Source organism: Chroicocephalus ridibundus, unplaced genomic scaffold (assembly GCF_963924245.1).
Source record: "Chroicocephalus ridibundus unplaced genomic scaffold, bChrRid1.1 SCAFFOLD_54, whole genome shotgun sequence".
NCBI classification, from domain to species: Eukaryota; Metazoa; Chordata; class Aves; order Charadriiformes; family Laridae; genus Chroicocephalus; species Chroicocephalus ridibundus.
The window spans coordinates 1,234,786-1,303,041 of record NW_026961376.1 but is presented as its reverse complement, the minus strand read 5'-3'; positions in this window follow the sequence as shown (position 1 = coordinate 1,303,041).

Here is a 68,256-nt window from a genome sequence, read left to right as displayed (position 1 = left end):
TTCCGGTAGGGCCTCGGCTCTGGCCACAGCTCCCACGCCCGAAGAGCCAGGAGGGAAAGCCGTGCCTCGTTGGAAAGCTCTTTGGCAGCCGCTCGTGTGGCCCCACAGCCCGTGGGGCTGCGGGCTTTGCGGCGGCCGTCAGCCTCGGCGCCACCGGCGCCCACCTGGCGCCGCCGCGCCAGCCTGCGAAGCATTTTCCGGTAGGGCCGCGGCTGTGGCCACAGCTCCCACGCCCGAAGAGCCAGGAGGGAAAGCCGTGCGTCGTTGGAAAGCTCTTTGGCAGCCGCTCGCGTGGCCCCACAGCCCGTGGGGCTGCGGGCTTTGCGGCGGCCGTCAGCCTCGGCGCCACCGGCGCCCTTGTGGCGCCGCCGCGCCAGCCTGCGAAGCATTTTCGGGTAAGGCCGCGGCTCTGGCCACAGCTCCCACGCCCGAAGAGCCAGGAGGGAAAGCCGTGCCTCGTTGGAAAGCTCTTTGGCAGCCGTTCGCGTGGCCCCACAGCCCGTGGGGCTGCGGGCTTTGCGGCGGCCGTCAGCCTCGGCGCCACCGGCACCCACCTGGCGCCGTCGCGTCAGCCCGCGAAGCATTTTCCAGTATGTCCGTGGCTCTGGCCACAGCTCCCATGCCCGAAGAGCCAGGAGGGAAAGCCGTGCCTCGTTGGAAAGCTCTTCGGCAGCCGCTCGCGTGGCCCCACAGCCCGTGGGGCTGCGGGCTTTCCAGCGGCCGTCAGCCCTGGCCCCACCGGCGCCCACGTGGCCCCGCCGCAATAGCCTGCGAAGCATTTTCCGGTAGGGCCGCGGCTCTGGCCACAGCTCCCACGCCCGAAGAGCCAGGAGGGAAAGCCGTGCCCTGTTGGAAAGCTCTTTGGCAGCCGCTCGCGTGGCCCCACAGCCCGTGGGGCTGCGGGCTTTGCGGCGGCCGTCAGCCTCGGCGCCACCGGCGCCCACCTGGCGCCGCCGCGCCAGCCCGCGAAGCATTTTCCGGTAGGGCCGTGCCTCTGGCCACAGCTCCCACGCCCGAAGAGCCAGGAGGGAAAGCCGTGCCTCGTTGGAAGGCTCTTTGGCAGCCGCTCGCGTGGCCCCACAGCCCGTGGGGCTGTAGGCTTTGCGGTGGCCGTCAGCCTCGGCGCCACCGGCGCCCACGTGGCCCCGCCGCAATAGCCTGCGAAGCATTTTCCGGTACGGCCGCGGCTGTGGCCACAGCTCCCACGCCCGAAGAGCCAGGAGGGAAAGCCGTGCCTCGTTGGAAAGCTCTTTGGCAGCCGCTCGCGTGGCCCCACAGCCGGTGGGGCTGCGGGCTTTGCGGCGGCCGTCAGCCTCGGCGCCACCGGCGCCCACGTGGCGCCGCCGCGCCAGCCTGCGAAGCATTTTCCGGTAGGGCCGCGGCTCTGGCCACAGCTCCCACGCCCGAAGAGCCAGTAGGGAAAGCCGTGCCTCGTTGGAAAGCTCTTTGGCAGCCGCTCGCGTGGCCCCACAGCCCGTGGGGCTGCGGGCTTTGCGGCGGCCGTCAGCCTCGGCGCCACCGGCGCCCACGTGGCGCCGCCGCGCCAGCCTGCGAAGCATTTTCTGGTAGGGCCGCGGCTGTGGCCACAGCTCCCACGCCCGAAGAGCCAGGAGGGAAAGCCGTGCCTCGTTGGAAAGCTCTTTGGCAGCCGCTCGCGTGGCCCCACAGCCCGTGGGGCTGCGGGCTTTGCGGCGGCCGTCAGCCTCGGCGCCACCGGCGCCCACCTGGCGCCGCCGCGCCAGACTGTGAAGCATTTTCTGGTAGGGCCGCGTCTCTGGCGACAGCTCCCACGCCCGAAGAGCCAGGAGGGAAAGCCGTGCCTCGTTGGAAAGCTCTTTGGCAGCCGCTCGCGTGGCCCCACAGCCCGTGGGGCTGCGGGCTTTGCGGCGGCCATCAGCCTCGGCGCCACCGGCGCCCACCTGGCGCCGCCGCGCCAGCCTGCGAAGCATTTTCGGGTAGGGCCTCGGCTCTGGCCACAGCTCCCACGCCCGAAGAGCCAGGAGGGAAAGCCGTGCCTCGTTGGAAAGCTCTTTGGCAGCCGCTCGCGTGGCCCCACAGCCCGTGGGGCTGCGGGCTCTGCGGCGGCCGTCAGCCTCGGCGCCACCGGCGCCCATGTGGCGCCGCCGCGCCAGACTGCGAAGCATTTTCGGGTAGGGCCGTGGCTCTGGCCACAGCTCCCACGCTCGAAGAGCTAGGAGGGAAAGCTGTGCCTCATTGTAAAGCTCTTTGGCAGCCGCTCGTGTGGCCCCACAGCCCGTGGGGCTGCGGGCTTTGCGGCGGCTGTCAGCCTTGGCGCCACCAGCGCCCACGTGGCGCCGCCGCGCCAACCTGCGAAGCATTTTCGGGTAGGGCCGCGGCTCTGGCCACAGCTCCCACGCCCGAAGAGCCAGGAGGGAAAGCCGTGCCTCGTTGGAAAGCTCTTTGGCAGCCGCTCGCGTGGCCCCACAGCCCGTGGGGCTGCGGGCTTTGCGGCGGCCGCCAGCCTCGGTGCCACCGGCGCCCACGTGGCGCCGCCACGTGAGCCTGCGATGCATTTTCCGGTAGGGCCGCGTCTCTGGCGACAGCTCCCACACCCGAAGAGCCAGGAGGGAAAGCCGTGCCTCGTTGGAAAGCTCTTTGGCATCCGCTCGCGTGGCCCCACTGGCCGTGGGGCTGCGGGCTTTGCGGCGGCCGTCAGCCTCGGCGCCACCGGCGCCCACGTGGCGCCGCCCTGCCAGCCTGCGAAGCATTTTCCGGTAGGGCCGCGGATCTGGCCACAGCTCCCACTCCCGAAGAGCCAGGAGGGAAAGCCGTGCCTCGTTGGAAAGCTCTTTGGCAGCCGCTCGCGTGGCCCCACAGCCCGTGGGGCTGCGGGCTTTGCGGCGGCCGTCAGCCTCGCCGCCACCGGCGCCCACCTGGCGCCGCCGCGCCCGCCTGCGAAGCATTTTCCGGTAGGGCCGCGGCTCTGGCCACAGCTTCCACGCCCGAAGAGCCAGGAGGGAAAGCCGTGCCTCGTTTGATATCTCTTTGGCAGCTGTTCGCATGGCCCCACAGCCCGTGGGGCTGCGGGCTTTGCGGCGGCCGTCAGCCTCGGCGCCACCGGCGCCCACGTGGCGCCGCCGCGCCAGCCTGCGAAGCATTTTCCGGTAGGGCCGCGGCTCTGGCCACAGCTCCCACGCCCGAAGAGCCAGGAGGGAAAGCCGTGCCTCATTGGAAAGCTCTTTGGCAGCCGCTCGCGTGGCCCAACAGCCCGTGGGGCTGCGGGCTTTGCGGCGGCCGTCAGCCTCGGCGCCACCGGCGCCCACGTGGCGCCGCCGCGCCAGCCTGCGAAGCATTTTCCGGTAGGGCTGCGGCTCTGGCCACAGCTCCCATGCCCGAAGAGCCAGGAGGGAAAGCCGTGCCTCGTTGGAAAGCTCTTTGGCAGCCGCTCGCGTGGCCCCACTGCCTGTGGGGCTGCGGGCTTTGCGGCGGCCGTCAGCCTCGGCGCCACCGGCGCACACGTTGCGCCGCCGCGCCAGCCTGCGAAGCATTTTCCAGTAGGGCCGCGGCTGTGGCCATAGCTTCCACGCCCAAAGAGCCAGGAGGGAAAGCCGTGCCTCGTTGGAAAGCTCTTTGGCAGCCGCTCGCGTGGCCCCACAGCCCGTGGGTCTGCGGGCTTTGCGGCGGCCGTCAGCCTCATCGCCGTCGGCGCCCACATGGCGACGTCGCGCCAGCCCCTGAATCATTTTCCGGTAGGGCCGCGGCTCTGGCCACAGCTCCCACGCCCGAAGAGCCAGGAGGGAAAGCCGTGCCTCATTGGAAAGCTCTTTGTCATCCGCTCGCGTGGCCCCACTGGCCGTGGGGCTGCGGGCTTTGCGGCGGCCGTCAGCCTCGGCGCCACCGGCGCCCACGTGGCGCCGCCGCGCCAGCCTGCGAAGCATTTTCCGGTAGGGCCGCGGCTCTGGCCACAGCTCCCATGCCCGAAGAGCCAGGAGGGAAAGCCGTGCCTCATTGGAAAGCTCTTTGGCAGCCGCTCGCGTGGCCCCACAGCCCGTGGGGCTGCGGGCTTTGCGGCGGCCGTCAGCCTCGGCGCCACCGGCGCCCACGTGGCGCCGCCGCGCCAGCCCGCGAAGCATTTTCGGTAGGGCCGTGCCCCTGGCCACAGCTCCCACGCCCGAAGAGCCAGGAGGGAAAGCCGTGCCTCGTTGGAAGGCTCTTTGGCAGCCGCTCGCGTGGCCCCACAGCCCGTGGGGCTGTAGGCTGTGCGGCGGCCGTCAGCCTCGGCGCCACCGGCGCCCACGTGGCCCCGCCGCAATAGCCTGCGAAGCATTTTCCGGTAGGGCCGCGGCTGTGGCCACAGCTCCCACGCCCGAAGAGCCAGGAGGGAAAGCCGTGCCTCGTTGGAAAGCTCTTTGGCAGCCGCTCGCGTGGCCCCACAGCCCGTGGGGCTGCGGGCTTTGCGGCGGCCGTCAGCCTCGGCGCCACCGGCGCCCACGTGGCGCCACCGCGCCAGCCTGCGAAGCATTTTCCGGTAGGGCCGCGGCTGTGGCCACAGCTCCCACGCCCGAAGAGCCAGGAGGGAAAGCCGTGCGTCGTTGGAAAGCTCTTTGGCAGCCGCTCGCGTGGCCCCACAGCCCGTGGGGCTGCGGGCTTTGCAGCGGCCGTCAGCCTCGGCGCCACCGGCGCCCACGTCGCGCTGCCGCGCCAGCCTGCGAAGCATTTTCCGGTAGGGCCGCGGCTCTGGCCACAGCTCCCACGCCCGAAGAGCCAGGAGGGAAAGCCGTGCCTCGTTGGAAAGCTCTTTGGCAGCCGCTCGCGTGGCCCCACAGCCCGTGGGGCTGCGGGCTTTGCGGCGGCCGTCAGCCTCGGCGCCACCGGCGCCCACGTGGCGCCGCCGCGCCAGCCTGCGAAGCATTTTCTGGTAGGGCCGCGGCTGTGGCCACAGCTCCCACGCCTGAAGAGCCAGGAGGGAAAGCCGTGCCTCGTTGGAAAGCTCTTTGGCAGCCGCTCGCGTGGCCCCACAGCCCGTGGGGCTGCGGGCTTTGCGGCGGCCGTCAGCCTCGGCGCCACCGGCGCCCATGTGGCGCCGCCGCGCCAGACTGCGAAGCATTTTCTGGTAGGGCCGCGTCTCTGGCGACAGCTCCCACGCCCGAAGAGCCACAAGGGAAAGCCGTGCCTCGTTGGAAAGCTCTTTGGCAGCCGCTCGCGTGGCCCCACAGCCCGTGGGGCTGCGGGCTTTGCGGCGGCCATCAGCCTCGGCGCCACCGGCGCCCACCTGGCGCCGCCGCGCCAGCGCGCGAAGCATTTTCCGGTAGGGCCGCGGCTCTGGCCACAGCTCCCACGCCCGAAGAGCCAGGAGGGAAAGCCGTGCCTCGTTGGAAAGCTCTTTGGCAGCCGCTCGCATGGCCCCACAGCCCGTGGGGCTGCGGGCTTTGCGGCGGCCGTGAGCCTCGGCGCCACCGGCGCCCACGTGGCCCCGCCGCAATAGCCTGCGAAGCATTTTCTGGTAGGGCCGCGGCTGTGGCCACAGCTCCCACGCCCGAAGAGCCAGGAGGGAAAGCCGTGCCTCGTTGGAAAGCTCTTTGGCAGCCGCTCGCGTGGCCCCACAGCCCGTGGGGCTGCGGGCTTTGCGGCGGCCGTCAGCCTCGGCGCCACCGGCGCCCACGTCGCGCCGTCGCTCCAGCCTGCGAAGCATTTTCCGGTAGGGCCTCGGCTCTGGCCACAGCTCCCACGCCCGAAGAGCCAGGAGGGAAAGCCGTGCCTCGTTGGAAAGCTCTTTGGCAGCCGCTCGTGTGGCCCCACAGCCCGTGGGGCTGCGGGCTTTGCGGCGGCCGTCAGCCTCGGCGCCACCGGCGCCCTTGTGGCGCCGCCGCGCCAGCCTGCGAAGCATTTTCGGGTAAGGCCGCGGCTCTGGCCACAGCTCCCACGCCCGAAGAGCCAGGAGGGAAAGCCGTGCCTCGTTGGAAAGCTCTTTGGCAGCCGTTCGCGTGGCCCCACAGCCCGTGGGGCTGCGGGCTTTGCGGCGGCCGTCAGCCTCGGCGCCACCGGCACCCACCTGGCGCCGTCGCGTCAGCCCGCGAAGCATTTTCCAGTATGTCCGTGGCTCTGGCCACAGCTCCCATGCCCGAAGAGCCAGGAGGGAAAGCCGTGCCTCGTTGGAAAGCTCTTCGGCAGCCGCTCGCGTGGCCCCACAGCCCGTGGGGCTGCGGGCTTTCCAGCGGCCGTCAGCCTCGGCCCCACCGGCGCCCACGTGGCCCCGCCGCAATAGCCTGCGAAGCATTTTCCGGTAGGGCCGCGGCTCTGGCCACAGCTCCCACGCCCGAAGAGCCAGGAGGGAAAGCCGTGCCCTGTTGGAAAGCTCTTTGGCAGCCGCTCGCGTGGCCCCACAGCCCGTGGGGCTGCGGGCTTTGCGGCGGCCGTCAGCCTCGGCGCCACCGGCGCCCACCTGGCGCCGCCGCGCCAGCCCGCGAAGCATTTTCGGTAGGGCCGTGCCTCTGGCCACAGCTCCCACGCCCGAAGAGCCAGGAGGGAAAGCCGTGCCTCGTTGGAAGGCTCTTTGGCAGCCGCTCGCGTGGCCCCACAGCCCGTGGGGCTGTAGGCTTTGCGGTGGCCGTCAGCCTCGGCGCCACCGGCGCCCACGTGGCCCCGCCGCAATAGCCTGCGAAGCATTTTCCGGTAGGGCCGCGGCTGTGGCCACAGCTCCCACGCCCGAAGAGTCAGGAGGGAAAGCCGTGCCTCGTTGGAAAGCTCTTTGGCAGCCGCTCGCGTGGCCCCACAGCCGGTGGGGCTGCGGGCTTTGCGGCGGCCGTCAGCCTCGGCGCCACCGGCGCCCACGTGGCGCCGCCGCGCCAGCCTGCGAAGCATTTTCCGGTAGGGCCGCGGCTCTGGCCACAGCTCCCACGCCCGAAGAGCCAGTAGGGAAAGCCGTGCCTCGTTGGAAAGCTCTTTGGCAGCCGCTCGCGTGGCCCCACAGCCCGTGGGGCTGCGGGCTTTGCGGCGGCCGTCAGCCTCGGCGCCACCGGCGCCCACGTGGCGCCGCCGCGCCAGCCTGCGAAGCATTTTCTAGTAGGGCCGCGGCTGTGGCCACAGCTCCCACGCCCGAAGAGCCAGGAGGGAAAGCCGTGCCTCGTTGGAAAGCTCTTTGGCAGCCGCTCGCGTGGCCCCACAGCCCGTGGGGCTGCGGGCTTTGCGGCGGCCGTCAGCCTCGGCGCCACCGGCGCCCATGTGGCGCCGCCGCGCCAGACTGTGAAGCATTTTCTGGTAGGGCCGCGTCTCTGGCGACAGCTCCCACGCCCGAAGAGCCAGGAGGGAAAGCCGTGCCTCGTTGGAAAGCTCTTTGGCAGCCGCTCGCGTGGCCCCACAGCCCGTGGGGCTGCGGGCTTTGCGGCGGCCATCAGCCTCGGCGCCACCGGCGCCCACCTGGCGCCGCCGCGCCAGCCTGCGAAGCATTTTCGGGTAGGGCCTCGGCTCTGGCCACAGCTCCCACGCCCGAAGAGCCAGGAGGGAAAGCCGTGCGTCGTTGGAAAGCTCTTTGGCAGCCGCTCGCGTGGCCCCACAGCCCGTGGGGCTGCGGGCTTTGCGGCGGCCGTCAGCCTCGGCGCCACCAGCGCCCACCTGGCGCCGCCGCGCCAGCCTGCGAAGCATTTTCCGGTAGGGCCGCGGCTGTGGCCACAGCTCCCACGCCCGAAGAGCCAGGAGGGAAAGCCGTGCGTCGTTGGAAAGCTCTTTGGCAGCCGCTCGTGTGGCCCCACAGCCCGTGGGGCTGCGGGCTTTGCGGCGGCTGTCAGCCTTGGCGCCACCAGCGCCCACGTGGCGCCGCCGCGCCAACCTGCGAAGCATTTTCGGGTAGGGCCGCGGCTCTGGCCACAGCTCCCACGCCCGAAGAGCCAGGAGGGAAAGCCGTGCCTCGTTGGAAAGCTCTTTGGCAGCCGCTCGCGTGGCCCCACAGCCCGTGGGGCTGCGGGCTTTGCGGCGGCCGCCAGCCTCGGTGCCACCGGCGCCCACGTGGCGCCGCCACGTGAGCCTGCGAAGCATTTTCCGGTAGGGCCGCGTCTCTGGCGACAGCTCCCACACCCGAAGAGCCAGGAGGGAAAGCCGTGCCTCGTTGGAAAGCTCTTTGGCATCCGCTCGCGTGGCCCCACTGGCCGTGGGGTTGCGGGCTTTGCGGCGGCCGTCAGCCTCGGCGCCACCGGTGCCCACGTGGCGCCGCCCTGCCAGCCTGCGAAGCATTTTCCGGTAGGGCCGCGGATCTGGCCACAGCTCCCACGCCCGAAGAGCCAGGAGGGAAAGCCGTGCCTCGTTGGAAAGCTCTTTGGCAGCCGCTCGCGTGGCCCCACAGCCCGTGGGGCTGCGGGCTTTGCGGCGGCCGTCAGCCTCGCCGCCACCGGCGCCCACCTGGCGCCGCCGCGCCCGCCTGCGAAGCATTTTCAGGTAGGGCCGCGGCTCTGGCCACAGCTTCCACGCCTGAAGAGCCAGGAGGGAAAGCCGTGCCTCGTTGGAAAGCTCTTTGGCAGCCGATCGCGTGGCCCTACAGGCCGTGGGGCTGCGGGCTTTGCGGCGGCCGTCAGCATCGGCGCCACCGGCGCCCACGTGGCGCCGCCGCGCCAGCCTGTGAAGCATTTTCTGGTAGGGCCGCGGCTCTGGCGACAGCTCCCACGCCCGAAGAGCCAGGAGGGAAAGCCGTGCCTCGTTGGAAAGCTCTTTGGCAGCCGCTCGCGTGGCCCCACAGCCCGTGGGGCTGCGGGCTTTGCGGCGGCCGTCAGCCTCGGCGCCACCGGCGCCCACCTGGCGCCGCCGCGCCCGCCTGCGAAGCATTTTCCGGTAGGGCCGCGGCTCTGGCCACAGCTCCCACGCCCGAAGAGCCAGGAGGGAAAGCCGTGCCTCGTTGGAAAGCTCTTTGGCAGCCGATCGCGTGGCCCTACAGGCCGTGGGGCTGCGCGCTTTGCGGCGGCCGTCAGCCTCGGCGCCACCGGCGCCCACGTGGCGCCGCCGCGCCAGCCTGCGAAGCATTTTCTGGTAGGGCCGCGGCTCTGGCGACAGCTCCCACGCCCGAAGAGCCAGGAGGGAAAGCCGTGCCTCGTTTGATATCTCTTTGGCAGCTGTTCGCATGGCCCCACAGCCCGTGGGGCTGCGGGCTTTGCGGCGGCCGTCAGCCTCGGCGCCACCGGCGCCCACGTGGCGCCGCCGCGCCAGCCTGCGAAGCATTTTCCGGTAGGGCCGCGGCTCTGGCCACAGCTCCCACGCCCGAAGAGCCAGGAGGGAAAGCCGTGCCTCATTGGAAAGCTCTTTGGCAGCCGCTCGCGTGGCCCAACAGCCCGTGGGGCTGCGGGCTTTGCGGCGGCCGTCAGCCTCGGCGCCACCGGCGCCCACGTGGCGCCGCCGCGCCAGCCCCCGAAGCATTTTCCGGTAGGGCTGCGGCTCTGGCCACAGCTCCCATGCCCGAAGAGCCAGGAGGGAAAGCCGTGCCTCGTTGGAAAGCTCTTTGGCAGCCGCTCGCGTGGCCCCACTGCCTGTGGGGCTGCGGGCTTTGCGGCGGCCGTCAGCCTCGGCGCCACCGGCGCACACGTTGCGCCGCCGCGCCAGCCTGCGAAGCATTTTCCAGTAGGGCCGCGGCTGTGGCCATAGCTTCCACGCCCAAAGAGCCAGGAGGGAAAGCCGTGCCTCGTTGGAAAGCTCTTTGGCAGCCGCTCGCGTGGCCCCACAGCCCGTGGGTCTGCGGGCTTTGCGGCGGCCGTCAGCCTCATCGCCGTCGGCGCCCACATGGCGACGTCGCGCCAGCCCCTGAATCATTTTCCGGTAGGGCCGCGGCTCTGGCCACAGCTCCCACGCCCGAAGAGCCAGGAGGGAAAGCCGTGCCTCATTGGAAAGCTCTTTGTCATCCGCTCGCGTGGCCCCACTGGCCGTGGGGCTGCGGGCTTTGCGGCGGCCGTCAGCCTCGGCGCCACCGGCGCCCACGTGGCGCCGCCGCGCCAGCCTGCGAAGCATTTTCCGGTAGGGCCGCGGCTCTGGCCACAGCTCCCATGCCCGAAGAGCCAGGAGGGAAAGCCGTGCCTCATTGGAAAGCTCTTTGGCAGCCGCTTGCGTGGCCCAACAGCCCGTGGGGCTGCGGGCTTTGCGGCGGCCATCAGCCTCGGCGCCACCGGCGCCCACGTGGCGCCGCCGCGCCAGCCTGCGAAGCATTTTCCGGTACGTTACTTCTGGGTGGTCACGTGGGGAGCGGCGTCTGCCGGCCGCGTTTCCGTCGGGCGGGAGGATGGTAGGCGGCCCCCGCTCCCGGGACGGTTCCCCCCCCCCCCCGTGTCCCCCCCCCCGCGTCCCCGGGCTCCCAGGCCGGCCCCGGCCCCGCCCCCCCCGTCCTCTGGCTCGGACCCCCCCGCTCTAGGGACGGTTCGCCCCCCGTGTCCCGTCCCCGGGCTCCCAGGCCGGCCCCGGCCCCGGCCCCCCCCCCCGCGTCCTCCGCCTCGGACCCCCCCTCCCTTCCCCCCTCGCGTCCCCCCCCATCGGGACAGTTCTCCCCCTGTGTCCCCGGGTTCCCGGGCCGGACCCCCCCTGCTCCCGGGCCGGCATCCCCCCGCTCCCGGGCCTGCAGCCCCCCCGCTCCCTGTTCCTTTGCGAGGAGACGGGCCCCGGCCCTCCTCCCCAGCCGAGGCACTGCCGGCAGATGTCCTCCCCCCGTCTTGTTCCCGAAAGCGGCGGCCGCCCCTGGCTGCACTTGGTCGCCTCTCGATGCAGGTGCCAGGAGCATCCGGGTGGGCAAAGCAGCGTCTCCAGGAGCTCCTGCTGCAGGGGGGGCTCCCGCTGGGGCGAGTGGTCGGGGAACTGCTGCCCCTTCTCTTTCTCTCCCGGAGGCCGCGGTTGTCCGCTCCTCCCCGGGGTTGTCGTGGGCTGCCTTTGCCACAGACTTGCCTGGGCTGTCTCCGTTCAGCCCCGTTCTCCCTCCTGGTGTGGGCGACCTGGGACTGGTGGACGTTTACTGGCTTTGAACAGGAGCTGCTGTGGGTGAAGCTTAAGATGCTTGAAAAACGTGAAACAGCCAGAGAACGACATCAAGGTGATTGAGCCAGAAGGTGCTTCCTGCGGCAGGGAAGAGACAGCCAAGCATTTCTGGGTGAGGAAGGGTCCCCTCTGAGTTGTCCTCAGCAGACCAGATTGCTGATATGTACCGCAGGGTCCGTACGCGTATCCAAAATCATGGTATGGCCATGGGGAAGGGTTGTGTGCGTGCAAGGCTGCACATCTGGGAAGCTTCGTATCGCAAGAGCTGTAAGAAAGACACCGCTGTGTTCTCTTAGGTGGAGGATGGTCAAGTGACCAGCGCTGCAGAAGAGGAAGGGACAGAGAAAGAGAGAGGCACCTGAACTGGAAAATTCTGTGGGCAGCGCTGAAAGCAGGAGCTGCGGTGAGTCCCAGGCTTTGAGGCCGTGTCCCACTCGTCAGGAGCCTCCGTTGGCTGCAGTCTTCACAGACCTTCACGAAAGAAGGACGCTTTAGATTGCCACCTAGCTTTACGCCAGAAGTTTTTTTCCTGTCTTGGCAGAATGCCAGCTGCCAGCGTTTCCCCGTGGTCGCCCTTCCTTCTGCCGTGATGGTACAGGACAGACGGAAAGAATCCGGAGTGCTCTGCGAGTACGAGGTGCGTCTGCGATGCGCGTCTGCTTTTTTCCCGAGGTACTTGTAGTGTGGACTCTGAAGTTAACGGGAAGGATGTGCCAGCACTCCTCCTATAGTTTTTCTGTGAAATATTTTAACAAAATCCTTGTCGCTTCCCGCTGTCAGGAAAGAGGGGAGGGTAAGTGACTTCAGATTTGTAAATTCTCAGCGGCACGGACTAAGGTGAGATAAATCTCAAGGTCCATACAGAAACATTTATTAGCTTACCAAAATGGTTAGTATAGATCTTAACAAGCCCATGATAATTGGTTAGGTATATAAAAAATTATGGCAGGTGTTGGGGTGTACATTGTGTTAGTTAACACCAGGTGTAGGACAACTTACGGCAAGCGGTGCTTAAGGTCGTACTTAAGGTCATCACTTCACAGCTCTAACTGTTACTTAACAATTCCAAGAGAAAAGAGAAACTGAGGGACAGAGAGAGGAAAAGACAGAGAAAAAGACAGAGATAAAGAGATCGCGGGTCCTGGTTCCAGCGTCTTTTTCAGGGATTCTTCCCAGGCATAATCGTCTTCTTTCTTGGGAAGAATCTTCCCAGGCACTATCTATTTCTTTTGTTTCTTTTTTGTTCCCTCGGGGCACTTGTTTTCTCCTTTTACGTTTGCTGAATCAGCACGGTCCGCCCTCCTTGCTGAGGACGGGCTCAGCTCAGGTTTCTCCCTTCTCCCCGGTGACGTGTGCCATGATTTGGGTGGAGAGACGAGTGCCATGGTCACACATGTTTAGCGTGATCTCTGTAATCTTCATTAGCACATGCAGGGCGTGCGCTTTCACGTGCGTTTCGCGGATAATGAAGCAAAGGTCACTCATGGGACACAACGGCCTCGAGAACTGAGAACGAGCGAGCTCACGGCACGAGTGGCAGAACCGACCTGTCTTCACAAGACAGTTCTCCCACACTTTCAGCCGCCAGAAGTGTGAGCCTCATCAGCTGTTTGAAGGCCAGGCCTGCGTTATTTATTTCCTTGCGAGTGTTTGAGGCGTTCCACCGAAGGCTTGGAGGGGCTCCTGCCCCTCGGCAGGGAATTTACAGTCCGTCCCTCACAATCCTAAAAACAAAATAAAGTCTGTCCTGGAGCACGTTACGCCTCTGCAAAGCTTACTTCCCTCCATTTATTTTTCTCTTCCTGAAAGCATATTCTTCTCTTTCTGGGTGCTCACTGTCAAACGATACTGTGAAAATAATTCTGTACTAGAAGAGGGAAGGAACTGTTTGTAAGAGTTCGCATGTCCAGAAGAAGCAGGCTTTGCTTTCACGATAAAAACTTTATGCTTTCTCAGTCAATAAGTCTTTAAAATATTCACAGCGGTACTCGAAAACCTCACTGAGATACTGGCATCTGTCCTAAAGGCGATTGAGGTCAAAGAGGAGACATGGACAAAACGGGACAAACGGGCATCGCCTCTCTGCGTTCTCCAGGCTTTGCCGTGAAGCATCAGCAGCGTTTAACTCGTGACGGCGAATCCTGTGGTTTTGGTTGTGGTTTTGGTGAGTTACGGCTTCAACAATGTCCTTTTTCTGTAACCTCGGGAGGAAGTTCATCTCCTTCCGCAGGCCCAAGTGCCGCGCGTCTCCCCCCAGTTGCTGGCATCGCCGGCCTTTGGGTTCTCGGTTGGAACAGTCGAGATACCATAAAAACGCGTTCCTCTGCGCCTTCAGCACAGCCAAAAGCATTCGCGAATCTGCCGGTCCTTTTTGGTAGCCCTACGGATCGCGGCGCCGGCGATTTGATTCCCCGCCCCCAAAAGTAAAACCATTTGGAGGAGTTTTTTCTCTCACTGATTTTTCTATGTTAAATGAAGCTAAAAAAAAAAAAGTGAGAGTTGTATAATCGACAAACTGACTTGCGTAGTTTCAACTGCAGCCGCCTAAACGGCTGTAGTGTACAATTTATGAGGTGTACCTGGGCAGTTAGGTATTTGTTCGAAATGTTTAAAAGGAGAGACAACTGAATGTTACGCGGTTTTCCCCCCGTTTTTTTGGCAGAGTGCTCTGAAGTACTTTACTTCTGTCTGGCTTTCAGTGCCGCCTTTTCCCGGCAGCCAGTAGTGTCTCTCTCGGGCAGCGCCGCTGCCCCGATGTCCCTCCTCCTCCTCCTCGTGTAGCACACAAAAAACCCCCCGTGGTCAAATCATAGCTGTGTATTTTGGAGACGGATAGTTTAGTAGTATCCGTTCACAGCTGTGCAAGTTAAATTAGCGCCGAAGGAAAGCCAAGTACTTTCACAGGGTAAGTATTTTCACTGGGTGGATGTAAACTTCATGCACACCTTCTCAGGGAAAGGAAAAGGGCCAGGCGTTTCCCAGCACCAGCCGGAGGGTTCGCCCTTATGCTAAGAACGTGTTCAAAATGGCACTGATTAGTCTTAATCCTGACTTTGAAGAGTTCAGATGGCGCTGGCTTTTGAAGGCTGTGCTGTATTTCGAGCTGAGCTGTTTCCCCAGCTCCTGTCCCGTCCCTCCGTCTGACGGAATTCCTCTGCTCTCTTCTGTGCTGTTTTTTTGGGATGCTGAGCTATAATTGGGGATTTTTGTTTTCCAGGTGCCTCGTCGTAGGCGTCTCGTGCTGCTCGAGAGATGCCCCAGCCCAGGTTTGCAGCCGGTGGCGGAGCCCCCCTGAGGAGAAGGGGCCAGCGTTTTGATCTGGGCGTTTTGGGCCTTTTTTTGGGGTGAATAGAAGGGTGTCTGTGTGTGTGTCTTGGGGGGTGATGGTGTCATTTGGGGCACCCCGATGTCACTGGGGCAGCGATGATGCAGCAGAGGAGCAGGTGAGTGGGAGATGGGGGGGGGTTACGTGGAGTTGCCCCCCCAAAAGAAGTGGGTCGCGGCCCCAGAATGTCTGAAAATTCTTGGGATGCATTAAAAAATGTGAAAACCTGTAACTATGGGCAGGAGGCGTTGAAATAGGGAATGAGAAATATACATATATATAAATTATGTATGTAAAAGTTCAAAATAAAAACCTCTGTCTCTAAGGATTCTGTGCTTCTGTGTTATATGAAAGATCCTAGAATATAAAAATACTTAGATGCGTTTATAAAAAGATATTAGTGTCAAACTAGGTGTGTAGGCAGACAGCCTAAATAGATATTCGGTATCAAAAGCGTTAATGTAGGAAACGGGCAACGTAAATTCCCTAAACGCACAGATGTGTGTCAATACCGGGGCGGGTGCTGCCGCCTGGCGGCTGAAGGCGCGTCCTGCAGGTGGGGGGCGGCGCATGCGCAGTGCCCGCGCCTCCCGGCCCCCCTCGGTCCCCGCCGCCGGCGCCGCGTGGGTTCCGCAGCTCGTGCGCAGGCGCGGCTTCGCGGAGGCCCGTCCGGCCGCAGTCTCAAGAGAGCAGCGGCCGGAGGGCGAACCAGGACCGCCGGGACTCTGGCGAGCTCCGCGCCACCTGGAGCGGCATCGGTGCCGCCCGCCCGGCCTCCAGAGCGGCCATCGGCCCCTCCGCATGGGCTCTTACGCGTTACCGCGGCCCCGTCAGTGCCCGGCAGTTTTCCGGGTTTCCATCTACGTGACCCCGCGGTCCTCCAGGACCCCGGAAGTGCCCCCTCAGTCCTCCGACGCGCGTCTCTGTGGCACTTTGGTCCTCCAGGAGCCCGGAAGTGCCCCCTCAGTCCTCCGACGCGCGTCTCCGTGGCACTTCGGTCCTCCAGGACCCCGGAAGTTCCCCCTCAGTCCTCCGACGCGCGTCTCCGTGGCACTTCGGTCCTCCAGGAGCCCGGAAGTGCCCCCTCAGTCCTCCGACGCGCGTCTCTATGGCACTTTAGTCCTCCAGGAGCCCATAAATGCTCATAAGTCTTCTGGAAATCATATGCTTCCAACACTCTTCCAAAACGATAAAACACGATTATCAGTTAACCACAAAAATATCTGAAGATCGCAAAAAGAATGCAACCCCTGCAGAGCTCTCTTCTCCACAGCAACAACTGGACAGAAATCACACAAAAGCGGTAAGAGAATCACCAGAGGTTGGTCCCAAATGGAAATAAAAAGGGGAGGTGCTTCGCCTGCTGGGAACTTAAGGCAGGAGAAGCGAAGCTGCTGCTCCCGCTGCCGCCCGCCTTCACGTCTTCTGGGGGTTGGCCCCGCCCCTTTCCCAGGGGATTGTGGGAAGGGCGGTGGGCGGGGCCTGAGGGTGGTGGGCGGGGCCCGGGGTACATGAGCCCCAGCCCGGGCTCAGGAGCTCGTTCTGCTGCTGGGCCCCGTGGGGTGGGTGCTCTGCTGGTCCCTCGCTTTGCTGCAGCTTTGGGACAGGCTCAGCTGTTTGGGCAGGCGTGTTTCGGCATTTAGGGCGGCAGAGGTGAGAAGGCTGAGCTGAGACCTTCGGGAGCAGTAAACATCCAGCTGCCTGTATGGTAGAAAGTTGACTGCTATGCTCCTTTTTTTTTCGGGTCATAACTTTGCGATGAGTGTTTAGGGGGTGCCCAGATGGCTTAATAGTATGCTTTTCTTTGTTCTAGGAGCACTGCATCTTCCTAGAATTTCTGACTTTATTGAAGATAGAACTGTGGGTTTTTCACCAGTTTTGCAGTATGCTGTGTAAATTGCTGATATTGTTTCTCTTAATTGGGTTGATGATGAGATTATCTTATGGGGGTTAGGGTGAGCGTTTTGTATGCATCTGCATATATGGCACTAGCATTTCTCAAGAAAGCAGCAGGGACGTAAGGCATAGCGTCGTTCAGGGTATGGCATGGCTCATCACCTTTCCCCGTTGCCCATGGAGTGCCACGGTGTCCCTAGAGTTTTTGCAGCGGGCAGCAGGCCCCTCATAGATTGTGTCAGGACATTATTTGTTTTGTGGGTCTGATGCAGAGCCCAGAGTCTGTGGGAAGACAGAAGATAGGAGGTGCCTGCCAAACGCAGGGCACAGCTCAGAAGAGCTGCTCCTGAGAAGCAGCCGGCGTAGGGGGTTCAGGGTTGCAAATACAGGATGGGAGCTGTCAGGAAGAAGTGAGGCTCCTTCCCTGACGGTTGAGGAGAAGAGAAGGGGTTTCTAAAGTTTTGGCGCTGGGGGCTGGCTAGGAAAAGGAGGTGGGTTCATCAGTCTCTGTCATATCGGTTTTGCATTTGGGTGTCAACAGGGTCTGGTCTGTTCTAGTCTCTTGCATTTGAGGTGAGCTGGACAGTGTGGAGGAGGAGCACGGGACTGATGATTTTGCAGAAATGCAATGGTAATTTTGTGTCTGTTGGTATCTTAGGTGCCATAAATAATTGTTGCTGCAGCCTCCAACTGGAATCGACGTGAAGCAGGTGAGTGGATTGCCATGGCACCTCTGAGGATGAGGGTGTTGTGGAAGAGGTTGGCATCTACTGTCATGGTGGTCACTGCTGGAGCTGTGATTTCTTTTTGTTTTGCTGATGAAGAGGAACATGGTGACTGCAGGAACACATCAGTTAGCTGTTTGTTGTGGTTTTTTTTGTCAAGGATGAATTCAGACCACTGGCCCTCTGAAAACGAAGTAGAGGGACAGGTGCTGGAGGGGGGCCAAAGTTGACAGTTTCAGGGAGGAGTTTTAAAGTCAGGCTAGAGCAGAGGGCTATGCGGGAGCAGTCTCCTCTGAGTAGGTAAAGGGAGTGGGTTACTTTTCAGCACAAAGCTAGTGTGTGCTGGGCAGGGCAGTTCTGGCCTGTGTCTTCGGTTGTGTAGTTTGTGTGCTCTGTCTTCTGTGTCTTGGACTTTCAGACGGCAGGACTTACAGACGGCAGTCTGTAGTGAATATGAGGATCTGTCTAGACCCAGGCAAAGGTTGCTCAGTCGTCTCGAATTGATTAGCTTTCGAGAGGCTGTGTGGACGGGTGTTTCATTAGCGGGCGCTGGCATAAGCGGAGACAAGTTGGAGAGGGTGTTCGTGGCCAGTGAAGGGGACAGTATCTCAAAGATGGTAAACCTGCATTGTGTGGGGTGTAATGTTTGCAGGCGTCTCTTCTTTGGATGACAGGCTGTAGTTGGACTTATGTGAACAGGGTTCCTAAGTAGAAACAAGACCTTTGGAATTAAGCTACTGCTCTGCATTAGGGTAATGTTTGATGTTGGTGTGTTGCTTTTTTTTCAGATGCAGAGAGATGAGGTGGCCAGGGATACACAGGGGAGCTGATGGGGGCGCAGGACAAAGGTGGCTGAGCCCGAGGTCTTAAAGGGAAGATGTGACCGGCGGCTCCATGAATACATTTGGCCACTTCTTCTTTTTTTCATGTGAATGTGAGGTTACGTAGCCATGTGTGGAAGTGCTGGTCTGAGGTACAACAGAACTGGTGTTGTTTGCAGTCACTTTACTTTTCAGGTAAGTCTCTTCCAATGAAGTGAACTCTCTGAAAATAATGACGTATTTTTCAGGTAGTATCTGCCTTCAGAGCACCAAGAACTTATATTTACACTTAATGCGAAGGTATGCCGTGCAGAGAGGCTCTTTCTTATACTTATTCCTACAACAGCACGGCCCAGCTAACTTTTATATATCTGCCCTGTTGGAGGGTTGGAAGCAGAAAAGCGTAGAGGAGTTGCACCCATGGTGAAGAGTAGACGGGACCGGTGACCCGAATCTGACTGATGGGGTATTCCATCCCATCCTCATCACGCTCAGTATAAAAGCGGAGGGATCAAAGGGGTCGGTACCTGTTGTCTGGCCTCTGAAGACTCCTCTGTCTGTTCATTGTCCTTTGACCTCGATCCGTGCATTTATGCAACCAGGTCCGGAGTCTGGTTCCAGTCTGTCACGGAGTCTGGTTCCGGACTTTGCCAGTGAAGCAGCGGTCATCCTGGGAGCTCTGTATCGGGTTGTGTATGTCCTGTATATATTTAATTGTTTTCTTGTTACTGTTGTCTTTTCTCAGTATTATTTTGCTGTTAAGATTTCATTACAGTTCAGTTTATCTTTCAGTCCCTAAGTCTCTCTCTCTTGTTCTTTTCTGCCTCAGGAGAGAAGTTAAAAGGGAGCACGTGTCACTTGTTTTACTGCATGGCCTAAGGCACAACAGCAATGATGACAGACAGGGCACCGGAGCAGACTCGGCCGAGGAGAGCGGCGGCCCCAAGCCTTGGTTCTTTCTCAGCCACTGCATTACGGGCGGCGCACAAGCCTCTGCTTGCACTCTGTCTGTCGGTCCGATCCAGAACACAGTTCTGGCAGAAGTCGGATAATATGCGTCGTCTTGCTAGAAATGCTGTATGACTCGTTGTGGGGTTTCTTTTACAAGGAAACTAAAGCACATTGAGTCTTGATAAAAATATTGTTATTGTGCTTCATGATCTTCTGGCCTATTTAGGTTAGGATGATGTCTTTCTCTTTATGTCTACGCCCTGCAAAAGTTTAATTAAGTTTACTTACCTACCGGGCCCTGTTGCTGACACAGTTGATGTAGTTGTAATAAAAGAGCACATATTGTCCGTTCCTCTAAGGGTCGCTTTCTCCGTTTTGGTGTTTTGCATGCTGTACTTCTCAGGCCTGTGAGGAAAGGAGCAGCTTTTCCTCTGGCAGGCTCTATGCCTTGTGGAGGTCAGCCAGGCCCTTTCCCAGGTGCTGGTGGGAACGGGGGTGGGCGGGGCCCGGGGTATATAACCCACAGCCTCTGCTGGGGCAGCTCATTCTGCTGCTGGGCTTCTCCAGGGTCAGAGCTCTGCCTGTCCTTCAGTCGATTGCAGCTTTGGAGGCGGCTCAGCTCCTTGGGTGGAGATGTTATCCCATTTAGAGAATAGCAGGTAAGAAGCTGGAGGTGGCAAGACCTTCAGGACCAGGTGAGGTTTGGCAGCGTGTATAGTAGAGAGCGGCCTCATGTGCCGGTTCTCTTCCTTGTGGTTTTTCAGGTGAGTCGCGTGGTAATGAGTCTTAGGGGGCGGTGAGATAGTTTAAGGGTATGGTTTTCTCTCTTCCAGGCATGGCGCATTTTCCTGGAATCCCTGACTGTATTGAAGACGGAACTTTCTTGTTTGTGTAGTTTTTTTTTTTTCCCACTAGCTTTGCTGTATCCCAGGTAAGATGCCAATAGAATTTTCTCAATCGGGCAGATGATGAGATTACTTTGCAGGGACTGGGTGAGCACCTTGTCTGCAGCTGTAGATGGAGTTTCCACATTTCTCAGGAAAGCAGCAGGGCCATAAAGCATAACGTATTTCAGGATGTGGGGTGCCTTGTCACCTTCCCCCACCGTGCTCAGGGTTTTGCCGTGTCCCTGGAGCCTTTGCGGCTTGTGGCAGGCCCCTGGTATAGGTCAGATCAGGGCTTCACTGACTCTGTGGGTCTGCAGCAGAGCCCAGAGTCTGTGGGAAGACAGAAGATGGGAGGTGGTGGTGGGACGCAGGGAGAGGCTGGGAAGAGTGGCTCTCGAGAAGCGTCCAACGCCGGGTGTTCGGGCTGGCAAATAAAGGGTGGGAGCTGTGGGGAAGAAGTGGGGCTCCTTCCCTGGCAGCTCAGGGAGAAGAGAAGGGGTTTCTAAAGTTTTGGCACTGGGGGAGGGCTAGAAAAGGGAGCCGGGTTCATGAGTCCTTCTTGGACAGGTTTTGCAGATGGGTTCGGGTGTCGTCGGAGCCTGGTGTACTCTAGGCTCTTGCATTTGAGGCGAGCCAGATAGTATCGAGGAGGAGCACGGGACTGGTGGTTTGGCAGTAGCGCAGTGGTAATGCTGTGTTTCTTGGTATCTTAGGTGCCGTGAATAACTGTTGCCGCAGCGTCAGACTCTGGAATTGGCGCTGAGCGGGCGAGCAGAATGCCTCGGCGTTCATGAGGCTGAGGGTGTTGTGGAAGAGGTTGGCATCTCCTCTCAGGATGCTTATTGCTGGTGCTGTGGCTGCTTTTGGGATAACTTTTTTTTTTTCTTTTCCTTTTGCAGAGGAAGAGGAGGAAGCTGGTGACCACAGGAACGTACTGGATGGCTGTTTTCTGTGGACTGCCTCAAGGATGGATTCGGACCCCTGGCCCTCCAAAAGCTAAGTTGAGAGACTGGCGCTCGAGAGGGGACGAGGTTGAGAATTGCAAAAAGGTGCCTTTGCAGTTGGCGTAGGGGAGAGGTTTGTCCTGGAGGGCAGTCTCCTTTAGGCACGTAAGGGATGTGGCTTACTGTTCGGCATTCCCGGGCAGGGTGGTTCCAGCCTGTGTGTGTTGTTGTCTTTCGTGTGGTCCGTGTTCTGTGTCTTAGACCTTTCTCGGGTCTCGAGGTCGTCTTTAAGCTCCAGGAGCACGGCATGGCGCCTCAGGCGCCATCCCTAGGGTCTCGAACACCTGCACCCATGGGCATAGCACCATTCGGCTGCTGGTCGTCTTGCGTTAGAAGCTTAAAGCTTGCATCGGTCTTGCGTCTTGGAAGTTTCCGGATGGCCCGCGTCTACAACTGGGACTTCTTCCCTATGTCATTACGTTCTTAGGTCTTGAAGCCAGGCTTCCCCCACATACATCTTATCAGTCTTGACAGTCCCTTCTTATCACAGATGATGATGTCTACACTCTGTTTCAGGGGCTTCCATAGAGCCTCTTCACATCACCACCACGGTCTCCAGGTCGTCTTGCCCGACGGTGACTTCCGTCTGGGTGTCATCCTTCTTGCTGAGAGTTTTCTCTCATCCTTGAGGCGCGTTGTTTTTAGTGTTCTGTGTAGTGTTGGTCTGTGCTTGTGTGTGTGTCTGGCTCGGAGCCCCCCTGCTCGGGTGTGTAGAGTCCAGGGCAGGCAGAATAGTGACGAGAGTCTACAGTTAATATATGGATCTGTGGAGACCGAGGCAAAGGTTGGGTAGTCGTCTGGAATTAATTTGCTCTCAGTAGGTTGGGTGCGTGGGTGTTTCATTAGTGGGTGTTGGCATAAGCAGAGCCAAGTCGGAGAGGCTGTTCACAGTCAGTGAAGGACGCAGTATCTCAAAGATGTTCAGGCTGCTTTGTGTGGGGTGTAATGTTTGTGGGCTTTTTCTGTGGTATTTTTTTTTTTTTTGATGGCAGGCTGTAGTTGGATCTAATTGAACAGTGTTCCGAAGTAGAAACAAGACCTTTGGAATTAAGCTATCGCTCTGCATCGGGGTAATGTTGGATTTTTTTTTTCTCTTTTTAGATGCCGAGAGATGAGATGTGCAGGGTGACGTAGGGGAGCCGAGAGGAGCGCTGTACGGAGGTGGCTCGGCATGTGGCATTAGAGGGAAGATGTGACTGGCGCCTCTATGAATACAATTGGGTACTTTTTTTTTCATGTGAATGAAGACAGAAGATAGGAGTTGATGGTGTGGCGGTTTGGCAGAAGCGCAGTGGTAATGTTGTGTTTCTTGGTCTCTTAGTTATTCACAGCACCTATCATTGCAGCCTCGGACTCCGGAATCGGCGCAGAGCGGGCGAGCAGAACGCCACGGCATTCGGGAGGCTGAGGGTGTCGTCGAAGAGGTTGGCATCTCCTCTCAGGATGCTTATTGCTGGTGCTGTGGCGGCCTCTGGGATTATGTTTTATTTTCCTTTTGCAGAGGAAGAGGAGGAACCTGGTGACTGCGGAAATGTATCGGATGGCTGGTTTTTGCGGACCGCATCGAAGAAGGATTCAGATGCCTGGCCCTCCAAAAGCTAAGTTGACAGTCAGGCGCCGGAGAGGGGCCGAGGTGGACAATTGCAAAATGGGGTCTTTGACGTTAGCGTAGTGGCGAGGGCTGTCCCGGGGCACAGTCATATTTAGGAAGGTAAAGGATGTTGCTTACTGTTCAGTGTGACGCTAGCGTGTCCTGGGCAGGGCAGTTCCAGCCTGTGCGTGTTGTCATGTCGTTCATGTGGTCTGTGTTGTGTATCTTCGTCCCTTCTTGGGTCTCGAGGTCATCTTTGAGCTCCAGGAGCACGACGTGGGGCCCTGGGCGTCATCCTTAGGGTCTCGAATGCTTGGGCCTGTGGGCGTAGCACCATTCATCTGATGCTCTTCTTGCGTTAGCATCTTAAAGCGTGCATCAATCTTGCCTCTCGGAAGTTTCTGGACGGCCCACTTCCACGTCTGGGAGTTCTTCCCTGCGTCGTTACGTTCTTAGGTCTTGAAGCCAGACTTCCTGCACGTCCATCTTAGCGGGCTCAACAGTCCATTCTTATTACGTACCATCACGTTCTACAGTTTGCTTCAGGGGGTTCCGTAGAGCGTCTTCATGTTGACATCATCACGATCCCACAGATTTTCTTGCACGACGGTGACTTTGGTCCCCGTGTCATCTTTCTTGCTGAGAGTTTTCTCTCATCTTTGAGGCGTGTCGTTCGTAGCGTTCCGTGTAGTGTCTGTCCGTAACCGTGAGTGTTTGGCTCGGGGCTGCCCTGCCCAGGCACGTAGTGTCCAGGGTGGGCGGAATCCTGTGGAGAGTCTATATGCAGTACATGAATCCCAGTAGACTGGGGCAAAGGTGTTAGAGTTATCTCAGGGTAGCCATCGGGAGGCTGTGTAGACACCTCTTCTGTTTTGTTTGGGAAGAGCAGAGGCATGTTGGGAAGGCAATACAGCAGCAGTGAAGAAGAGTTCATGTGGAAGAGGGTACGGCTGGTTTTGGTGTGGATTTTTTTTTGTAATTTTCTTTGTGTACGGTTGTATTTGGACCTTAGATGGTATTTGTAAAAAGGTGCAAGACTTTTTGTTGTTATGACTCTATTGCTCTGCCTCAGGGTGATTTCTCTGATGTCGTTCTTGCAGATGCAACAGGACAAGCTTGGCGGGGCAGCGTAGGAGAGGAGAGCAATGTAAGAAGGTGAGTCAGCGCGTGGTGTTAGAGAGAAGATGTGGCTCTGAGTACTGTATGTATTGGTTCTTTCCAATTTGAAGTTTTGAAGCAATGAATGACATGGGATGTGGGGATGGGGATGAGTCAGTCACTTCAGCCCACCCGCCGCTGCTGACCTTATCACATCTGCCTCAGAGGGAGCAACTTTCAAGTTTTAAAGCAACCCATGTCTCTTGGGTTTTATGGGTGGTTTGCGAGCCTTCAGGTTGCACGCCTCGGGGGAGGATGGGCGGGCAAGGTGAGGGAGTGGGAGATGGGGAATTTGGTAGGGTTTTGGGCAGTATCTCGGCGTGTGTTTCTTCAGTTGGTGTGACATGCAGGGTCAGAGGGGCGATGCTGCACGCCCACTGAGTAGTCCCAGCAAGTGAGGTGTTTGTGGACACGTTGGCGTCTAATAGCCCAGTGCTACATTGCAGCTCAGGGGAGTGTTTGTCTTTGGTTTTGCAGGTGCCGCAGGCATCCGGAGCCGGACGAGCGTTGGAGGTGAGCTGGGTAGCAGAGAGGTAGCGCATGGGGGTGGTGGTTTCCCGTAAGCTCAACAGTGATATTGTGTGTCTTGGGTGTTTTAGGTGCCAGAACCAGAGTGTGCCACAAAGTCCAAACCCGGAATCCATGCGGAGCAGGTGAGCAGAAGGGTACAGCGCGTGTGATGCGGGGGATATTGCAGTACAACTTAGTGTTGACGGACGCGATGGTGCCTGATGGCACCATTTTGTGCAAATCGGGATTACGTTGCTCAGTAACTTCCTTGACTGCCATTTGAGATGGTCTTGTGTCGTACGCTTAAGAACTTGGTTCCGTACTGTGTTCTTGTATATTTGAAATAGTATTGCTCCGCCTCACTCAGTATCGGTTTCGCATCGTGTTGCCCCGTCACGCTCTTGATTGCTCTGTGATCTATTCTGGCATCGTACCACACCGTGTTGCGTGGTTTTTTTTTTTTAATCGGTTGTTCTTTGACTGTGTAATGCCTTGTACCGCCCTCTATTGCGTTATGTCTCGTGTTATATTGCCCCGTCGTAGCCTTGACTGCCTTCTGATCTGTTCGGGCCTCGTACCACGCTGTATTGCGGGTTTTTTAATCGGTTGTTCTTCATCTGGCTTTCTAATGCCTTGTACCGCCCTGTATTGTGTAACATCTTGCATTATATTGCCCCGTCATAGTCTCGACTGCCTTCTGATCTACTCTGGCATCGCACCGCACTGTATTGTGTGGTTTTTAATCGGTTCTTCTTTATTTGACTGTGTAATGCCTTGTACTGCTGTGTATTGTGTTACTTCTCATGTTATAGTGTGCTGTCGTTGTCTTGACTGCCTTCTGATCTTTTCTGGTATAACAGTTGAACGTATGCTGGGTTTCTTAATCGGTTGTTCTTCGTTTGGCTGCATGTTGCCTTGTTACCACCTGGTATGGTGTTGTGTCTTGCACTGTATTGCCCTGTCACTGTCTCGACGGTCATTTTACACGTTCCGTCCTAGGACCGCGCTGTATTGTGAATTCTTTCATGGGTTGTTTTTTCCTTGACTGTGTCGCCTGGTAGGGCCCCGTATCGCGTTACGTCTTGCCTTGTATTGCTCTGTCATTGTGGTGACCGACATCTGATATATTCTACCGTTGTATGGCACTGTACCGTCAATTCTTTCATTGTCTGCTCTGCATTTGATTGTGCGTTGCCCTGTACTGCCCTGTGTAAGGTTAGATCTTGCATGGTGTTGCCCTGTCGTTGTCTTGCCAGTTATTTTAGAGTCTCTGGCACTGTATTGTGCAATTTTTAACCGGTTGTTCTGTATTTGACCGCTGTTGCGATGTCACCCCCCTTTTTCCCCCAGGCTGCTGCTCGAGCTATAACGACCAGCAGGAGTCGCTACGAGTGGCACTTGAACTTTGTGGGATGGCTGGCACCAGAGTCAAGACACTGTGAGTCAGTTAGCTTGCTATAGACCTAGCGGACAGACCAAGAGCCCTTGGAGCTTTCTTGCAAGGCAGCGGCCTGTTTGCCAGCATTTCCCGGGGACACTCACTTAAGGTTCTGCTCCTGGAGGCTGAGAGAAGCCTTGCCGCAACAGATTCTGGGTCAGTGACTAACAGCATGCCAGACTTTGCCATCTTAGCTGAGCGATACAAAGGGTTTGATCACGCAGATATGATCCTTTAGAGGTGAACCGTTGCCCAAGTCCGGGGCGAGGATGGGATCCAGCCGCACCTAGACTCCTCTCGGAGAAGGAGTTTAGAAAGCAAGGGGGTCCTTTCCGAGCCTCGTGACTCAACAGGAGGGTCTCCCAGACAGCGTGTCAGACCCTGGCCCCGAGGCAGTAAATGACCCGGGGTGCGTGGCCGTGCAATCTGGTAAAGTGCCATCACGTGCGCTGCTACCTTTAGTGAATCACTGTTATGTTTGTTAATGTTTCTCTACCTCTCTCTTAGGAGTGAATTTTATCATTGCGCCTGCCACAACTGCATATGGCCTGTGTTACATCTTGCATTGCATTGCCCTGTCGTCTTGACGGTCACGTTAGAGAATCTGTCCTAGGTCTGGACTGTAGTGTGATGTCTCTCATGGGTTCTGATGTGGATGTGTATTGCCTTGTCCGGCCCCGTGTGGTGTTACGTCTTCCATTATATTGCTCTGTTGTTGTCTTGATTGTCATCTGATCTATTCTGCTGTTGTAGGCCACCATATTGTCACTTCCTTCATCAGCTGTTTTTTATGAGCCATGTAAAGGGTTGACGGCACAGACATAATCCTTTAGAGGTGAACCGTTGCCCAAGTCCGGGGCTAGGAATTGGATCCAGCCGCACCTAGACTCCTCTCCGAGAAGGAGTTTAGAAAGCAAGGGGGTCCTCTCCGAGCTAGGAATTGGATCCAGCCGCACCTAGACTCCTCTCTGAGAAGGAGTTTAGAAAGCAAGGGGGTCCTTTCCGAGCCTCGTGACTCAACGGGAGGGTCTCCCTGACAGCTCGTCTGACCCTGGCCCCTAGGCAGGAAATAATCCAGGGTACGTGGCCACGGAACCTGATAAAGCGCCGTCACGTGCACTGCTGCCTTTGGAGAATCACTGTGTTGATGTTTCTGAATGTTTCTCTACTTTTCTCTTAGGAGTGAAGTGAATGGCTCCACCCGCCACAACTGCATATTGCCTTGTCTGGCCCCGTGTTGGGTTACGTCTTGCCTTGTATTGCCCTGTCGTTGTCATGATTGCCGCCTGACCCATGGTGTCATAGTAGTGCACTGCATTGTGAATTTTTTGACTGTCTGTTATTTATTTGACTGAGTATTGGCTGGCAGTGGCCTGTATTGTGTTATCTTGCACCGTATTGCCCTGTATTTGCCGTGACTGCCCTCTGAGACTTCCTGAGATCGTAGGGTGTTCTGTTGTGGGTGTTTTAATTGGCTGTTCTTTGTGTGACTGTGTATTGCTTTGTGCTGCCCTGTGTTGTGTTACGGCTCGTGTTGCATTACTCTGTCGTTGTTCTGACTGTGTTTTGGGACAGTGTCATAGTGCTGCACTGGATTTTGGGTATTTTAACTGTTCTTGACTTGGCTGCGCGTTGCCTTTTACTGCTCTGTATGATGTTAGGTCTTGCACTGTATTGGTCTGTCATTGTCTTGGCTGTTACTTTGGACTGTCTGGGATTGTACTTATTTATTGTGAAAGTTCCATTGGTTGTTCCTTATTTGACTGCTGGGGTGGTGTGGGCGCCCCTTCGTTTTGGCGCCCCAATCATCCATGGAGTTGTTCTGAGTGGTACTTGAAGTTGGGGGATGGTTGGCAACACGGTGGGGACCTAGATATCTTGTTCCTGTGCTGATGTGACTATAAGTCAATTAGCTTACCCCATAAATAGTGGACAGCCCAAGAGCCTTTTGACTTCTGCATGGCAGGGGCCTCTGTGGCCAGGATCTCCCCTTGAGCAGGGACGCTCAATTAAGGTTCTGCTCCTCGAGATAGAGATGCCTTGCCGCAACAGATTCTCAGTAAGTGACTAATAGCATACTAAACCTTGTAGCCTTAGCTCAGTGATATAAAGGGTCGATGGCGCAGATACAATCCTTTAGAGGTGAACCATTGCCTAAGTCCGGGGCGAGGAATTGGATCCAGCCGCACCTAGACTCCTCTCCGAGAAGGAGTTTAGAAAGCAAGGGGGTCCTTTCCGAGCCTCGTGACTCAACGGGAGGGTCTCCCAGACAGCTCGTCTGACCCTGGCCCCTAGGCAGTAAATAATCTGGGGTGCGTGGCCATATGGAATCTGGTAAAGCGCCGTCACATGCGCTGCTGCCTTTGGAGAATCACTGTGTTGATGTTTCTGAATGTTTCACCGCTTCTCTCTTAGAAGCGAAGTTAGCCGCTCGGCCTGCCACAACTGCGTATTGCCTTATCCGGCCCCGTATGGCGTCACGTTTGGCATTGTGTTGCCCTCTATTTGCCCGGACTGCCATCTGATCTGTTTTGGCATTGTACTGGTGTGTATTGTGGGTTTTTTAATTGGTTTTGCGTTATTTGAATGCGTGTTGCCCTGTCTAGTGTTGTATCTTGCATTGTACTGCCCCGTCATTCCGTTCACTGTCACTTTAGATGTTCTGGGATTGCAGCGATCCGTATTGTGCAGGTTTTATTCGTTGTTCTGTGTTTGACCGTGTATTGCCTTGTTACCACCTTGTATTGTGTTGCGGCTTGCGTTGTATGGCCGTGTTATTGTTCTGAGTGCCATCTGATACGTTTTGGTGTTGTACAGCCCTGCGTTATGTCTTCCATTGTATAGCTCTGTCACTGCCTCGACTGCTGTCTCACACGTTTTGGCATTGCATCGCACGGTATTGTGGGATACTTAATCAGTTATTTATTTGACCGTGTATTTCACTGTACTGCCCTGTATTGCGTTATTTCTTGCCTTGTATTGCTCTGTCATTGTCTTGACTGGCATCTCCATTTATTTTTGTTTTCTCCCGCACTGTACTGCGTTTCTTCTAATCGGTTGGTGTTTAGTTGACTGCGTCTTCCGTTCTACTCTGTCGTTTAATGTTGCATCTTGGATCGTGTCGCCCTATAGTTGTCTTGACTGCCACCTGAGACTGTGTGGGATTGTACTGCACCGTATTGTGGCGTTTTGATGGGTTGTTTCCTATATTATTCTGTATCGTGTTGTAGCAACCTGTATTGTGTTACATTGTGCGTTGTGTTGCCATGAAATAGTCTTAACTGTCCTTTTACTCTCTCTGGGGTTGTACCGCACCGAACTGAGGGTGTTTTTGATCGGCTGTTCTATATTTGACTACGTATTGCTTTGTACTGCCCTGTATTTTCCTGAGTCTTGCGTCGTATTGCCCTCTCACCGTGCTGCGAGCCATCTGATGTATTCTGGCGTTGACAGGCGCTGTATTGAGGGCTTCTTAGGCTGTTGTACTCTATTTGACCGTGCATCAATTTTGTGATCGGTCGTTCCCTATTTGACTGTGTATTGGCCTTGTACTGCCCTGTGTAAAGTTACGTCTTGCGTTGTATTGCCCTGTCATAGTCTTGCCTGTCATAGTCTGTCATAGCACCAGGATGTGCCCTTGAGCGGGGATGCTTGCTTCAGGTTCTGCTCCTCAAGGCTGAGAGATCCCTTGTCGCAACAGAGTCTCGGTAAGTGACTAGTACCACGCTAAACCTCGTAGCCTTAGCTCAGTGATATAAAGGGTTGATGGCGCGGATATAATCCTTTAGAGGTGAACCGTTGCCCAAGTCCAGGGCTAGGAATTGGATCCAGCCGCACTTAGACTGCTCGTCAAGAAGGAGTTTAGAAAGCAAGGGGGTTGTGGCTCAACGGGAGGGTCTCCCTAACAGCTCGTCTGACCCTGGCCCCTGTGCAATAAATTATCCGGGGGACGTGGCCACGGAACCTGGTAAAGGGATGTTACGTTCACTGCTGCCTTTGTCGAATCACTGTGTTGATGTTTCTAAATGTTTCTCTACTTCTCTCAGGACTGAAGTGAATCGCTCCACCCGCCACAACTGCATATTGCCTTGTCCGGCCCCGTATTGGGTTACCTCTCGCCTTGTATTGCCCGGTCCTTCTTTTGGTTGCCATCTGACCCATGTGAATTCACTGCACTGTGAATTTTTTGACTGTCTGTTATTTATTTGACTGAGTATTGCCTTGTACTGCCTTGTGTACTGCGATGTAGTGCTTTGTATTGCCCTGTAATTGCCTTGACTGCCATCCGAGACGTTTTGAGATCGTACGGCAGCGTAGTGCGGGTTTTCTGGTCAGCTGTACTTTATTTGACTGTGTACTGCCTTGTGCTGCCCTGTGCGGTGTTCCGTCTCGCGTTGTCATTGTCTCGACCGACATGTGGGATTGTTTGCCATTGTTTGCCAGTGTGTTTTGGGTATTGTAGTTTACTGTTCTTCATTGGACTGCGTATTGCCTTGTACTGACCTGTATAACGTTATGTCTTGCACTGCGTTGCCCTGGCATTGTCTTGACCGACATCTGAGACTGTCTGGCATTGTACTGTACTGTATTGGGAGTCTTGTAATTTGCACTAATTTATTTGTTAGCGAATCGGGTTGTACTGCCCTGTATACTGTAACGTGTGACGTTGTACCGCCTGTCACTGGCTTAAAGGTGGCATCAGAGATTCTGCTGTAAGACTGCACTCCGTTCTGAACTTCACTATTGGTGATTTTGTGACGGTGTATTGCCTGGCACTGCCCAGTACTGTGTTACGCTTCACGTTGTATCGCTCTGTCACAGTCTTCAATGACATCTGACACTTCGTAACATACGATGGCACTGTATTGCCAATTTTGCCATTGGCTATGCTTAATTTGAGCATGTATTGATGTGTAGCGCTCTGTATAATGTTAAGTCGTACACTGTCTTGACTTAATAATAAAAAGGCTAGAGGCTGGTGTGGTGCCAAGTGGGAAAAGGTGGCTGTGAGATTCTGAAGGCAGCAGGAAATCCCGCAGCCCGAGGTGGTGCCGCCACGCCAGCCTCCAAACCATTTTCCGGTAGGGCCGCGGCTCTGGCGACAGCTCCCATACCTGAAGAGCCAGGAGGGAAAGCCGTGCCTCGTTGGAAAGCTCTTTGGCAGCCGCTCGCGTGGCCCCACAGCCCGTGGGGCTGTGGGCTTTGCGGCGGCCGTCAGCATCGGTGCAACCGGCGCCCACGTCGCACCGCCGCGCCAGCCTGCGAAGCATTTTCCGGTAGGGCCGCGGCTGTGGCGATAGCTCCCACGCCCGAAGAGCCAGGAGGGAAAGCCGTGCCTCGTTGGAAAGCTCCTTGGCAGCCGCTCGCGTGGCCCCACAGCCCGTGGGGCTGCGGGCTTTGCGGCGGCCGTCAGCCTCGGCGCCACCGGCACCCACGTCGCACCGCCGCGCCAGCCTGCGAAACATTTTCCGGTAGGGCCGCGGCTCTGGCTACAGCTCCCACGCCCGAAGAGCCAGGAGGGAAAGCCGTGCCTCGTTGGAAAGCTCTTTGGCAGCCGCTCGCGTGGCCCCACAGCCCGTGGGGCTGCGGGCTTTGCGGCGGCCGTCAGCCTCGGCGCCACCGGCGCCCACGTGGCGCCGCCGCGCCAGCCTGCGAAGCATTTTCCGGTAGGGCCGCGGCTCTGGCCACAGCTCCCACGCCCGAAGAGCCAGGAGGGAAAGCCGTGCCTCGTTGGAAAGCTCTTTGGCAGCCGCTCGCGTGGCCCCACAGCCCGTGGGGCTGCGGGCTTTGCGGCGGCCGTCAGCCTCGGCGCCACCGGCGCCCACGTGGCACCGCCGCGCAAGCCTGCGAAGCATTTTCCGGTAGGGCCGCGGCTGTGGCCACAGCTCCCACGCCCGAAGAGCCAGGAGGGAAAGCCGTGCCTCGTTGGAAAGCTCTTTGGCAGCCACTCGCGTGGCCCCACAGCCCGTGGGGCTGTGGGCTTTGCGGCGGCCGTCAGCATCGGTGCAACCGGCGCCCACGTCGCACCGCCGCGCAAGCCTGCGAAGCATTTTCCGGTAGGGCCGCGGCTGTGGCCACAGCTCCCACGCCCGAAGAGCCAGGAGGGAAAGCCGTGCCTCGTTGGAAAGCTCTTTGGCAGCCGCTCACGTGGCCCCACAGCCCGTGGGGCTGTGGGCTTTGCGGCGGCCGTCAGCATCGGTGCAACCGGCGCCCACGTCGCACCGCCGCGCCAGCCTGCGAAGCATTTTCTGGTAGGGCCGCGGCTGTGGCCACAGCTCCCACGCCCGAAGAGCCAGGAGGGAAAGCCGTGCCTCGTTGGAAAGCTCCTTGGCAGCCGCTCGCGTGGCCCCACAGCCCGTGGGGCTGCGGGCTTTGCGGCGGCCGTCAGCGTCGGCGCCACCGGCACCCACGTCGCACCGCCGCGCCAGCCTGCGAAGCATTTTCCGGTAGGGCCGCGGCTCTGGCTACAGCTCCCACGCCCGAAGAGCCAGGAGGGAAAGCCGTGCCTCGTTGGAAAGCTCTTTGGCAGCCGCTCGCGTGGCCCCACAGCCCGTGGGGCTGCGGGCTTTGCGGCGGCCGTCAGCCTCGGCGCCACCGGCGCCCACGTGGCGCCGCCGCGCCAGCCTGCGAAGCATTTTCTGGTAGGGCCGCGGCTCTGGCCACAGCTCCCACGCCCGAAGAGCCAGGAGGGAAAGCCGTGCCTCGTTGGAAAGCTCTTTGGCAGCCGCTCGCGTGGCCCCACAGCCCGTGGGGCTGCGGGCTTTGCGGCGGCCGTCAGCCTCGGCGCCACCGGCGCCCACGTGGCACCGCCGCGCAAGCCTGCGAAGCATTTTCCGGTAGGGCCGCAGCTGTGGCCACAGCTCCCACGCCCGAAGAGCCAGGAGGGAAAGCCGTGCCTCGTTGGAAAGCTCTTTGGCAGCCGCTCGCGTGGCCCCACAGCCCGTGGGGCTGCGGGCTTTGCGGCGACCGTCAGCCTCGGCGCCACCGGCACCCACGTCGCGCCGCTGCGCCAGCCTGCGAAGCATTTTCCGGTAGGGACGTGGCTCTGGCGACAGCTCCCACGCCCGAAGAGCCAGGAGGGAAAGCCGTGCCTCGTTGGAAAGCTCTTTGGCAGCCGCTCGCGTGGCCCCACAGCTCATGGGGCTGCGGGCTTTGCGGCGGCCGTCAGCCTCGGCGCCACCGGCGCCAACGTGGCGCCGCCGTGCCAGCCTGCGAAGCATTTTCCGGTAGGGCCGTGGCTCTGGCGACAGCTCCCACGCCCGAAGAGCCAGGAGGGAAAGCCGTGCCTCGTTGGAAAGCTCTTTGGCAGCCGCTCGCGTGGCCCCACAGCCCGTGGGGCTGCGGGCTTTGCGGCGGCCGTCAGCCTCGGCGCCACCGGCGCCCACGTGGCACCGCCGCGCAAGCCTGCGAAGCATTTTCCGGTAGGGCCGGGGCTGTGGCCACAGCTCCCACGCCCGAAGAGCCAGGAGGGAAAGCCGTGCCTCGTTGGAAAGCTCTTTGGCAGCCGCTCGCATGGCCCCACAGCCTGTGGGGCTGCGGGCTTTGCGGCGGCCGTCAGCCTCGGCGCCACCGGCACCCACGTCGCACCGCCGCGCCAGCCTGCGAAGCATTTTCCGGTAGGGCCGCGGCTCTGGCTACAGCTCCCACGCCCGAAGAGCCAGGAGGGAAAGCCGTGCCTCGTTGGAAAGCTCTTTGGCAGCCGCTCGCGTGGCCCCACAGCCCGTGGGGCTGCGGGCTTTGCGGCGGCCGTCAGCCTCGGCGCCACCGGCGCCCACGTGGCGCGGCCGCGCCAGCCTGCGAAGCATTTTCTGGTAGGGCCGCGCCTCTGGCCACAGCTCCCACGCCCGAAGAGCCAGGAGGGAAAGCCGTGCCTCGTTGGAAAGCTCTTTGGCAGCCGCTCGCGTGGCCCCACAGCCCGTGGGGCTGCGGGCTTTGCGGCGGCCGTCAGCCTCGGCGCCACCGGCGCCCACGTGGCACCGCCGCGCAAGCTTGCGAAGCATTTTCCGGTAGGGCCGCAGCTGTGGCCACAGCTCCCACGCCCGAAGAGCCAGGAGGGAAAGCCGTGCCTCGTTGGAAAGCTCTTTGGCAGCCGCTCGCGTGGCCCCACAGCCCGTGGGGCTGCGGGCTTTGCGGCGGCCGTCAGCCTCGGCGCCACCGGCACCCACGTCGCGCCGCTGCGCCAGCCTGCGAAGCATTTTCCGGTAGGGACGTGGCTCTGGCGACAGCTCCCACGCCCGAAGAGCCAGGAGGGAAAGCCGTGCCTCGTTGGAAAGCTCTTTGGCAGCCGCTCGCGTGGCCCCACAGCCCATGGGGCTGCGGGCTTTGCGGCGGCCGTCAGCCTCGGCGCCACCGGCGCCAACGTGGCGCCGCCGTGCCAGCCTGCGAAGCATTTTCCGGTAGGGCCGTGGCTCTGGCGACAGCTCCCACGCCCGAAGAGCCAGGAGGGAAAGCCGTGCCTCGTTGGAAAGCTCTTTGGCAGCCGCTCGCGTGGCCCCACAGCCCGTGGGGCTGCGGGCTTTGCGGCGGCCGTCAGCCTCGGCGCCACCGGCGCCCACGTGGCACCGCCGCGCAAGCCTGCGAAGCATTTTCCGGTAGGGCCGCGGCTGTGGCCACAGCTCCCACGCCCGAAGAGCCAGGAGGGAAAGCCGTGCCTCGTTGGAAAGCTCTTTGGCAGCCGCTCGCGTGGCCCCACAGCCCGTGGGGCTGCGGGCTTTGCGGCGGCCGTCAGCCTCGGCGCCACCGGCACCCACGTCGCGCCGCCGCACTAGCCTGCGAAGCATTTTCCGGTAGGGCCGCGGCTCTGGTGACAGCTCCCACGCCCGAAGAGCCAGGAGGGAAAGCCGTGCCTCGTTGGAAAGTTCTTTGGCAGCCGCTCGCGTGGCACCACAGCCCGTGGGGCTGCGGGCTTTGCGGTGGCCGTCAGCCTCGGCGCCACCGGCGCCCACCTGGCGCCGCCGCGCCAGCCTGCGAAGCATTTTCTGGTAGGGCCGTGGCTCTGGCCACAGCTCCCACGCCCGAAGAGCAAGGAGGGAAAGCCGTGCCTCGTTGAAAAGCTCTTTGGCAGCCGCTCGCGTGGCCCCACAGCCCGTGGGGCTGCGGGCTTTGCGGCGGCCGTCAGCCTCGGCGCCACCGGCACCCACGTTGCGCCGCTGCGCCAGCCTGCGAAGCATTTTCCGGTAGGGCCGCGGCTCTGGCCACAGCTCCCACGCCCGAAGAGCCAGGAGGGAAAGCCGTGCCTCGTTGGAAAGCTCTTTGGCAGCTGCTCGCGTGGCCCCACAGCCCGTGGGGCTGCGGGCTTTGCGGCGGCCGTCAGCCTCGGCGCCACCGGCGCCCACGTGGCGCCGCCGCGCCAGCCTGCGAAGCATTTTCCGGTAGGGCCGCGGCTCTGGCCACAGCTCCCACGCCCGAAGAGCCAGGAGGGAAAGCCGTGCCTCGTTGGAAAGCTCTTTGGCAGCCGCTCGCATGGCCCCACAGCCCGTTGGGCTGCGGGCTTTGCGGCGGCCGTCAGCCTCGGCGCCAGCGGTGCCAACGTGGCGCCGCCGCGCCAGCCTGCGAAGCATTTTCCAGTAGGGCCGCGGCTGTGGCCACAGCTCCCACGCCCGAAGAGCCAGGAGGGAAAGCTGTGCCTCATTGGAAAGTTCTTTGGCAGCCGCTCGCATGGCCCCACAGCCCGTGGGGCTGCGGGATTTGCGGCGGCCGTCAGCCTCAGCGCCACCGGCACCCACGTCGCGCCGTGCGCCAGCCTGCGAAGCATTTTCCGGTAGAGCCGCGGCTCTGGCCACAGCTCCCATGCCCGAAGAGCCAGGAGGGAAAGCCGTGCCTCGTTGGAAAGGTCTTTGGCCGCCGCTCGCGTGGCCCCACAGCCCGTGGGGCTGCGGGCTTTGCGGCGGCCGTCAGCCTCGGCGCCACCGGCGCCCACGTGGTGCCGCCGCGCCAGCCTGCGAAGCATTTTCGGGTAGGGCCGCGGCTCTGGCCACAGCTCCCACGCCCGAAGAGCCAGGAGGGAAAGCCGTGCCTCGTTGGAAAGCTCTTTGGCAGCCGCTCGCGTGGCCCCACAGCCCGTGGGGCTGCGGGCTTTGCGGCGGCCGTCAGCCTCGGCGCCACCGGCGCCCACGTGGCGCCGCCGCACTAGCCTGCGAAGCATTTACCGGTAGGGCCGCGGCTCTGGCGACAGCTCCCACGCCCGAAGAGCCAGGAGGGAAAGCCATGCCTCCTTGGAAAGATCTTTGGGAGTTGCTCGCGTGGCCCCACAGCCCGTGGGCTGCGGGCTTTGCGGCGGCCGTCAGCCCCGGCGCCACCGGCACCCACGTCGCGCCACCGCGCCAGCCTGCGAAGCATTTTACGGTAGGGCCGCGGCTGTGGCCACAGCTCCCACGCCCGAAGAGCCAGGAGGGAAAGCCGTGCCTCGTTGGAAAGCTCTTTGACAGCCGCTCGCGTGGCCCCACAGCCCGTGGGGCTGCGGGCTTAGCGGCGGCAGTCAGCCTCGGCGCCACCGGCGCCCACCTGGCGCCGCCGCACCAGCCTGCGAAGCATTTTCCGGTAGGGCCACGGCTCTGGCCACAGCTCCCACGCCCGAAGAGCCAGGAGGGAAAGCCGTGCCTCGTTGGAAAGCTCTTTGGCAGCCACTCGCGTGGCCCCACAGCCCGTGGGGCTGCGGGCTTTGCGGCGGCCGTCAGCCTCGGCGCCACCGGGCCCACATGGCGCCGCCGCGCCAGCCTGCGAAGCATTTTCCGGTAGGGCCGCGGCTCTGGTGACAGCTCCCACGCCCGAAGAGCCAGGAGGGAAAGCCGTGCCTCGTTGGAAAGCTCTTTGGCAGCCGCTCGCGTGGCCCCACAGCCCGTGGGGCTGCGGGCTTTGCGGCGGCCGTCAGCCCCGGCGCCACCGGCACCCACGTTGCGCCACCGCGCCAGCCTGCGAAGCATTTTCCGCTAGGGCCGCGGCTGTGGCCACAGCTCCCACGCCCGAAGAGCCAGGAGGGAAAGCCGTGCCTCGTTGGAAAGGTCTTTGGGAGCCGCTCGCGTGGCCCCACAGTCCGTGGGGCTGCGGGCTTTGCGGCGGCCGTCAGCCTCGGCGCCACCGGCGCCCACCTGGCGCCGCCGCGCCAGCCTGCGAAGCATTTTCTGGTAGGGCCGCGTCTGTGGCCACAGCTCTCACGCCCGAAGAGCCAGGAGGGAAAGCCGTGCCTCGTTGGAAAGCTCTTTGGCAGCCGCTCGCGTGGCCCCACAGCCCGTGGGGCTGCGTGATTTGCGGCGGCCGTCAGCCTCGGCACCACCGGCGCCCACGTGGCGCCGCCGCACCAGCCTGCGAAGCATTTTCGGGTAGGGCCGCGGCTCTGGCCACAGCTCCCACGCCCGAAGAGCCAGGAGGGAAAGCCGTGCCTCGTTGGAAAGCTCTTTGGCAGCCGCTCGCGTGGCCCCACAGCCCGTGGGGCTGCGGGCTTTGCGGCGGCCGTCAGCCTCGGCGCCACCGGCGCCCACGTGGCGCCGCCGCACTAGCCTGCGAAGCATTTTCCAGTAGGGCCGCGGCTCTGGCGACATCTCCCACGCCCGAAGAGCCAGGAGGGAAAGCCGTGCCTCGTTGGAAAGCTCTTTGGCAGCCGCTCGCGTGGCCCCACAGCCCGTGGGGCTGCGGGCTTTGCGGCGGCCGTCAGCGTCGGCGCCACCGGCACCCACGTCGCGCCGCCGCACTAGCCTGCGAAGCATTTTCCGGTAGGGCCGCGGCTCTGGCGACATCTCCCACGCCCGAAGAGCCAGGAGGGAAAGCCGTGCCTCCTTGGAAATCTCTTTAGCAGCCGCTCGCGTGGCCCCACAGCCCGTGGGGCTGCGGGCTTTGCGGCGGCCGTCAGCCTCGGCGCCACTGGCGTCCACCTGGCGCCGCCGCAGTAGCCTGCGAAGCATTTTCCGGTAGGGCCGCGGCTCTGGCCACAGCTCGCACGCCCGAAGAGCCAGGAGGGAAAGCCGTGCCTCGTTGGAAAGCTCTTTGGCAGCCGCTCGCGTGGCCCCACAGCCCGTTGGGCTGCGGGCTTTGCGGCGGCCGTCAGCCTCGGCGCCACCGGCGCCCACGTGGCGCCGCCGCGCCAGCCTGCGAAGCATTTTCCGGTAGGGCCGCGGCTCTGGCGACAGCTCCCACGCCCGAAGAGCCAGGAGGGAAAGCCATGCCTCCTTGGAAAGATCTTTAAAGCCGCTCGCGTGGCTCCACAGCCCGTGGGGCTGCGGGCTTTGCGGCGGCCGTCAGCCTCGGCGCCACTGGCACCCACGTCGCGCCGCCGCGCCAGCCTGCGAAGCATTTTCCGGTAGGGCCGCGGCTCTGGCGACAGCTCCCACGCCTGAAGAGCCAGGAGGGAAAGCCATGCCTCGTTGGAAAGCTTTATGGCAGCCGCTCGCGTGGCCCCACAGCCCGTGGGGCTGCGGGCTTTGCGACGGCCGTCAGCCTCGGCGCCACCGGCGCCCACGTGGCGCCGCCGCGCCAGCCTGCGAAGCATTTTCCGGTAGGGCCGCGGCTGTGGCCACAGCTCCCACGCCCGAAGAGCCAGGAGGGAAAGCCGTGCCTCGTTGGAAAGCTCTTTGGCAGCCGCTCGCGTGGCCCCACAGCCCGTGGGGCTGCGGGCTTTCCGGCGGCCGTCAGCCTCGGCGCCACCGGCGCCCACTTGGCGCCGCCGCACTAGCCTGCGAAGCATTTTCCGGTAGGGCCGCGGCTCTAGCGACAGCTCCCACGCCCGAAGAGCGAGGAGGGAAAGCCGTGCCTCGTTGGAAAGCTCTTTGGCAGCCGCTCGCGTGGCCCCACACCCCGTGGGGCTGCGGGCTTTGCGGCGGCCGTCAGCATCGGCGCCACCGGCGCCCACGTGGTGCCGCCGTGCCAGCCTGCGAAGCATTTTCTGGTAGGGCCGCGGCTCTGGCGACAGCTCCCACGCCCGAAGAGCCAGGAGGGAAAGCCGTGCCTCGTTGGAAAGCTCTTTGGCAGCTGCTCGCGTGGCCCCACAGCCCGTGGGGCTGCTGGCTTTCCAGCGGCCGTCAGCCTCGGCGCTACTGGCGCCCACTTGGCGCCGCCGTACTAGCCTGCGAAGCATTTTCTGGTAGGGCCGCGGCTCTGGCCACAGCTCCCACGCCCGAAGAGCCAGGAGGGAAAGCCGTGCCTCGTTGGAAAGCTCTTTGGCAGCCGCTCGCATGGCCCCACAGCCCGTGGGGCTGCGGGCTTAGCGGCGGCCGTCAGCGTCGGCGCCACCGGCGCCCACCTGGCGCCGCCGCGCCAGCCTGCGAAGCATTTTCCGGTAGGGCCACGGCTCTGGCGACAGCTCCCACGCCCGAAGAGCCAGGAGGGAAAGCTGTGCCTCGTTGGAAAGCTCTTTGGCAGCCGCTCGCGTGGCCCCACAGCCCGTGGGGCTGCGGGCTTTGCGGCGGCCGTCAGCCTCGGCGCCACCGGCGCCCACCTGGCGCCGCCGCGAAAGCCTGCGAAGCAGTTTCCGGTAGGGCCGCATCTTTGGCCACCGCTCCAACGCCCGAAGTGCGAGGAGGGAAAGCCATGCCTCGTTGGAAAGCTCTTTGGGAGTTGCTCGCGTGGCCCCACAGCCCGTGGGCTGCGGGCTTTGCGGCGAACGTCAGCCCCGGCGCCACCGGCACCCACGTCGCGCCACCGCGCCAGCCTGCGAAGCATTTTACGGTAGGGCCGCGGCTGTGGCCACAGCTCCCACGCCCGAAGAGCCAGGAGGGAAAGCCGTGCCTCGTTGGAAAGCTCTTTGACAGCCGCTCGCGTGGCCCCACAGCCCGTGGGGCTGCGGGCTTAGCGGCGGCTGTCAGCCTCGGCGCCAGCGGCGCCAACGTGGCGCCGCCGCACCAGCCTGCGAAGCATTTTCCGGTAGGGCCACGGCTCTGGCCACAGCTCCCACGCCCGAAGAGCCAGGAGGGAAAGCCGTGCCTCGTTGGAAAGCTCTTTGGCAGCCGCTCGCGTGGCCCCACAGCCCGTGGGGCTGCGGGCTTTGCGGCGGCCGTCAGCCTCGGCGCCACCGGGCCCACATGGTGCCGCCGCGCCAGCCTGCGAAGCATTTTCCGGTAGGGCCGCGGCTCTGGTGACAGCTCCCACGCCCGAAGAGCCAGGAGGGAAAGCCGTGCCTCGTTGGAAAGCTCTTTGGCAGCCGCTCGCGTGGCCCCACAGCCCGTGGGGCTGCGGGCTTTGCGGCGGCCGTCAGCCCCGGCGACACCGGCACCCACGTTGCGCCACCGCGCCAGCCTGCGAAGCATTTTCCGCTAGGGCCGCGGCTGTGGCCACAGCTCCCACGCCCAAAGAGCCAGGAGGGAAAGCCGTGCCTCGTTGGAAAGCTCTTTGGCAGCCGCTCGCGTGGCCCCACAGTCCGTGGGGCTGCGGGCTTTGCGGCGGCCGTCAGCCTCGGCGCCACCGGCGCCCACCTGGCGCCGCCGCGCCAGCCTGCGAAGCATTTTCTGGTAGGGCCGCGTCTGTGGCCACAGCTCCCACGCCCGAAGAGCCAGGAGGGAAAGCCGTGCCTCGTTGGAAAGCTCTTTGGCAGCCGCTCGCGTGGCCCCACAGCCCGTGGGGCTGCGGGCTTTGCGGCGGCCGTCAGCCTCGGCGCCACCGGGCCCACATGGCGCCGCCGCACCAGCCTGCGAAGCATTTTCGGGTAGGGCCGCGGCTCTGGCCACAGCTCCCACACCCGAAGAGCCAGGAGGGAAAGCCGTGCCTTGTTGGAAAGCTCTTTGGCAGCCGCTCGCGTGGCCCCACAGCCCGTGGGGCTGCGTGATTTGCGGCGGCCGTCAGCCTCGGCGCCACCGGGCCCACATGGCGCCGCCGCGCCAGCCTGCGAAGCATTTTCCAGTAGGGCCACAGCTCTGGCCACAGCTCCCATGCCTGAAGAGCCAGGAGGGAAAGCCGTGCCTTGTTGGAAAGCTCTTTGGCAGCCGCTCGCGTGGCCCCACAGCCCGTGGGGCTGCGGGCTTTGCGGCGGCCGTCAGCCTTGGCGCCACTGGCGTCCACCTGGCGCCGCCACGCCAGCCTGCGAAGCATTTTCCAGTAGGGCCGCGGCTGTGGCCACAGCTCCCACGCCCGAAGAGCCAGGAGGGAAAGCTGTGCCTCATTGGAAAGTTCTTTGGCAGCCGCTCGCATGGCCCCACAGCCCGTGGGGCTGCGGGATTTGCGGCGGCCGTCAGCCTCAGCGCCACCGGCACCCACGTCGCGCCGTGCGCCAGCCTGCGAAGCATTTTCCGGTAGAGCCGCGGCTCTGGCCACAGCTCCCATGCCCGAAGAGCCAGGAGGGAAAGCCGTGCCTCGTTGGAAAGGTCTTTGGCCGCCGCTCGCGTGGCCCCACAGCCCGTGGGGCTGCGGGCTTTGCGGCGGCCGTCAGCCTCGGCGCCACCGGCGCCCACGTGGTGCCGCCGCGCCAGCCTGCGAAGCATTTTCGGGTAGGGCCGCGGCTCTGGCCACAGCTCCCACGCCCGAAGAGCCAGGAGGGAAAGCCGTGCCTCGTTGGAAAGCTCTTTGGCAGCCGCTCGCGTGGCCCCACAGCCCGTGGGGCTGCGGGCTTTGCGGCGGCCGTCAGCCTCGGCGCCACCGGCGCCCACGTGGCGCCGCCGCACTAGCCTGCGAAGCATTTTCCGGTAGGGCCGCGGCTCTGGCGACAGCTCCCACGCCCGAAGAGCCAGGAGGGAAAGCCATGCCTCCTTGGAAAGATCTTTGGGAGTTGCTCGCGTGGCCCCACAGCCCGTGGGCTGCGGGCTTTGCGGCGGCCGTCAGCCTCGGCGCCACCGGCACCCACGTCGCGCCACCGCGCCAGCCTGCGAAGCATTTTACGGTAGGGCCACGGCTGTGGCCACAGCTCCCACGCCCGAAGAGCCAGGAGGGAAAGCCGTGCCTCGTTGGAAAGCTCTTTGACAGCCGCTCGCGTGGCCCCACAGCCCGTGGGGCTGCGGGCTTAGCGGCGGCAGTCAGCCTCGGCGCCACCGGCGCCCACCTGGCGCCGCCGCACCAGCCTGCGAAGCATTTTCCGGTAGGGCCACGGCTCTGGCCACAGCTCCCACGCCCGAAGAGCCAGGAGGGAAAGCCGTGCCTCGTTGGAAAGCTCTTTGGCAGCCGCTCGGGTGGCCCCACAGCCCGTGGGGCTGCGGGCTTTGCGGCGGCCGTCAGCCTCGGCGCCACCGGGCCCACATGGCGCCGCCGCGCCAGCCTGCGAAGCATTTTCCGGTAGGGCCGCGGCTCTGGCCACAGCTCCCACGCCCGAAGAGCCAGGAGGGAAAGCCGTGCCTCGTTGGAAAGCTCTTTGGCAGCCGCTCGCGTGGCCCCACAGCCCGTGGGGCTGCGGGCTTTGCGGCGGCCGTCAGCCCCGGCGCCACCGGCACCCACGTTGCGCCACCGCGCCAGCCTGCGAAGCATTTTCCGCTAGGGCCGCGGCTGTGGCCACAGCTCCCACGCCCGAAGAGCCAGGAGGGAAAGCCGTGCCTCGTTGGAAAGCTCTTTGGGAGCCGCTCGCGTGGCCCCACAGTCCGTGGGGCTGCGGGCTTTGCGGCGGCCGTCAGCCTCGGCGCCACCGGCGCCCACCTGGCGCCGCCGCGCCAGCCTGCGAAGCATTTTCTGGTAGGGCCGCGTCTGTGGCCACAGCTCTCACGCCCGAAGAGCCAGGAGGGAAAGCCGTGCCTCGTTGGAAAGCTCTTTGGCAGCCGCTCGCGTGGCCCCACAGCCCGTGGGGCTGCGTGATTTGCGGCGGCCGTCAGCCTCGTCACCACCGGCGCCCACGTGGCGCCGCCGCACCAGCCTGCGAAGCATTTTCGGGTAGGGCCGCGGCTCTGGCCACAGCTCCCACGCCCGAAGAGCCAGGAGGGAAAGCCGTGCCTCGTTGGAAAGCTCTTTGGCAGCCGCTCGCGTGGCCCCACAGCCCGTGGGGCTGCGGGCTTTGCGGCGGCCGTCAGCCTCGGCGCCACCGGCGCCCACGTGGCGCCGCCGCACTAGCCTGCGAAGCATTTTCCAGTAGGGCCGCGGCTGTGGCCACAGCTCCCACGCCCGAAGAGCCAGGAGGGAAAGCCGTGCCTCGTTGGAAAGCTCTTTGGCAGCCGCTCGCGTGGCCCCACAGCCCGTGGGGCTGCGGGCTTTGCGGCGGCCGTCAGCGTCGGCGCCACCGGCACCCACGTCGCGCCGCCGCACTAGCCTGCGAAGCATTTTCCGGTAGGGCCGCGGCTCTGGCGACATCTCCCACGCCCGAAGAGCCAGGAGGGAAAGCCGTGCCTCCTTGGAAATCTCTTTAGCAGCCGCTCGCGTGGCCCCACAGCCCGTGGGGCTGCGGGCTTTGCGGCGGCCGTCAGCCTCGGCGCCACTGGCGTCCACCTGGCGCCGCCGCAGTAGCCTGCGAAGCATTTTCCGGTAGGGCCGCGGCTCTGGCCACAGCTCGCACGCCCGAAGAGCCAGGAGGGAAAGCCGTGCCTCGTTGGAAAGCTCTTTGGCAGCCGCTCGGGTGGCCCCACAGCCCGTGGGGCTGCGGGCTTTGCGGCGGCCGTCAGCCTCGGCGCCACCGGCGCCCACGTGGCGCCGCCGCGCCAGCCTGCGAAGCATTTTCCGGTAGGGCCGCGGCTCTGGCGACAGCTCCCACGCCCGAAGAGCCAGGAGGGAAAGCCATGCCTCCTTGGAAAGATCTTTAAAGCCGCTCGCGTGGCTCCACAGCCCGTGGGGCTGCGGGCTTTGCGGCGGCCGTCAGCCTCGGCGCCACCGGCACCCACGTCGCGCCGCCGCGCCAGCCTGCGAAGCATTTTCCGGTAGGGCCGCGGCTCTGGCGACAGCTCCCACGCCTGAAGAGCCAGGAGGGAAAGCCATGCCTCGTTGGAAAGCTTTTTGGCAGCCGCTCGCGTGGCCCCACAGCCCGTGGGGCTGCGGGCTTTGCGGCGGCCGTCAGCCTCGGCGCCACCGGCGCCCACGTGGCGCCGCCGCGCCAGCCTGCGAAGCATTTTCCGGTAGGGCCGCGGCTGTGGCCACAGCTCCCACGCCCGAAGAGCCAGGAGGGAAAGCCGTGCCTCGTTGGAAAGCTCTTTGGCAGCCGCTCGCGTGGCCCCACAGCCCGTTGGGCTGCGGGCTTTCCGGCGGCCGTCAGCCTCGGCGCCACCGGCGCCCACTTGGCGCCGCCGCACTAGCCTGCGAAGCATTTTCCGGTAGGGCCGCGGCTCTAGCGACAGCTCCCACGCCCGAAGAGCGAGGAGGGAAAGCCGTGCCTCGTTGGAAAGCTCTTTGGCAGCCGCTCGCGTGGCCCCACACCCCGTGGGGCTGCGGGCTTTGCGGCGGCCGTCAGCATCGGCGCCACCGGCGCCCACGTGGTGCCGCCGTGCCAGCCTGCGAAGCATTTTCTGGTAGGGCCGCGGCTCTGGCGACAGCTCCCACGCCCGAAGAGCCAGGAGGGAAAGCCGTGCCTCGTTGGAAAGCTCTTTGGCAGCTGCTCGCGTGGCCCCACAGCCCGTGGGGCTGCTGGCTTTCCAGCGGCCGTCAGCCTCGGCGCTACTGGCGCCCACTTGGCGCCGCCGTACTAGCCTGCGAAGCATTTTCTGGTAGGGCCGCGGCTCTGGCCACAGCTCCCACGCCCGAAGAGCCAGGAGGGAAAGCCGTGCCTCGTTGGAAAGCTCTTTGGCAGCCGCTCGCATGGCCCCACAGCCCGTGGGGCTGCGGGCTTAGCGGCGGCCGTCAGCGTCGGCGCCACCGGCGCCCACCTGGCGCCGCCGCGCCAGCCTGCGAAGCATTTTCCGGTAGGGCCACGGCTCTGGCGACAGCTCCCACGCCCGAAGAGCCAGGAGGGAAAGCTGTGCCTCGTTGGAAAGCTCTTTGGCAGCCGCTCGCGTGGCCCCACAGCCCGTGGGGCTGCGGGCTTTGCGGCGGCCGTCAGCCTCGGCGCCACCGGCGCCCACCTGGCGCCGCCGCGAAAGCCTGCGAAGCAGTTTCCGGTAGGGCCGCATCTTTGGCCACCGCTCCAACGCCCGAAGTGCGAGGAGGGAAAGCCATGCCTCGTTGGAAAGCTCTTTGGGAGTTGCTCGCGTGGCCCCACAGCCCGTGGGCTGCGGGCTTTGCGGCGAACGTCAGCCCCGGCGCCACCGGCACCCACGTCGCGCCACCGCGCCAGCCTGCGAAGCATTTTACGGTAGGGCCGCGGCTGTGGCCACAGCTCCCACGCCCGAAGAGCCAGGAGGGAAAGCCGTGCCTCGTTGGAAAGCTCTTTGACAGCCGCTCGCGTGGCCCCACAGCCCGTGGGGCTGCGGGCTTAGCGGCGGCAGTCAGCCTCGGCGCCAGCGGCGCCAACGTGGCGCCGCCGCACCAGCCTGCGAAGCATTTTCCGGTAGGGCCACGGCTCTGGCCACAGCTCCCACGCCCGAAGAGCCAGGAGGGAAAGCCGTGCCTCGTTGGAAAGCTCTTTGGCAGCCGCTCGCGTGGCCCCACAGCCCGTGGGGCTGCGGGCTTTGCGGCGGCCGTCAGCCTCGGCGCCACCGGGCCCACATGGTGCCGCCGCGCCAGCCTGCGAAGCATTTTCCGGTAGGGCCGCGGCTCTGGTGACAGCTCCCACGCCCGAAGAGCCAGGAGGGAAAGCCGTGCCTCGTTGGAAAGCTCTTTGGCAGCCGCTCGCGTGGCCCCACAGCCCGTGGGGCTGCGGGCTTTGCGGCGGCCGTCAGCCCCGGCGACACCGGCACCCACGTTGCGCCACCGCGCCAGCCTGCGAAGCATTTTCCGCTAGGGCCGCGGCTGTGGCCACAGCTCCCACGCCCAAAGAGCCAGGAGGGAAAGCCGTGCCTCGTTGGAAAGCTCTTTGGCAGCCGCTCGCGTGGCCCCACAGTCCGTGGGGCTGCGGGCTTTGCGGCGGCCGTCAGCCTCGGCGCCACCGGCGCCCACCTGGCGCCGCCGCGCCAGCCTGCGAAGCATTTTCTGGTAGGGCCGCGTCTGTGGCCACAGCTCCCACGCCCGAAGAGCCAGGAGGGAAAGCCGTGCCTCGTTGGAAAGCTCTTTGGCAGCCGCTCGCGTGGCCCCACAGCCCGTGGGGCTGCGGGCTTTGCGGCGGCCGTCAGCCTCGGCGCCACCGGGCCCACATGGCGCCGCCGCACCAGCCTGCGAAGCATTTTCGGGTAGGGCCGCGGCTCTGGCCACAGCTCCCACGCCCGAAGAGCCAGGAGGGAAAGCCGTGCCTTGTTGGAAAGCTCTTTGGCAGCCGCTCGCGTGGCCCCACAGCCCGTGGGGCTGCGTGATTTGCGGCGGCCGTCAGCCTCGGCGCCACCGGGCCCACATGGCGCCGCCGCGCCAGCCTGCGAAGCATTTTCCAGTAGGGCCACAGCTCTGGCCACAGCTCCCATGCCTGAAGAGCCAGGAGGGAAAGCCGTGCCTTGTTGGAAAGCTCTTTGGCAGCCGCTCGCGTGGCCCCACAGCCCGTGGGGCTGCGGGATTTGCGGCGGCCGTCAGCCTCAGCGCCACCGGCACCCACGTCGCGCCGTGCGCCAGCCTGCGAAGCATTTTCCGGTAGAGCCGCGGCTCTGGCCACAGCTCCCATGCCCGAAGAGCCAGGAGGGAAAGCCGTGCCTCGTTGGAAAGGTCTTTGGCCGCCGCTCGCGTGGCCCCACAGCCCGTGGGGCTGCGGGCTTTGCGGCGGCCGTCAGCCTCGGCGCCACCGGCGCCCACGTGGTGCCACCGCGCCAGCATGCGAAGCATTTTCGGGTAGGGCCGCGGCTCTGGCCACAGCTCCCACGCCCGAAGAGCCAGGAGGGAAAGCCGTGCCTCGTTGGAAAGCTCTTTGGCAGCCGCTCGCGTGGCCCCACAGCCCGTGGGGCTGCGGGCTTTGCGGCGGCCGTCAGCCTCGGCGCCACCGGCGCCCACGTGGCGCCGCCGCACTAGCCTGCGAAGCATTTTCCGGTAGGGCCGCGGCTCTGGCGACAGCTCCCACGCCCGAAGAGCCAGGAGGGAAAGCCATGCCTCCTTGGAAAGATCTTTGGGAGTTGCTCGCGTGGCCCCACAGCCCGTGGGCTGCGGGCTTTGCGGCGGCCGTCAGCCTCGGCGCCACCGGCACCCACGTCGCGCCACCGCGCCAGCCTGCGAAGCATTTTACGGTAGGGCCACGGCTGTGGCCACAGCTCCCACGCCCGAAGAGCCAGGAGGGAAAGCCGTGCCTCGTTGGAAAGCTCTTTGACAGCCGCTCGCGTGGCCCCACAGCCCGTGGGGCTGCGGGCTTAGCGGCGGCAGTCAGCCTCGGCGCCACCGGCGCCCACCTGGCGCCGCCGCACCAGCCTGCGAAGCATTTTCCGGTAGGGCCACGGCTCTGGCCACAGCTCCCACGCCCGAAGAGCCAGGAGGGAAAGCCGTGCCTCGTTGGAAAGCTCTTTGGCAGCCGCTCGCGTGGCCCCACAGCCCGTGGGGCTGCGGGCTTTGCGGCGGCCGTCAGCCTCGGCGCCACCGGGCCCACATGGCGCCGCCGCGCCAGCCTGCGAAGCATTTTCCGGTAGGGCCGCGGCTCTGGCCACAGCTCCCACGCCCGAAGAGCCAGGAGGGAAAGCCGTGCCTCGTTGGAAAGCTCTTTGGCAGCCGCTCGCGTGGCCCCACAGCCCGTGGGGCTGCGGGCTTTGCGGCGGCCGTCAGCCCCGGCGCCACCGGCACCCACGTTGCGCCACCGCGCCAGCCTGCGAAGCATTTTCCGCTAGGGCCGCGGCTGTGGCCACAGCTCCCACGCCCGAAGAGCCAGGAGGGAAAGCCGTGCCTCGTTGGAAAGCTCTTTGGGAGCCGCTCGCGTGGCCCCACAGTCCGTGGGGCTGCGGGCTTTGCGGCGGCCGTCAGCCTCGGCGCCACTGGCGTCCACCTGGCGCCGCCGCAGTAGCCTGCGAAGCATTTTCCGGTAGGGCCGCGGCTCTGGCCACAGCTCGCACGCCCGAAGAGCCAGGAGGGAAAGCCGTGCCTCGTTGGAAAGCTCTTTGGCAGCCGCTCGCGTGGCCCCACAGCCCGTGGGGCTGCGGGCTTTGCGGCGGCCGTCAGCCTCGGCGCCACCGGCGCCCACGTGGCGCCGCCGCGCCAGCCTGCGAAGCATTTTCCGGTAGGGCCGCGGCTCTGGCCACAGCTCCCACGCCCGAAGAGCCAGGAGGGAAAGCCATGCCTCCTTGGAAAGATCTTTAAAGCCGCTCGCGTGGCTCCACAGCCCGTGGGGCTGCGGGCTTTGCGGCGGCCGTCAGCCTCGGCGCCACCAGCACCCACGTCGCGCCGCCGCGCCAGCCTGCGAAGCATTTTCCGGTAGGGCCGCGGCTCTGGCGACAGCTCCCACGCCTGAAGAGCCAGGAGGGAAAGCCATGCCTCGTTGGAAAGCTTTTTGGCAGCCGCTCGCGTGGCCCCACAGCCCGTGGGGCTGCGGGCTTTGCGGCGGCCGTCAGCCTCGGCGCCACCGGCGCCCACGTGGCGCCGCCGCGCCAGCCTGCGAAGCATTTTCCGGTAGGGCCGCGGCTGTGGCCACAGCTCCCACGCCCGAAGAGCCAGGAGGGAAAGCCGTGCCTCGTTGGAAAGCTCTTTGGCAGCCGCTCGCGTGGCCCCACAGCCCGTGGGGCTGCGGGCTTTGCGGCGGCCGTCAGCCTCGGCGCCACCGGCGCCCACGTGGCGCCGCCGCACTAGCCTGCGAAGCATTTTCCAGTAGGGCCGCGGCTCTGGCGACATCTCCCACGCCCGAAGAGCCAGGAGGGAAAGCCGTGCCTCGTTGGAAAGCTCTTTGGCAGCCGCTCGCGTGGCCCCACAGCCCGTGGGGCTGCGGGCTTTGCGGCGGCCGTCAGCGTCGGCGCCACCGGCACCCACGTCGCGCCGCCGCACTAGCCTGCGAAGCATTTTCCGGTAGGGCCGCGGCTCTGGCGACATCTCCCACGCCCGAAGAGCCAGGAGGGAAAGCCGTGCCTCCTTGGAAATCTCTTTAGCAGCCGCTCGCGTGGCCCCACAGCCCGTGGGGCTGCGGGCTTTGCGGCGGCCGTCAGCCTCGGCGCCACTGGCGTCCACCTGGCGCCGCCGCAGTAGCCTGCGAAGCATTTTCCGGTAGGGCCGCGGCTCTGGCCACAGCTCGCACGCCCGAAGAGCCAGGAGGGAAAGCCGTGCCTCGTTGGAAAGCTCTTTGGCAGCCGCTCGCGTGGCCCCACAGCCCGTGGGGCTGCGGGCTTTGCGGCGGCCGTCAGCCTCGGCGCCACCGGCGCCCACGTGGCGCCGCCGCGCCAGCCTGCGAAGCATTTTCCGGTAGGGCCGCGGCTCTGGCGACAGCTCCCACGCCCGAAGAGCCAGGAGGGAAAGCCATGCCTCCTTGGAAAGATCTTTAAAGCCGCTCGCGTGGCTCCACAGCCCGTGGGGCTGCGGGCTTTGCGGCGGCCGTCAGCCTCGGCGCCACCGGCACCCACGTCGCGCCGCCGCGCCAGCCTGCGAAGCATTTTCCGGTAGGGCCGCGGCTCTGGCGACAGCTCCCACGCCTGAAGAGCCAGGAGGGAAAGCCATGCCTCGTTGGAAAGCTTTTTGGCAGCCGCTCGCGTGGCCCCACAGCCCGTGGGGCTGCGGGCTTTGCGGCGGCCGTCAGCCTCGGCGCCACCGGCGCCCACGTGGCGCCGCCGCGCCAGCCTGCGAAGCATTTTCCGGTAGGGCCGCGGCTGTGGCCACAGCTCCCACGCCCGAAGAGCCAGGAGGGAAAGCCGTGCCTCGTTGGAAAGCTCTTTGGCAGCCGCTCGCGTGGCCCCACAGCCCGTTGGGCTGCGGGCTTTCCGGCGGCCGTCAGCCTCGGCGCCACCGGCGCCCACGTGGCGCCGCCGCACCAGCCTGCGAAGTATTTTCGTGTAGGGCCGCGGCTGTGGCCACAGCTCCCACGCCCGAAGAGCCAAGAGGGAAAGCTGTGCCTCGTTGGAAAGCTCTTTGGCAGTCGCTCGCGTGGCCCCACAGCCCGTGGGGCTGCGGGCTTTGCGGCGGCCGTCAGCATCGGCGCCACCGGCGCCCACGTGGTGCCGCCGTGCCAGCCTGCGAAGCATTTTCTGGTAGGGCCGCGGCTCTGGCGACAGCTCCCACGCCCGAAGAGCCAGGAGGGAAAGCCGTGCCTCGTTGGAAAGCTCTTTGGCAGCTGCTCGCGTGGCCCCACAGCCCGTGGGGCTGCTGGCTTTCCAGCGGCCGTTAGCCTCGGCGCTACTGGCGCCCACTTGGCGCCGCCGTACTAGCCTGCGAAGCATTTTCTGGTAGGGCCGCGGCTCTGGCCACAGCTCCCACGCCCGAAGAGCCAGGAGGGAAAGCCGTGCCTCGTTGGAAAGCTCTTTGGCAGCTGCTCGCGTGGCCCCACAGCCCGTGGGGCTGCTGGCTTTCCAGCGGCCGTTAGCCTCGGCGCTACTGGCGCCCACTTGGCGCCGCCGTACTAGCCTGCGAAGCATTTTCTGGTAGGGCCGCGTCTGTGGCCACAGCTCCCGCGCCCGAAGAGCCAGGAGGGAAAGCCGTGCCTCGTTGGAAAGCTCTTTGGCAGCCGCTCGCGTGGCCCCACAGCCCGTGGGGCTGTGGGCTTTGCGGCGGCCGTCAGCCTCGGCGCCACTGGCGTCCACCTGGCGCCGCCACGCCAGCCTGCGAAGCATTTTCCAGTAGGGCCACGGCTGTGGCCACAGCTCCCACGCCCGAAGAGCCAGGAGGGAAAGCCGTGCCTCGTTGGAAAGCTCTTTGGCAGCCGCTCGCATGGCCCCACAGCCCGTGGGGCTGCGGGCTTAGCGGCGGCCGTCAGCGTCGGCGCCACCGGCGCCCACCTGGCGCCGCCGCGCCAGCCTGCGAAGCATTTTCCGGTAGGGCCACGGCTCTGGCGACAGCTCCCACGCCGAAGAGCCAGGAGGGAAAGCTGTGCCTCGTTGGAAAGCTCTTTGGCAGCCGCTCGCGTGGCCCCACAGCCCGTGGGGCTGCGGGCTTTGCGGCGGCCGTCAGCCTCGGCGCCACCGGCGCCCACCTGGCGCCGCCGCGAAAGCCTGCGAAGCAGTTTCCGGTAGGGCCGCATCTTTGGCCACCGCTCCAACGCCCGAAGTGCGAGGAGGGAAAGCCATGCCTCGTTGGAAAGCTCTTTGGGAGTTGCTCGCGTGGCCCCACAGCCCGTGGGCTGCGGGCTTTGCGGCGAACGTCAGCCCCGGCGCCACCGGCACCCACGTCGCGCCACCGCGCCAGCCTGCGAAGCATTTTACGGTAGGGCCGCGGCTGTGGCCACAGCTCCCACGCCCGAAGAGCCAGGAGGGAAAGCCGTGCCTCGTTGGAAAGCTCTTTGAAAGCCGCTCGCGTGGCCCCACAGCCCGTGGGGCTGCGGGCTTAGCGGCGGCAGTCAGCCTCGGCGCCAGCGGCGCCAACGTGGCGCCGCCGCACCAGCCTGCGAAGCATTTTCCGGTAGGGCCACGGCTCTGGCCACAGCTCCCACGCCCGAAGAGCCAGGAGGGAAAGCCGTGCCTCGTTGGAAAGCTCTTTGGCAGCCGCTCGCGTGGCCCCACAGCCCGTGGGGCTGCGGGCTTTGCGGCGGCCGTCAGCCTCGGCGCCACCGGGCCCACATGGTGCCGCCGCGCCAGCCTGCGAAGCATTTTCCGGTAGGGCCGCGGCTCTGGTGACAGCTCCCACGCCCGAAGAGCCAGGAGGGAAAGCCGTGCCTCGTTGGAAAGCTCTTTGGCAGCCGCTCGCGTGGCCCCACAGCCCGTGGGGCTGCGGGCTTTGCGGCGGCCGTCAGCCCCGGCGACACCGGCACCCACGTTGCGCCACCGCGCCAGCCTGCGAAGAATTTTCCGCTAGGGCCGCGGCTGTGGCCACAGCTCCCACGCCCAAAGAGCCAGGAGGGAAAGCCGTGCCTCGTTGGAAAGCTCTTTGGCAGCCGCTCGCGTGGCCCCACAGTCCGTGGGGCTGCGGGCTTTGCGGCGGCCGTCAGCCTCGGCGCCACCGGCGCCCACCTGGCGCCGCCGCGCCAGCCTGCGAAGCATTTTCTGGTAGGGCCGCGTCTGTGGCCACAGCTCCCACGCCCGAAGAGCCAGGAGGGAAAGCCGTGCCTCGTTGGAAAGCTCTTTGGCAGCCGCTCGCGTGGCCCCACAGCCCGTGGGGCTGCGTGATTTGCGGCGGCTGTCAGCCTCGGCGCCACCGGGCCCACATGGCGCCGCCGCACCAGCCTGCGAAGCATTTTCGGGTAGGGCCGCGGCTCTGGCCACAGCTCCCACGCCCGAAGAGCCAGGAGGGAAAGCCGTGCCTTGTTGGAAAGCTCTTTGGCAGCCGCTGGCGTGGCCCCACAGCCCGTGGGGCTGCGTGATTTGCGGCGGCCGTCAGCCTCGGCGCCACCGGGCCCACATGGCGCCGCCGCGCCAGCCTGCGAAGCATTTTCCAGTAGGGCCACAGCTCTGGCCACAGCTCCCATGCCCGAAGAGCCAGGAGGGAAAGCCGTGCCTTGTTGGAAAGCTCTTTGGCAGCCGCTCGCGTGGCCCCACAGCCCGTGGGGCTGCGGGCTTTGCGGCGGCCGTCAGCCTCCGCGCCACCGGCGACCACCTGGCGCCGCCGTACTAGCCTGCGAAGCATTTTCCGGTAGGGCCGCGTCTGTGGCCACAGCTCCCGCGCCCGAAGAGCCAGGAGGGAAAGCCGTGCCTCGTTGGAAAGCTCTTTGGCAGCCGCTCGCGTGGCCCCACAGCCCGTGGGGCTGCGGGCTTTGCGGCGGCCGTCAGCCTCGGCGCCACTGGCGTCCACCTGGCGCCGCCACGCCAGCCTGCGAAGCATTTTCCAGTAGGGCCGCGGCTGTGGCCACAGCTCCCACACCCGAAGAGCCAGGAGGGAAAGCCGTGCCTCGTTGGAAAGCTCTTTGGCAGCCGCTCGCGTGGCCCCACAGCCCGTGGGGCTGCGGGCTTTGCGGCGGCCGTCAGCCTCGGCGCCACCGGCGCCCACCTGGCGCCGCCGCGCCAGCCTGCGAAGCATTTTCCAGTAGGGCCGCGGCTCTGGCCACAGCTCCCACGCCCGAAGAGCCAGGAGGGAAAGCCGTGCCTCGTTGGAAAGCTCTTTGGCAGCCGCTCGCGTGGCCCCACAGCCCGTGGGGCTGCGGGCTTTCCAGCGGCCGTCAGCCTCGGCGCCACCGGAGCCCACGTGGCGCCGCCGCACTAGCTTGCGAAGCATTTTCCAGTAGGGCCGCGGCTCTGGCCACAGCTCCCACGCCCGAAGAGCCAGGAGGGAAAGCCGTGCCTCATTGGAAAGCTCTTTGGCAGCCGCTCGCGTGGCCCCACAGCCCGTGGGGCTGCGGGCTTTGCGGCGGCTGTCAGCCTCGGCGCCACCGGCGCCCACGTGGCGCCGCCGCACCAGCCTGCGAAGTATTTTCGTGTAGGGCCGCGGCTGTGGCCACAGCTCCCACGCCCGAAGAGCCAAGAGGGAAAGCTGTGCCTCGTTGGAAAGCTCTTTGGCAGTCGCTCGCGTGGCCCCACAGCCCGTGGGGCTGCGGGCTTTGCGGCGGCCGTCAGCCTCGGCGCCACCGGGCCCACCTGGCGCCGCTGTGCAGCCTGCGAAGCATTTTCCGGTAGGGCCGCGGCTCTGGTGACAGCTCCCACTCCCGAAGAGCCAGGAGGGAAAGCCGTGCCTCGTTGGAAAGCTCTTTGGCAGCTGCTCGCGTGGCCCCACAGCCCGTGGGGCTGCGGGCTTTGCGGCGGCCGTCAGCCTCGGCGCCACCGGGCCCACCTGGCGCCGCTGTGCAGCCTGCGAAGCATTTTCCGGTAGGGCCGCGGCTCTGGTGACAGCTCCCACTCCCGAAGAGCCAGGAGGGAACGCCGTGCCTCGTTGGAAAGCTCTTTGGCAGCTGCTCGCGTGGCCCCACAGCCCGTGGGGCTGCGGGCTTTGCGGCGGCCGTCAGCCTCGGCGCCACCGGCGCCCACCTGGCGCCGCCGCGCCAGCCTGCGAAGCATTTTCTGGTAGGGCCGCGTCAGTGGCCACAGCTTCCACGCCCGAAGAGCCAGGAGGGAAAGCCGTGCCTCGTTGGAAAGCTCTTTGGCAGCCGCTCGCGTGGCCCCACAGCCCGTGGGGCTGCGGGCTTTGCGGCGGCCGTCAGCATCGGCGCCACCGGCGCCCACGTGGCGCCACCGCGCCAGCCTGCGAAGCATTTTCTGGTAGGGCCGCGGCTCTGGCCACAGCTCCCACGCCTGAAGAGCCAGGAGGGAAAGCCATGCCTCGTTGGAAAGCTCTTTGGCAGCTGCTCGCGTGGCCCCACAGCCCGTGGGGCTGCGGGCTTAGCGGTGGCCGTCAGCCTCGGAGCCACCGGCGCCCACGTGGCGCCGCCGCGCCAGCCTGCGAAGCATTTTCCAGTAGGGCCACGGCTCTGGCCACAGCTCCCATGCCCGAAGAGCCAGGAGGGAAAGCCGTGCCTCGTTGGAAAGCTCTTTGGCATCCGCTCGCGTGGCCCCACAGCCCGTGGGGCTGCGGGCTTTGCGGCGGCCGTCAGCCTCCGCGCCACCGGCGCCCACCAGGCGCCGCCGTACTAGCCTGCGAAGCATTTTCCGGTAGGGCCGCGTCTGTGGCCACAGCTCCCACGCCCGAAGGGCCAGGAGGGAAAGCCGTGCCTCGTTGGAAAGCTCTTTGGCAGCCGCTCGCGTGGCCCCACAGCCCGTGGGGCTGCGGGCTTTGCGGCGGCCGTCAGCCTCGGCACCACCGGCGCCCACGTGGCGCCGCCGCACCAGCCTGCGAAGCATTTTCGGGTAAGGCCGCGGCTCTGGCCACAGCTCCCATGCCCGAAGAGCCAGGAGGGAAAGCCGTGCCTCGTTGGAAAGCTCTTTGGCAGCCGCTCGCGTGGCCCCACAGCCCGTGGGGCTGCGGGCTTTGCGGCGGCCGTCAGCCTCGGCGCCACCGGCGCCCACCTGGCGCCGCCGTACTAGCCTGCGAAGCATTTTCCAGTAGGGCCGCGTCTGTGACCACAGCTCCCACGCCCGAAGAGCCAGGAGGGAAAACCGTGCCTCGTTGGAAAGCTCTTTGGCAGCCGCTCGCGTGGCCCCACAGCTTGTGGGGCTGCGGGCTTTGCGGCGGCCGTCAGCCTCGGCGCCACCGGCGCCCACGTGGCGCCGCCGCGCCAGCCTGCGAAGCATTTTCCGGTAGGGCCGCGGCTCTGGCCACAGCTCCCACGCCCGAAGAGCCAGGAGGGAAAGCCGTGCCTCGATGGAAAGCTCTTTGGCAGCCGCTCGCGTGGCCCCACAGCCCGTGGGGCTGCGGGCTTTGCGGCGTCCGTCAGCCTCGGCACTACCGGCGCCCACGTGGCGCCGCCGCACCAGCCTGCGAAGCATTTTCGGGTAGGGCCGCGGCTCTCCCACAGCTCCCACGCCCGAAGAGCCAAGAGGGAAAGCCGTGCCTCCTTGCAAAGCTCTTTGGCAGCCGCTCGCGTGGCCCCACAGCCCGTGGGGCTGCGGGCTTTGCGGCGGCCGTCAGCCTCAGCGCCACCGGGCCCACATGGCGCCGCCGCGAAAGCCTGCGAAGCATTTTCCGGTAGGGCCGCATCTTTGGCCACCGCTCCAACGCCCGAAGTGCGAGGAGGGAAAGCCATGCCTCGTTGGAAAGCTCTTTGGGAGCCGCTCGCGTGGCCCCAAAGCCCGTGGGGCTGCGGGGTTGCGGCGGCCGTCAGCCTCGGCGCCACCGGCGCCCACCTGGCGCCGCCGCGCCAGCTTGCGAAGCATTTTCCGGTAGGGCCGCGGCTCTGGCCACAGCTCCCACGCCCGAAGAGCCAGGAGGGAAAGCCGTGCCTCGTTGGAAAGCTCTTTGGCAGCCGCTCGCGTGGCCCCACAGCCCGTGGGGCTGCGGGCTTTGCGGCGGCCGTCAGCATCGGCGCCACCGGCGCCCACGTGGCGCCGCCGCGCCGGCCTGCGAAGCATTTTCCGGTAGGGCCGCGGCTCTGGCCACAGCTCCCACGCCCGAAGAGCCAGGAGGGAAAGCCGTGCCTCGTTGGAAAGCTCTTTGGCAGCCGCTCGCGTGGCCCCACAGCCCGTGGGGCTGCGGGCTTTCCAGCGGCCGTCAGCCTCGGCGCCACCGGCCCACACCTGGCGCCTCCGCGCCAGCCTGCGAAGCATTTTCCGGTAGGGCCGCGGTTCTGGCCACAGCTCCCACGCCCGAAGAGCCAGGAGGGAAAGCCGTGCCTCGTTGGAAAGCTCTTTGGCAGCCGCTCGCGTGGCCCCACAGCCCGTGGGGCTGCGGCGGCCGTCAGCGTCGGCGCCACCGGCGCCCAGCTGGCGCAGCCGCGCAAGCTTGCAAAGCATTTTCCGGTAGGGCCGCGGCTCTGGCCACAGCTCCCACGCCTGAAGAGCCAGGAGGGAAAGCCGTGCCTCGTTGGAAAGCTTTTGGCAGCCGCTCGCGTGGCCCCACAGCCCGTGGGGCTGCGGGCTTTCCAGCGGCCGTCAGCCTCGGCGCCACCGGCGCCCACGTGGCGCCGCCGCACTAGCTTGCGAGGCATTTTCCAGTAGGGCCGTGGCTCTGGCCACCGCTCCCACGCCCGAAGAGCAAGGAGGGAAAGCCGTGCCTCGTTGGAAAGCTCTTTGGCAGTCGCTCGCATGGCCCCACAGCCCGTGGGGCTGCAGGCTTTGCGGCGGCCGTCAGCCTCGGCGCCACCGGCGCCCACGTGGCGCCGCCGCGCCAGCCTGCGAAGCATTTTCCAGTATGTTACTTCCGGGTGGTCACGTGGGGAGCGGCGTCTGCCGGCCACGTTTCCGTCGGGCGGGAGGATGGTAGGCGGCCCCCGCTCCCGGGACGGTTCCCCCCCCCCCGTGTCCCCCGCCCGCGTCCCCGGGCTCCCAGGCCGGCCCCGGCCCCGCCCCCCCCGTCCTCCGGCTCGGACCCCCCGGCTCTAGGGACGGTTCCCCCCCCACGTCCCGTCCCCGGGCTCCCAGGCCGGCCCCGGCCCCGGCCCCCCCCCCTGCGTCCTCCGCCTCGGACCCCCCCTCCCTTCCTCCCTCGCGTCCCCCCCCATCGGGACAGTTCTCCCCCCGCGTCCCCGGGTTCCCGGGCCGGACCCCCCTTGCTCCCGGGCCGGCATCCCCCCCGCTCCCTGTTCCTTTGCGAGGAGACGGGCCCCGGCCCTCCTCCCCAGCCGAGGCACTGCCGGCAGATGTTCTCCCCCCGGCCTGTTCCCGACAGCGTCGGCCGCCCCTGGCTGCGCTTGGTCGCCTCTCGATGCAGGTGCCAGGAGCATCTGGGTGGGGAAAGCAGCGTCTCCAGGAGCTCCTGCTGCAGGGGGGGCTCCCGCTGGGGCGAGTGGTCGGGGAACTGCTGCCCCTTCTCTTTCTCTCCCGGAGGCCGCGGTTGTCCGCTCCTCCCCGGGGTTGTCGTGGGCTGCCTTTGCCACAGTCTTGCCTGGGCTGTCTCCGTTCAGCCCCGTTCTCCCTCTTGGTGTGGGCGACCTGGGACTGGTGGACGTTTACTGGCTTTGAACAGGAGCTGCTGCGGGTGAAGCTTAAGATGCTTGAAAAACGTGAAACAGCCAGAGAACAACATCAAGGTGATTGAGCCAGAAGGTGCTTCCTGCGGCAGGGAAGAGACAGCCAAGCATTTCTGGGTGAGGAAGGGTCCCCTCTGAGTTGTCCTCAGCAGACCAGATTGCTGATATGTACCGCAGGGTCCGTACGCGTATCCAAAATCACGGTATGGCCATGGGGAAGGGTTGTGTGCGTGCAAGGCTGCACATCTGGGAAGCTTCATATCGCAAGAGCTGTAAGACACCGCTGTGTTCTCTTAGGTGGAGGATGGTCAAGTGACCAGCGCTGCAGAAGAGGAAGGGACAGAGAAAGAGAGAGGCACCTGAACTGGAAAATTCTGTGGGCAGCGCTGAAAGCAGGAGCTGCGGTGAGTCCCAGGCTTTGGGGCCGTGTCCCACTCGTCAGGAGCCTCCGTTGGCTGCAGTCTTCACAGACCTTCACGAAAGAAGGACGCTTTAGATTGCCACCTAGCTTTACGCCAGAAGTTTTTTTCCTGTCTTGGCAGAATGCCAGCTGCCAGCGTTTCTCCGTGGTCGCCCTTCCTTCTGCCGTGATGGTACAGGACAGACGGAAAGAATCCGGAGTGCTCTGCGAGTACGAGGTGCGTCTGCGATGCGCGTCTGCTTTTTTCCCAAGGTGCTTGTAGTGTGGACTCTGAAGTTAACGGGAAGGATGTGCCAGCACTCCTCCTATAGTTTTTCTGTGAAATATTTTAACAAAATCCTTGTCGCTTACCGCTGTCAGGAAAGAGGGGAGGGTAAGTGACTTCAGATTTGTAAATTCTCAGCGGCACGGACTAAGGTGAGATAAATCTCAAGGTCCATACAGAAACATTTATTAGCTTACCAAAATGGTTAGTATAGATCTTAACAAGCCCACGATAATTGGTTAGGTATATAAAAAATTATGGCAGGTGTTGGGGTGTACATTGTGTTAGTTAACACCAGGTGTAGGACAACTTACGGCAAGCGGTGCTTAAGGTCGTACTTAAGGTCATCACTTCACAGCTCTAACTGTTACTTAACAATTCCAAGAGAAAAGAGAAACTGAGGGACAGAGAGAGGAAAAGACAGAGAAAAAGACAGAGATAAAGAGATCGCGGGTCCTGGTTCCAGCGTCTTTTTCAGGGATTCTTCCCAGGCATAATCTTCTTCTTTCTTGGGAAGAATCTTCCCAGGCACTGTCTATTTCTTTTGTTTCTTTTTTGTTCCCTCGGGGCACTTGTTTTCCCCTTTTACGTTTGCTGAATCAGCACGGTCCGCCCTCCTTGCTGAGGACGGGCTCAGCTCAGGTTTCTCCCTTCTCCCCGGTGACGTGTGCCATGATTTGGGTGGAGAGACGAGTGCCATGGTCACACATGTTTAGCGTGATCTCTGTAATCTTCATTAGCACATGCAGGGCGTGCGCTTTCACGTGCGTTTCGCGGATAATGAAGCAAAGGTCACTCATGGGACACAACGGCCTCGAGAACTGAGAACGAGCGAGCTCACGGCACGAGTGGCAGAACCGACCTGTCTTCACAAGACAGTTCTCCCACACTTTCAGCCGCCAGAAGTGTGAGCCTCATCAGCTGTTTGAAGGCCAGGCCTGCGTTATTTATTTCCTTGCGAGTGTTTGAGGCGTTCCACTGAAGGCTTGGAGGGGCTCCTGCCCCTCGGCAGGGAATTTACAGTCCGTCCCTCACAATCCTAAAACCAAAATAAAGTCTGTCCTGGAGCACGTTACGCCTCTGCAAAGCTTACTTCCCTCCATTTATTTTTCTCTTCCTGAAAGCATATTCTTCTCTTTCTGGGTGCTCACTGTCAAACGATACTGTGAAAATAATTCTGTACTACAAGAGGGAAGGAACTGTTTGTAAGAGTTCACGTGTCCAGAAGAAGCAGGCTTTGCTTTCACGATAAAAACTTTATGCTTTCTCAGTCAATAAGTCTTTAAAATATTCACAGCGGTACTCGAAAACCTCACTGAGATACTGGCATCTGTCCTAAAGGCGATTGAGGTCAAAGAGGAGACATGGACAAAACGGGACAAACGGGCATCGCCTCTCTGCGTTCTCCAGGCTTTGCCGTGAAGCATCAGCAGCGTTTAACTCGTGACGGTGAATCCTGTGGTTTTGGTTGTGGTTTTGGTGAGTTACGGCTTCAACAATGTCCTTTTTCTGTAACCTCGGGAGGAAGTTCATCTCCTTCCGCAGGCCCAAGTGCCGCGCGTCTCCCCCCAGTTGCTGGCATCGCCGGCCTTTGGGTTCTCGGTTGGAACAGTCGAGATACCATAAAAACGCGTTCCTCTGCGCCTTCAGCACAGCCAAAAGCATTCGCGAATCTGCCGGTCCTTTTTGGTAGCCCTACGGATCGCGGCGCCGGCGATTTGATTCCCCGCCCCCAAAAGTAAAACCATTTGGAGGAGTTTTTTCTCTCACTGATTTTTCTATGTTAAATGAAGCTAAAAAAAAAAAAGTGAGAGTTGTATAATCGACAAACTGACTTGCGTAGTTTCAACTGCAGCCGCCTAAACGGCTGTAGTGTACAATTTATGAGGTGTACCTGGGCAGTTAGGTATTTGTTTGAAATGTTTAAAAGGAGAGACAACTGAATGTTACGCGGTTTTCTCCCCGTTTTTTTGGCAGAGTGCTCTGAAGTACTTTACTTCTGTCTGGCTTTCAGTGCCGCCTTTTCCCGGCAGCCAGTAGTGTCTCTCTCGGGCAGCGCCGCTGCCCCGATGTCCCTCCTCCTCCTCGTGTAGCACACAAAAAACCCCCCGTGGTCAAATCATAGCTGTGTATTTTGGAGACGGATAGTTTAGTAGTATCCGTTCACAGCTGTGCAAGTTAAATTAGCGCCGAAGGAAAGCCAAGTACTTTCACAGGGTAAGTATTTTCACTGGGTGGATGTAAACTTCATGCACACCTTCTCAGGGAAAGGAAAAGGGCCAGGTGTTTCCCAGCACCAGCCGGAGGGTTCGCCCTTATGCTAAGAACGTGTTCAAAATGGCACTGATTAGTCTTAATCCTGACTTTGAAGAGTTCAGATGGCGCTGGCTTTTGAAGGCTGTGCTGTATTTCGAGCTGAGCTGTTTCCCCAGCTCCTGTCCCGTCCCTCCGTCTGACGGAATTCCTCTGCTCTCTTCTGTGCTGTTTTTTTGGGATGCTGAGCTATAATTGGGGATTTTTGTTTTCCAGGTGCCTCGTCGTAGGCGTCTCGTGCTGCTCGAGAGATGCCCCAGCCCAGGTTTGCAGCCGGTGGCGGAGCCCCCCTGAGGAGAAGGGGCCAGCGTTTTGATCTGGGCGTTTTGAGCCTTTTTTTGGGGTGAATAGAAGGGTGTCTGTGTGTGTGTCTTGGGGGGTGATGGTGTCATTTGGGGCACCCCGATGTCACTGGGGCAGCGATGATGCAGCAGAGGAGCAGGTGAGTGGGAGATGGGGGGGGGTTACGTGGAGTTGCCCCCCCAAAAGAAGTGGGTCGCGGCCCCAGAATGTCTGAAAATTCTTGGGATGCATTAAAAAATGTGAAAACCTGTAACTATGGGCAGGATGCATTGAAATAGGGAATGAGAAACATACATATATATAAATTATGTATGTAAAAGTTCAAAATAAAAACCTCTGTCTCTAAGGATTCTGTGATTCTGTGTTATATGAAAGATCCTAGAATATAAAAATACTTAGATGCGTTTATAAAAAGATATTAGTGTCAAACTAGGTGTGTAGGCAGACAGCCTAAATAGATATTCGGTATCAAAAGCGTTAACGTAGGAAACGGGCAACGTAAATTCCCTAAACGTACAGATGTGTGTCAATACCGGAGCGGGTGCTGCCGCCTGGCGGCTGAAGGCGCGTCCTGCAGGTGGGGGGCGGCGCATGCGCAGTGCCCGCGCCTCCCGGCCCCCCTCGGCCCCCGCCGCCGGCGCCGCGTGGGTTCCGCAGCTCGTGCGCAGGCGCGGCTTCGCGGAGGCCCGTCCGGCCGCAGTCTCAAGAGAGCAGCGGCCGGAGGGCGAACCAGGACCGCTGGGACTCTGGCGAGCTCCGCGCCACCTGGAGCGGCATCGGTGCCGCCCGCCCGGCCTCCAGAGCGGCCATCGGCCCCTCCGCATCGGCTCTTACGCGTTACCGCGGCCCCGTCAGTGCCCGGCAGTTTTCCGGGTTTCCATCTACGTGACCTCGCGGTCCTCCAGGACCCCGGAAGTGCCCCCTCAGTCCTCCGACGCGCGTCTCCGTGGCACTTCGGTCCTCCAGGACCCCGGAAGTGCCCCCTCAGTCCTCCGACGCGCATCTCCGTGGCACTTCGGTCCTCCAGGACCCCGGAAGTGCCCCCTCAGCCCTCCGACGCGCGTCTCCGTGGCACTTCGGTCCTCCACGACCCCGGAAGTGCCCCCTCAGTCCTCCGATGTGCGTCTCTATGGCACTTTAGTCCTCCAGGAGCCCGTAAACGCTCATAAGTCTTCTGGAAATCATATGCTTCCAACACTCTTCCAAAACGATAAAACACGATTATCAGTTAACCACAAAAATATCTGAAGATCGCAAAAATAATGCAACCCCTGCAGAGCTCTCTTCTCCACAGCAACAACTGGACAGAAATCACACAAAAGCGGTAAGAGAATCACCAGAGGTTAGTCCCAAATGGAAATAAAAAGGGGAGGTGCTTCGCCTGCTGGGAACTTAAGGCAGGAGAAGCGAAGCTGCTGCTCCCGCTGCCACCCACCTTCACGTCTTCTGGGGGTTGGCCCTGCCCTTTTCCCAGGGGATTGTGGGAAGGGCGGTGGGCGGGGCCTGAGGGCGGTGGGCGGGGCCCGGGGTACATGAGCCCCAGCCCGGGCTCAGGAGCTCATTCTGCTGCTGGGCCCCGTGGGGTGGGTGCTCTGCTGGTCCCTCGCTTTGCTGCAGCTTTGGGACAGGCTCAGCTGTTTGGGCAGGCGTGTTTCGGCATTTAGGGAGGCAGAGGTGAGAAGGCTGAGCTGAGACCTCCGGGAGCAGTAAACATCCAGCTGCCTGTATGGTAGAAAGTTGACTGGTATGCTCCTTTTTTTTTCGGGTCATAACTTTGTGATGAGTGTTTAGGGGGTGCCCAGATGGCTTAATAGTATGCTTTTCTTTGTTCTAGGAGCACTGCATCTTCCTAGAATTTCTGACTTTATTGAAGATAGAACTGTGGGTTTTTCACCAGTTTTGCAGTATGCTGTGTAAATTGCTGATATTGTTTCTCTTAATTGGGTTGATGATGAGATTATCTTATGGGGGTTAGGGTGAGCGTTTTGTATGCATCTGCATATATGGCACTAGCATTTCTCAAGAAAGCAGCAGGGATGTAAGGCATAGCGTCGTTCAGGGTATGGCATGGCTCATGACCTTTCCCTGTTGCCCATAGAGTGCCACGGCGTCCCTAGAGTTTTTGCAGCGGGCAGCAGGCCCCTCATAGATTGTGTCAGGACATTATTTGTTTTGTGGGTCTGATGCAGAGCCCAGAGTCTGTGGGAAGACACAAGATAGGAGGTGCCTGCCAAACGCAGGGCACAGCTCAGAAGAGCTGCTCCTGAGAAGCAGCCGGCGTAGGGGGTTCAGGGTTGCAAATACAGGATGGGAGCTGTCAGGAAGAAGTGAGGCTCCTTCCCTGACGGTTGAGGAGAAGAGAAGGGGTTTCGAAAGTTTTGGCGCTGGGGGCTGGCTAGGAAAAGGAGGTGGGTTCATCAGTCTCTGTCATATCGGTTTTGCATTTGGATTTGGGTGTCGACAGGGTCTGGTCTGTTCTAGTCTCTAGCATTTGAGGTGAGCTGGACAGTGTGGAGGAGGAGCACGGGACTGGTGATTTTGCAGAAATGCAATGGTAATTTTGTGTTTGTTGGTATCTTAGGTGCCATAAATAATTGTTGCTGCAGCCTCCGACTGGAATCGACGTGAAGCAGGTGAGCGGATTGCCATGGCACCTCTGAGGATGAGGGTGTTGTGGAAGAGGTTGGCATCTACTGTCACGGTGGTCACTGCTGGAGCTGTGATTTCTTTTTGTTTTGCTGATGAAGAGGAACATGGTGACTGCAGGAACACATCAGTTAGCTGTTTGTTGTGTTTTTTTTGTCAAGGATGAATTCAGACCACTGGCCCTCTGAAAGCGAAGTAGAGGGACAGGTGCTGGAGGGGGGCCAAGGTTGACAGTTTCAGGGAGGAGTTTTAAAGTCAGGCTAGAGCAGAGGGCTATGCGGGAGCAGTCTCCTCTGAGTAGGTAAAGGGAGTGGGTTACTTTTCAGCACAAAGCTAGTGTGTGCTGGGCAGGGCAGTTCTGGCCTGTGTCTTCGGTTGTGTAGTTTGTGTGCTCTGTCTTCTGTGTCTTGGACTTTCAGACGGCAGGACTTACAGACGGCAGTCTGTAGTGAATATGAGGATCTGTCTAGACCCAGGCAAAGGTTGCTCAGTCGTCTCGAATTGATTAGCTTTCGAGAGGCTGTGTGGACGGGTGTTTCATTAGCGGGCACTGGCATAAGCGGAGACAAGTTGGAGAGGGTGTTCATGGCTAGTGAAGGGGACAGTATCTCAAAGATGGTGAGCCTGCGTTGTGTGGGGTGTAATGTTTGCAGGCGTCTCTTCTTTGGATGACAGGCTGTAGTTGGACTTATGTGAACAGGGTTCCTAAGTAGAAACAAGACCTTTGGAATTAAGCTACTGCTCTGCATTAGGGTAATGTTTGATGTTGGTGTGTTGCTTTTTTTTCAGATGCAGAGAGATGAGGTGGCCAGGGATACACAGGGGAGCTGATGGGGGCGCAGGACAAAGGTGGCTGAGCCCGAGGTCTTGAAGGGAAGATGTGACCGGCGGCTCCATGAATACATTTGGCCACTTCTTCTTTTTTTCATGTGAATGTGAGGTTACGTAGCCATGTGTGGAAGTGCTGGTCTGAGGTACAACAGAACTGGTGTTGTTTGCAGTCACTTTACTTTTCAGGTAAGTCTCTTCCAATGAAGTGAACTCTCTGAAAATAATGACGTATTTTTCAGGTAGTATCTGCCTTCAGAGCGCCAAGAACTTATATTTACAGTTAATGCGAAGGGATGCCGTGCAGAGAGGCTCTTGCTTATACTTATTCCTACAACAGCACAGCCCAGCTAACTTTTATATATCTGCCCTGTTGGAGGGTTGGAAGCAGAAAAGCGTAGAGGGGTTGCACCCATGGTGAAGAGTAGACGGGACCGGTGACCCGAATCTGACTGATGGGGTATTCCATCCCATCCTCATCACGCTCAGTATAAAAGCGGAGGGATCAAAGGGGTCGGTACCTGTTGTCTGGCCTCTGAAGACTCCTCTGTCTGTTCATTGTCCTTTGACCTCGATCCGTGCATTTATGCAACCAGGTCTGGAGTCTGGTTCCAGTCTGTCACGGAGTCTGGTTCCAGTCTGTCACGGAGTCTGGTTCCAGTCTGTCACGGAGTCTGGTTCCGGACTTTGCCAGTGAAGCAGCGGTCATCCTGGGAGCTCTGTATCGGGTTGTGTATGTCCTGTATATATTTAATTGTTTTCTTGTTACTGTTGTCTTTTCTCAGTATTATTTTGCTGTTAAGATTTCATTACAGTTCAGTTTATCTTTCAGTCCCTAAGTCTCTCTCTCTTGTTCTTTTCTGCCTCAGGAGAGAAGTTAAAAGGGAGCACGTGTCACTTGTTTTACTGCATGGCCTAAGGCACAACAGCAATGATGACAGACAGGGCACCGGAGCAGACTCGGCCGAGGAGAGCGGCGGCCCCAAGCCTTGGTTCTTTCTCAGCCACTGCATTACGGGCGGCGCACAAGCCTCTGCTTGCACTCTGTCTGTCGGTCCGATCCAGAACACAGTTCTGGCAGAAGTCGGATAATATGCGTCGTCTTGCTAGAAATGCTGTATGACTCGTTGTGGGGTTTCTTTTACAAGGAAACTAAAGCACATTGAGTCTTGATAAAAATATTGTTATTGTGCTTCATGATCTTCTGGCCTATTTAGGTTAGGATGATGTCTTTCTCTTTATGTCTACGCCCTGCAAAAGTTTAATTAAGTTTACTTACCTACCGGGCCCTGTTGCTGACACAGTTGATGTAGTTGTAATAAAAGAGCACATATTGTCCGTTCCTCTAAGGGTCGCTTTCTCCGTTTTGGTGTTTTGCATGCTGTACTTCTCAGGCCTGTGAGGAAAGGAGCAGCTTTTCCTCTGGCAGGCTCTATGCCTTGTGGAGGTCAGCCAGGCCCTTTCCCAGGTGCTGGTGGGAACGGGGGTGGGCGGGGCCCGGGGTATATAACCCACAGCCTCTGCTGGGGCAGCTCATTCTGCTGCTGGGCTTCTCCAGGGTCAGAGCTCTGCCTGTCCTTCAGTCGATTGCAGCTTTGGAGGCGGCTCAGCTCCTTGGGTGGAGATGTTATCCCATTTAGAGAATAGCAGGTAAGAAGCTGGAGGTGGCAAGACCTTCAGGACCAGGTGAGGTTTGGCAGCGTGTATAGTAGAGAGCGGCCTCATGTGCCGGTTCTCTTCCTTGTGGTTTTTGAGGTGAGTCGCGTGGTAATGAGTCTTAGGGGGCGGTGAGATAGTTTAAGGGTATGGTTTTCTCTCTTCCAGGCATGGCGCATTTTCCTGGAATCCCTGACTGTATTGAAGACGGAACTTTCTTGTTTGTGTAGTTTTTTTTTTTCCCACTAGCTTTGCTGTATCCCAGGTAAGATGCCAATAGAATTTTCTCAATCGGGCAGATGATGAGATTACTTTGCAGGGACTGGGTGAGCACCTTGTCTGCCGCTGTAGATGGAGTTTCCACATTTCTCAGGAAAGCAGCAGGGCCATAAAGCATAACGTATTTCAGGATGTGGGGTGCCTTGTCACCTTCCCCCACCGTGCTCAGGGTTTTGCCGTGTCCCTGGAGCCTTTGCGGCTTGTGGCAGGCCCCTGGTATAGGTCAGATCAGGGCTTCACTGACTCTGTGGGTCTGCAGCAGAGCCCAGAGTCCGTGGGAAGACAGAAGATAGGAGGTGGTGGTGGGACGCAGGGAGAGGCTGGGAAGAGTGGCTCTCGAGAAGCGTCCAACGCCGGGTGTTCGGGCTGGCAAATAAAGGGTGGGATCTATGGGGAAGAAGTGGGGCTCCTTCCCTGGCAGCTCAGGGAGAAGAGAAGGGGTTTCTAAAGTTTTGGCACTGGGGGAGGGCTAGAAAAGGGAGCCGGGTTCATGAGTCCTTCTTGGATAGGGTTTGCAGATGGGTTCGGGTGTCGTCGGAGCCTGGTGTGCTCTAGGCTCTCGCATTTGAGGCGAGCCAGATAGTATCGAGGAGGAGCACGGGACTGGTGGTTTGGCAGTAGCGCAGTGGTAATGCTGTGTTTCTTGGTCTCTTAGGTGCCGTGAATAACTGTTGCCGCAGCGTCAGACTCTGGAATTGGCGCTGAGCGGGCGAGCAGAATGCCTCGGCGTTCATGAGGCTGAGGGTGTTGTGGAAGAGGTTGGCATCTCCTCTCAGGATGCTTATTGCTGGTGCTGTGGCTGCTTTTGGGATAACTTTTTTTTTTCTTTTCCTTTTGCAGAGGAAGAGGAGGAAGCTGGTGACCACAGGAACGTACTGGATGGCTGTTTTCTGTGGACTGCCTCAAGGATGGATTCGGACCCCTGGCCCTCCAAAAGCTAAGTTGAGAGACTGGCGCTCGAGAGGGGACGAGGTTGAGAATTGCAAAAAGGTGTCTTTGAAGTTGGCGTAGGGGAGAGGTTTGTCCTGGAGGGCAGTCTCCTTTAGGCACGTAAGGGATGCGGCTTACTGTTCGGCATTCCCGGGCAGGGTGGTTCTAGCCTGTGTGTGGTGTTGTCTTTCGTGTGGTCCGTGTTCTGTGTCTTAGACCTTTCTCGGGTCTCGAGGTCGTCTTTAAGCTCCAGGAGCACGGCATGGCGCCTCAGGCGCCATCCCTAGGGTCTCGAACACCTGCACCCATGGGCATAGCACCATTCGGCTGCTGGTCGTCTTGCGTTAGAAGCTTAAAGCTCGCATCGGTCTTGCGTCTTGGAAGTTTCCGGATGGCCTGCGTCTACAACTGGGACTTCTTCCCTACGTCATTACGTTCTTAGGTCTTGAAGCCAGACTTTCCCAGCATACATCTTATCAGTCTTGACAGTCCCTTCTTATCACAGATGATGATGTCCTACGCTCTGTTTCAGGGGCTTCCATAGAGCCTCTTCGCATCACCACCACGGTCTCCAGGTCGTCTTGCCCGACGGTGACTTCCGTCTGGGTGTCATCCTTCTTGCTGAGAGTTTTCTCTCATCCTTGAGGCGCGTTGTTTTTAGTGTTCTGTGTAGTGTTGGTCTGTGCTTGTGTGTGTGTCTGGCTCGGAGCCCCCCTGCTCGGGTGTGTAGAGTCCAGGGCAGGCAGAATAGTGACGAGAGTCTACAGTTAATATGTGGATCTGTGGAGACCGAGGCAAAGGTTGGGTAGTCATCTGGAATTAATTGGCTCTCAGTAGGTTGGGTGTGTGGGTGTTTTATTAGTGGGTGTTGGCATAAGCAGAGCCAAGTCGGAGAGGCTGTTCACAGTCAGTGAAGGACGCAGTATCTCAAAGATGTTCAGGCTGCTTTGTGTGGGGTGTAATGTTTGTGGGCTTTTTCTGTGGTTTTTTTTTTTTTTTTTGATGGCAGGCTGTAGTTGGATCTAATTGAACAGTGTTCCGAAGTAGAAACAAGACCTTTGGAATTAAGCTATCGCTCTGCATCGGGGTAATGTTGGATTTTTTTTTTCTCTTTTTAGATGCCGAGAGATGAGATGTGCAGGGTGACGTAGGGGAGCCGAGAGGAGCGCTGTACGGAGGTGGCTCGGCATGTGGCATTAGAGGGAAGATGTGACTGGCGCCTCTATGAATACAATTGGGTACTTTTTTTTTCATGTGAATGAAGACAGAAGATAGGAGTTGATGGTGTGGCGGTTTGGCAGAAGCGCAGTGGTAATGTTGTGTTTCTTGGTCTCTTAGGTGCTGTGAATAACTATCATTGCAGCCTCGGACTCCAGAATCGGCGCCGAGCGGGCGAGCAGAACGCCACGGCATTCGGGAGGCTGAGGGTGTCGTCGAAGAGGTTGGCATCTCCTCTCAGGATGCTTATTGCTGGTGCTGTGGTGGCCTCTGGGATTATGTTTTATTTTCCTTTTGCAGAGGAAGAGGAGGAACCTGGTGACTGCGGAAATGTATCGGATGGCTGGTTTTTGCGGACCGCATCAAAGAAGGATTCAGATGCCTGGCCCTCCAAAAGCTAAGTTGACAGTCAGGCGCCAGAGAGGGGCCGAGGTGGACAATTGCAAAATGGGGTCTTTGACGTTAGCGTAGTGGCGAGGGCTGTCCCGGGGCACAGTCGTATTTAGGAAGGTAAAGGATGTTGCTTACTGTTCAGTGTGACGCTAGCGTGTCCTGGGCAGGGCAGTTCCAGCCTGTGCGTGTTGTCATGTCGTTCATGTGGTCTGTGTTGTGTATCTTCGCCCCTTCTTGGGTCTCGAGGTCATCTTTGAGCTCCAGGAGCACGACGTGGGGCCCTGGGCGTCATCCTTAGGGTCTCGAATGCTTGGGCCTGTGGGCGTAGCACCATTCATCTGATGCTCTTCTTGCGTTAGCATCTTAAAGCGTGCATCAATCT